At 41.2% G+C, this 63,192-nt stretch overlaps 2 protein-coding genes across 5 annotated transcripts; both read right to left on the bottom strand.

Annotated features, from left to right (window-relative positions):
* Window positions 1-848: 848 nt before the first annotated feature.
* Window positions 849-9,917, bottom strand: RAPSN (receptor-associated protein of the synapse). The gene is made up of 7 exons (XM_010147785.1): window positions 9,435-9,917; window positions 6,628-6,966; window positions 4,996-5,154; window positions 4,561-4,659; window positions 4,347-4,469; window positions 1,686-1,739; window positions 849-1,052 (listed from the first exon to the last, which is right to left on the bottom strand). The coding sequence occupies exons 1-7, from the start codon at window positions 9,648-9,650 to the stop codon at window positions 849-851; spliced, it is 1,194 nt and encodes a 397-aa protein (XP_010146087.1). The 5' UTR covers window positions 9,651-9,917.
* Window positions 9,918-16,276: 6,359 nt separating this feature from the next.
* Window positions 16,277-57,611, bottom strand: CELF1 (CUGBP, Elav-like family member 1). 4 transcript variants are annotated; one of them, XM_010147759.1, is made up of 14 exons: window positions 57,569-57,611; window positions 42,526-42,713; window positions 41,675-41,757; window positions 41,215-41,263; window positions 37,891-38,025; window positions 37,621-37,700; window positions 37,028-37,189; window positions 36,095-36,176; window positions 33,015-33,143; window positions 26,600-26,710; window positions 26,234-26,419; window positions 25,208-25,351; window positions 23,451-23,618; window positions 16,277-17,395 (listed from the first exon to the last, which is right to left on the bottom strand). In XM_010147759.1, the coding sequence occupies exons 2-13, from the start codon at window positions 42,701-42,703 to the stop codon at window positions 23,491-23,493; spliced, it is 1,467 nt and encodes a 488-aa protein (XP_010146061.1). In that variant the 5' UTR covers window positions 42,704-42,713; window positions 57,569-57,611; the 3' UTR covers window positions 16,277-17,395; window positions 23,451-23,490. The 4 variants fall into 4 exon arrangements, with proteins under 4 accessions (XP_010146061.1, XP_010146068.1, XP_010146076.1 ...); XM_010147766.1 differs by lacking the exon at window positions 16,277-17,395 and having other exon boundaries at window positions 23,232-23,618; window positions 26,600-26,713; window positions 36,095-36,164; window positions 57,569-57,603; XM_010147774.1 differs by lacking the exons at window positions 16,277-17,395; window positions 57,569-57,611 and adding an exon at window positions 44,748-44,842 and having other exon boundaries at window positions 23,238-23,618; window positions 37,891-38,022.
* Window positions 57,612-63,192: the final 5,581 nt, after the last annotated feature.

The raw sequence follows: 63,192 nt of genomic DNA, 5'->3' as shown, positions 1-63,192 counted from the left end.
TCCCCCAGGGCCGCTCCCACGGCCGCTCTGTGCATGAGCCGCTGTGACCCGCCCCCGGACACGATGGTGGGGGCCCTTCAGCACATCCCTCCGCAGGAGGAAGTTCTGTGCTGCTGGAGACAAAGCCGCGGGTCACGGGGCACCTCGCTGCCCAGGAGTTTGATCACAGAATCACAGAATGGTTTGGGTTGGAAGGGACCTCAAAGCCCATCTAGTTCCAACCCCCCTGCCATGGGCAGGGACACCTTCCACTAGACCAGGTTGCTCAAAGCCTCATCGAGCCTGGCCTTGAACACTGCCAGGGATGGGGCATCCACAGTTTTGTCGTGGACTGTTGTTGGGTTTTTTGATCCTAATTTTGGGGTCAGTATGAGGCTGCGTTTTTAAGTTCTTAATTTTCAGAACTATGTGGTTTGTTACACTCATGTTTCTTCTAAAAATAAAGTGACGGTACAGCAAGCTGCTTTCACGGCAGGAGCACAGTAACAGCCTGAACACCACCTTCACCTCAGGGTAACCAGACAAAGCGAAGGGAGTCAGGTGAAAAATCCAAACTGTCCCTCAGAGTGCGCCCCAAGAGGAATTAAATAAGAATCTGTGAACTCAGATTCACCTACAAGGTGAGGACATTGATGGAGACAGCCATTTAGAGGACAGAAGTGGGAGTGGGATGGGTTTTAAGGCTAAATCTCACCCTTTGAGGCTGTGAGATTCAGGACACTGCAATGGGCTCCTGCAGGGCCCAGGTAAGCTGGGGAACAGCATGCATAGGACTGTCCTACTCTGGGCATGAACAGCTCTTTCCTACGACTGATGTCATGACAAGGATCTTCAGTAATTCCAGCTCATTACTTTAAGTGGAAGAAGTGGGAGCAAGGCAGCGCCTGGAGCTGGTTGTTCTTCTCCCCGATGGACTCGCCACACATGCCACAGTACAGCTCCATCTCCTCCACGCATTCGTGGAACTTCACGACGTGGTCACGCAATTCTCGCTGCTGCCCCTTTGTGCGATAGATCCTCTCACACAGGCAGTGGAGCTTCAGCAGGCCAAGCTGCACGCGAAGGGCAGAAACAGAAGTGAACAACAAGGTGCAGACCAGTAACAGAACTGGAAACCGCTACAGCCCTATGAGCCAGCTAGAGAAACATCAGCACAGAACGCTGTCCGAGGGATAGGATCAACCGTAAGGACATTTGGTCTCTGGGCACTTGCTGCCATTAACCCACCTCCCTGTCTCACAAAAGGAAACACCAGGCTTGAGGCACCACTCTGCAGCTCTTTAAGGATGGTTTTCCTGAGCTACTAGTAACATACACTGTATTTCACTTCCCTTTGCCTCCAGTCAGCACATGGGTCAGCTGCTGTTCAGGGCAGTAATATTTTTTTAAAGAAGAGACCCCTAATCCTCAAGTTCTCTGCTTGTTTCATAGCTCGTTTTCACTGCTTCCCATTCCCCTTTGTTTATCCCACTGTGACTCCTCCCCCACTTTCCAGACTTGCACACTGATCACCATCCATGCAGCTGCCCACAGCTAAACACTTCACAAGGCAAGTCCCAGGTATTGCCTGGTTCATACAGGCATGTTAATAAGCAGTAACAAGCCTGGATACTTCAACGCTTGGCTTCTCAACTTGCCTGACAGAAGACTACGGACAGTGCTGAAGAGAAGCTGTAGGATCCTACCTTGTTCCCTAGTCCCTCTGCCAGCTCCTGTGCCTTTTCAATGCTTTCCAGAGCCTGTGAATGGAGAGCGTGCATCATCAGTTCTCAGTCCAATTATATCAAAACCAGACTTGTCTGAATACCCCATGGGAATTATTGTGAAAGAAAGAGGTAAAGAGGTTCAGAGTAGAATTTGGATAAATGAGCATCACTGCAACTCTGGAGATGCAAGATAGCTGTCTGGCAGCTTTCCCTCCCCTCCCAAAAGTTCATCCGTAAGAAAAGCTTGGATTCTGAAAGACCACAAATAATCCAAGAGCTGCATTTCTGCTCCAGCGGCACAGTGCCACCAAGCAGGGGTATGATGTTGGCAGAGGCTGGTGCTTCCAAGCAGAGAGAATACAGACTTATTTAAACTCTGTCACCCCTGCTCATTGGGGTTGGGATGAAGCACAAGCAAAGCATGCCTTTTCTCCATCCTTCCCTGCAGGCTGAGTAATTGTTGGGCAACTCCAATTTCACTTCCTCAAGAGGGGACGAAAGGGATCAGCACCACCAACACACCACGCTTTTTCCATTTTTGTCCCTGCTGTTCATATATCCACTTTGTCCTACTTACACGTGGTGTGACGTAGGAGTATACTGCTATCCATCTTTTTCAGTCTGAAGGAAGGTATTTAGCACAGCAGCTGTTACAGCAAATCAGCCCCTACTTTCCCCTAGCTGCCAAAGGGCTCCTCACTGTTCTGATCATCCGTATCTGTCTTCCAGAACTATTGAGATGTGCTTCAGATTTGTCCAAAGAGAAGAGGTCTCCCTCGAGATGCAGTAGTTGAGGAGGAATTTTACAAATTCTACCCTGTAACATGGCATTACTGCTATTCTAGGAGAAGAGGACCAGATGAGATTGCCGAGGGAATGGCATTAGACCTGTGGTGGCAGCAACAGCCTGGGATAAGGAACTTAGAGAAGAAGGAAGCAGGAACTGAAGGCTGGCAGGTAGAACATAACTGAGAGCTGTGCCTCAAGTAGAGTGACTGTGCACTGGAAAACCCTGAAATGAATGATCGGGACTACGAATCAAAGTGATGCCACGTAAGGTGGGAGGAGAGAAGCTGAGAAGTCCAGGGGACAGTTCGTCCTGGACGGGAATATGAGACTGCACAAGAGTTTGGGCAAGCAGGCTGTGGCTGCAGCTTGGGAGGATCTGCAAGAGCATTGGCTGCATGCAAATGAAAGGACTAACTGGCAGAGAAGAACGGGAAGATGGAAGAAGCTAGGGCAAGAATAGGGAAAGTTAGCAAACTGCTTTATTAGGTAACTGATTGATATTGGGGTGAGTAGCATAAGAAATGGAAACTGAGAATGGCAAGTTAAGGAGCAGGCTTGGGTGAGTATTCAGGGCTGTGACATTGGAGGAGGTCACATTTGGGGCAATGGGCATAAAAGTCCCTGACCCACCAGGGTAGACTTCTCTGTAATGCCTGGAACAGAAGATTCATCAACTCCTCCTCTTCTTTTGTGGGTTCTGGTGAGATGTGAGTTCTGTGCAAAGCCCTTGCCAGGCGAGACCCGCCTGTGATATCAGAGGGTGGCAGTGGCTGGAGGTGGGACTGGTGGATGGATGTAGGCATTTGATGAGTGCTCCAAATACTTTCCCATGCAGAGGCCTACCTGCTGTGTCCTGTCCCATTCTTCAGAATACGAGATATGAGGCTGGAAAGGTCTTACACTGAGCCAAGTTTTTAAGTCCATTGCAAACGTAGTGTTTACTTACTGATATTGCAAGGTGTATCTCGCTCAACCGATTCCCTGCTGTAGGCAGCTCAGATGCTGACAGCACCTGGAACTTGTCTTTTCTGACAGACACATACTTGATTTCCTAATATCTGAGCTAAAATTCTGCGTGTCTCATATAAGGGATAAGAGTGAATCTTCATCATACCTACACCCAAACAGGATCCTGCTGTGGCACCATGCAGGCATTCCAGGCTGCGCAGCACTAGTTCAAGGCTAACCTTTGAGCATCTCATTCTGCAACCCAGTGATGTTGCTGCAGTGCATCCTCCTGCATCTACTGAAATCTGGATTTTAACACACATACACTGCCTAAATATTTTCAAAATAAGTAACGTCACCCCCTTCTACTATAGTGACTGGTTGTCTATTCCCAAATGATTTTCTGCTCTCATTTCTCTGATTAGAACCACAGTTTATATACCTTCAAAGCTTGTCTAGGAATTTGATGGCACGTTCGCCCGCAAAGCACATGGTGGAGCTGTAGAGCTGTTTAAACACCATCACTAACGCAAGAAGGAGCTTAGTCACATAGCTAAAAAGCAGGCAGTGGAATTTCTGAGCATAAGCTGATTGCCCACAATGGCAGCAGGAGGCTTCCTTCCCTCAGTGCTGGTTTCTCCGTTTGGTGCTTGAAGTCGTGAGTAATGAGACAATTCTGTAAGTTAGCAGGCTGACTCAGAATGGATGTTCATACCGTTAGTAACAAATTCCTGGCTGAGAGGGACCATTTGGAGAAATGTAACTGTACAAGCAACAGACGCTGTTGGTAGAACCAAGGGGTACAGGTCTCTACTGCACTTTGATGGGCATATGGTTCAGAAAAAAGGCTGTATGATCTAATCCTGTCTAACAAACTTCTGTAGAAACAAGTTTGTAACTGACCTTGTCCAGCTCCTTCTGGATCATCCAGCACTTAGTCATTCCTAGCAGTGCCTGGATCAGACCCAGGCGGTTTCCAATCTCTGTCATGATGCTCATGGAGGAATCATACCGAGGAAAGGCTGTCTGCAGAAGCAGGGAGGAAAACACATGTTTTGCTATGACCTGCTTTTCACACCCTCTTGCCTCTGTCCTTCCTGTCAGGAAAGAGCTGTACCTGCACGTCTTTGCGACTGCGATGGATATCTGCAAAGCACAGCAGGCACAGCGCTTGCAGAGGCCGGTCACCATGCTGCAGGGCAATCTTCATGGACTCCTGAAAGAAATGATCTTTGGTCAGTAAAAGAGCTTGTTCTTCCTTCACAACAGCAAGGCTGGGACTGAGCATTCCAGCCACTCAAAGATCAGCTCCAAAGAACTGGCACAATCTTTTTAAGGCAAGTAAAGTCTTGTTCACGTGTTCCCAACCAAGGGCCGTTTACAGACCCAAATGTCCCCCGGGCTACTGAAACCACAAGCTCTAAGACTGGGAGGCAGCAGGAACATCTAGAGTCAGGTGTGAATGCCATGGTATCTCTCCTTCTCCCAGTCCTATAGGCAAGATCCCCTGGCAGAGATCTCTGACAGCTCTGCATCTGCCTGCACCCTGTACCTCACAGCAGTCCATAGCATCTGCCAAGCGCCCCAGCTTCCGATAGGCTACTGCCATGTGATACTGGCTCATTGCACGGTACTTCAAGCTCCAGCCCTTTCCGTAATCATTCACCAGCTCAGCTGCTTTACATGGGAAGAACAAGGCTTTCTCGTAGTCCTGAAAGGCAGACAAGCAGACAGAGAGCAGTTACCAAAAAAAAAAAAAAAAAAAAAAGAAAAAAAAGAAATAAAAAAAAAAGGCAAAAAGAAAAGAGAAAAAGAAAAAAAACAACCATTTATTTACTAACACGGCAACAGCTAGTAGATTTGCCAGCGTGCCCCATCCCTGGCAGTGTTCAAGGCCAGGCTGGATGAGGCTTTGAGCAACCTGGTCTAGTGGAAGGTGTCCCTGCCCATGGCAGGGGGGGTTGGAACTAGGTGATCTTTACGGTCTCTTCCAACCCAAACCATTCTGTGATTCTATGATTCTGTGCATCTTTCAACTCCTGCTGCTCTTCTTCCACCTGCTGTATTTCAGTAGATGTTTTCACTGGATATCAAACTGTGAAAGGTGGAACTGCCATATACCAAATTCATATAACTCTCTGGGTTCAGGACACTGAGACAATGACACAGCAAATGAATTTTATATAGTAAGCCATCAGCTTTACTGTGCAAGAACCATTTACCCTCCTCAGTAACCAAAGGCTGAAAACTTTCTCTGCTCTTACATCATCTCTGCTTTCAACATCTACATGAAGCCCTTGTGTTCTCCACATGGCAGATCTCCAAAAGGCTAGTTTTCCATCATTGCAGGAAACAGGAGCAAAGAATCACGGCCTCACCAAATCCACAGTAGGTAATAATATAAACGTATTTTCATTTTTAAGTATCTTTCTGCATTAAAAGCATTTTAGAAAGAAATCTTATTTTACAGTAAGTATGCAAAGCTTACCTAAATATCTAAAACCATTCTCACGTAAGTTACATGACACTACAGAAATGAAAAAGTCCTATCATTTAATTCTCCAAGATGTACAACGGAAACCACAACTTTTTGACATTTCCTTTCTCCCTTCTTACTTCATACCTTAAAAATATCCAACGTTATTGTCTTTATTTTTGGTATCACGAGGGAAATTTACTGATAGTTTTCAACACTTCAGTGGGTTTGTCTTCCATTACTGACAAAAATGAAGAATTTGTAAGGAAAACCTATTTGCTTGCTGTTTGTAACAGAAGCTGGAACTGGTAAATCATGCCCATCCTCAGTTCCTACCTGGTTTTGGTCATAGAAATAACTATTTGCCTGCTATAGCAGTAGAAACAGAGAATCCCCTGAGTTCTGGCTGCCAGCCCCTGCGTGCAGACTACCTCCTCTGATGTGATCTTCTCTGAAGCTAAATTTGATCTTTTCAACACACAGGAATATTCACAGCTGCTTCTGCTGTGCTATATGAACATTACACGGATCCTCCCATCCTTACTGTGGAGTACTCAATCATGGTTTTACAAAGAAGAGATTTTAGCTGACAACACACTCTCAGTACTTCACTTCCTATAGCAAAGAAATAAACCGAAATTCACACCACTGCCAATTCCTTCCTGAATCCACGAAACAATCATCCTCCCATCCCTTAGGTTACCGCACCTTTATCTGGGCATAGAAGTTCCCGAGGCTGCAGCAGACGCGACACTCCAGCATCTTGTCATCGTTGTTGTGTGCGTAGCGTAAAGCCTTCTCAAAGCACTCCAAAGCCTTCTGGAAAATGCTGAGGCCCAAGAAGGCATTGCCCATGCTGAGGCTCACCTGGCCATTCAGCTGCAGGCTCACAGTGGTACCCTGCATGTTCAGGCACGTCTTACAGTAAGAGATTGTTTTCTGGAATTCGCAGAGTTTCTCATTGCTGCGAGCCAGGTTTAGGTAGCTCTCTGTAAGGTAATCTGGGTCTTCCAGCTCCCGTGCTGTGTCAATTTGTACCACTGCGAACTTTAAGTAGAAAAGACAGAGTTTATAAGAGTGGGTAGTTTATTTAAATACAGCTCAAACACCCACAGAGCAGCACCGTGTACTGGAGAAGCGGCTTATCTCTGAGCAGGGCAGAGAAGTCCAGCAGCACAGACTGAGAAGCATCGTACACACCGAGCGGTTATTCAATGGGTTAGAAGGTGTGTGAGCGGTCTGAAGACACCTCTCCCCCTTCTCCACACAGTCTCTGGGACAAGGAAGACGAACTAGGCTGGTGCTTACTGGAAAGAAAGCTGTTAAATGGCCCTAAAGAGAAGCAGGAAACATCTGACACAATGCAGCTCAGTTTTCTTTCACTCAGTTTGATTTATTCCACTTTCTCTGGAATTCTTAATATCTTACTCTATTAATACAAGTAAGCTAGCCAGCTACCTCTTTCATTGATTTTTTTACTAACAAATTGCAGTCTTGACAGTTTTTGTTCTATAACCTTCAGGATTCATTGCATACAGTTCGCTTAAATGATTTGAAGTCCCTTTCTTTTAGGCTGCAAGCTCTTCTGCGCAGTGACTTTTTTGTGATTTACCAAGCACACTACTGGCTTGAATTAATACTAGTGGCAAAGGTAAATATTTAGCAATTTTCTCAGTATGGGGTTTCATTAGAGATTATCAGTTAGGTTTACGGATAACGATCCCCAAGGGCACAAAGTTATTTCCTTTTTGTATGTGGCAACACATAATAATTTAAGCTACTGTTTTATATTCTTCACCAAGTAAAAAAACGCCAACCACAAATTGCATATGCTTAGGTATGCATATCCTCAGTTTCCTTAGCGCTTTAGGAAAGCTGCTGTGTGGACCCAGTAATGTGCATAAGCTCACGCTTCCCCACGTTCCCTTACCTTTGTACAAGTTCACTGCCACAGCCTCTTGCCTTGGCCTGAAGTAACAATTTCTTTCCAGAAGAGGTTGAGCATCATAACCCTTCTTAAATCACAGTTAATTTCATGCCTTTAATTCTGACCCCTTTTCTCCTGTTACTTCCTCTCTCAGTGGTTTATTGCTAAAGCTCTCCTTCCTCTGTCTCTGATCACTCGTGGTACAAAATCTTCAGTCTGACTGAAGCTGGTTTTCCTTCCTAATACTGGGAAGAACTAAAATTCACCTACTCTGATCCCACCATCAGTTTTCTTCTCAGGTAACAAATGACAGCACAGGGATCCTGAGCCCACTCCTTTGCCTGTTTCTTGTTTTCCATGCAGCCTTCAGTATTTCCTTCAAGTCACCACATCTTACCTGTTTTGCTTCTCTCTTCCCTAATCAATCTGTAGTTTCTGCCACCACCTAATTCCACACCCCTCAATCAGAATTACTTTTGTTCAAATGTTTTCCAGGTGTATTCATACCTCTCTTTTCTTCTTCATCCTAAGAATTTGGCTTTAAGATAGGTCTTTGACATGTGCATGGGTTTACTAGCAAGATGTGCTCCCTACCCCGCCGTTCTAAACAGAGCTCCCAGAAGTTTTTCAATGGGATGTGGGCACCCCCTTCACGTTTTGTGCTAGATGCTGAATGACTATCAGCCTAGTAAGAGGCAAGCAAAACCAAGAGGACAAGAATATCGAGGCCCTTGAGGCCTGGGACAGTTTAAGACTATTACAACATCCTGTTACCTTGTCTCCAGATTCCTGAGTCACCCTCCCAAACACTGCCTGCTGCTCTCTGTATGCATCCTGTTACTTCCCAGATCCATACATCAGCTTCCTTTTGCTCATTGAATCAAGCATGTTTATCCTCATACTCTTGAAATCTTCAGCTTCTTTTTACCACTCTGCCATCAAGCCCCATATCCTTCCTTCTTCTATACTGTCCTGACAACTGGGAGCCCCTCTCTGACCTCAATTGTCAGACCCGTCTGGAACATCACTCAACAACAATCCCCCCCCCTGCCCCAAGCATCCTCCTTCCCCTCAATCAGCCCCCTTGCAAACAAGTGAATGCAGTAAAAAACAATGGAAGGTCTGTATTAGACATCAAACAGCAGCCGACCAACAAGGTAACAGACATCTCCACAGGACTGCTGCTTATTCTAGAGAATTGGAGATCTCTTTACACTGACATACATGCTGCAAACAGCTTTAAGCGAAGCAAAGGCTTTGTTTTCATACCCTTTTCTGAAGCCTGATAACGTGGTGTGCCTGTATGTGGGGAATCAATCAAGACAGGTTCCCATGATTAACTGGAGAACCTCAATAACCTGGGAATCCTGAGGGACCAGACCCAGTGAAAAGCAGTATTCTGTGTTATCTTATGGGCTGAAGCTGTTGGTCAACACAGTGATTGCAGCAGCCCATAATATGCACTCTACAGCTGCTGTGTTCTACTATATACAAAATAACCCCCCCCCCGATTTAACATCCTAATCTCCAGCCACTCTCTGTAGTGGGTGCGACACAACGGCATGCATTCGTCTCCAGTTCGCCTTACCTTCAGCATATCTTTGTATCGGCCCATCTCTGCATGAGCAGTGATGAGGCAACCCAAAACCCGAAACCTGCCAGCAGGATCCGCAGACTTCTCCAAAACCCTCATCCAGACTCGCAGGGCCTTTTCGGTCTGATTAGACTGGTAAAGATGGAGTCCTTTCTCTATCTGTTGCTTTGTCTGGTCCTGACCCATCTCCCATGCATTAAAAAGCCTCATACACTAACCTCTAAGGACAGCAAAAAGGAAGTGCATAGGAGAGAACACAACATAAATCGCCCTAATAGAGGAGGGCGGGTTGTGCGCTCAGAAGGCTTGGAGCCCTAAAAGCCCAGCCATGTCGGGGGCTGGAGCTGTGGGAGGCAATGGCAAGAAGTGGTTGCTCAGCACTGAAGGTACATCCCAAATCCACTAGGCAAACATCTTGCTTGTTAGGACTCCATCAATGCATTCGCCTGTCCAATCCCATAAAAACAGAGGAAAAGCACAACAGGGAGAGAAAGAGAAAAATCTCAAGCGACAAGAGTGAAACTCAATCTGAGCAGCCAGTGCTGGTCTCCTCCCCATTGGCTAAAGCTGCGCCCTCCACGACCGCTCCTGCCAGTCAGGCTCCCCAGCTTCCAAGGTCACAGCGAGCCAACTGCCCACACCCCTGCCCGCCGGTATGCAGCTTATAAATACCCCGGGGAGAGACAATCGGCTGCAGTCACAGGGATGTCTCGGTTGTCTCTTCCCTCTCTGGCTATCCCTTTTACAAGACTGGCAGTGGTGGGCTAGCCTGGGTGGCAGTAGCCTCAGCAGATTTAGGAACAATACATGCCTTAAAAAGTTAAGATATGAACTAGAAGGCTCCAGCATGCACACATGTACAGTTACCTACTTGCAACAACGTGCCCAATACTTTGCCAGGCACAAAATTCAGCTTCCCTTTGGGAAACTCAGCTGGCAATATGGACTGTTTCTGTAGACAAAGGTCAGCTCTGTCACAGATTTGCTGCAAACATGGCACTGACGTCTGAATGTCAGGGACAAGCTAACCATCCTGAAAAACTTCATTCATGACTGACCATTTCTCACGGCCATCGGATACCTGTGACAATACTCCAAGAGTTTTCAGCAGAAGTTGTCAAAGGCACTGCTGAAGTTCAGTATCCAAAGTTTGCTGATCTTTTATGATCAGTAACAATAACGACACAAAGCAACAGATTTCTGCACCTTCTGGTTGCATAAGAGGATTATCAGCGCGACCAGAAGACAGCTTTAGCTCTCTGCACACCTCTGAAAGGGTAAAGTTAGACTGGTTCCTCCAGGAATCAAGTTTCATGCCCCCACTGATGTGCTGCATTTTTAACAGTCTTGGTTACATAGATTTATTATGACCTTCGTAAGAGGAGATACCAAACTTTGTGGGGGGAAGCAGGGAATGCCTCAGAGAAGTCTACCGTTTTCCAGATACAGAAATTCCAGACAGCTGTTCTGGGATCCTCTTCCAAGCCAAAGAGAAGACAGGACAATTTAGAGCTGTAACAACAGACCCACATGCAGAAGCATGTCTCCAGTTGCCTCCTTGCTTCTACGTGAATCTGGGGGCGGCTCTTCCCCAAGCAAAGGGAAATAGCAACAGAACCATCTCGCAGGCCACCAGTTGGACCACCCTAGCCTGTGTGATGGCTGCCTGAGGAAACACAAACCCAAGGGAGCCCTCCTGAGGTAATATCCCTAAGGAAAGCAGGACACAAAAGAATAAGGAACTAGTCTACCCAGAGGTTTTACATCATAGCAATCATGATCTTAAGAGATTCCATCCATACCTTTACCCAAAATTTCCTCAGAAAAGCATTTTAAAACAGCAAAGCATTTTAAATAGTAGAAAAGCGTTGCTACAATCAGACTGATTCTCTTTTGGGAGCTTACATACTCTGTGGTGTTTGCATCATTTAATTTAGCTTTTTTTTCAGAGTGGTAATGTGCTAGATGGCGTTTCAACCTAGACTGTGTACGCTCTCAAGTTTAGAGGTGGAAACTGTGGGAGAATCTACAGAAGGCTGGAGAAAAGTAATGCTGAAGCAGAGTTGGTTAACATGCAAAAAATCACTTTGGCAGCACTTAAATTATTATGTAGGTACTTTATAGATTTTAGGGTTTCCATGAAAGTCTGATTCAGAATAAAAAAAAAGTAGATGGCGTTTCAACCTAGACTGTGTACGCTCTCAAGTTTAGAGGTGGAAACTGTGGGAGAATCTACAGAAGGCTGGAGAAAAGTAATGCTGAAGCAGAGCTGGTTAACGTGCAAAAAATCACTTTGGCAGCACTTAAAATTATTATCTAGGTACTTTATAGATTTTAGGGTTTCCATGAAAGTGTCATTCAGAACAAAAAAAAGTCTCTCCTCCCTGCACTAATTCTTATGTGTCTCTGGAGGTGGGTGGTGGGACAGACAGAAGATGCAGAAGACCAATCCCCATGGAAAGCACTGGTAATGAGGAGGCCATCAGATTTCTGGACCTGGAGTGCTTACGAGGCCAGGGACATCAACCGCTGGAGTCTGCTACATAAAAGAATCAAGCCAAGACTCAAGAAGGGCAAGAACAATAAGCACATCATCCTTTGCTGGAGCAGACTACTTTGCAAAATTAACCTTCCACAAGTAAGCTGCCTGTAACTCAGGCTCATCGTGATGCTTCTGGACCACTTTACCAAAGCACTGCTCCCCTCAGTATTCACTGTCACACCCCACAAATGGGCAGAGTGAGAAGAGAATGACTTGCAGTCTGACAAAACCCATCTAACAGGAGGGAAATGATCTGTCCTGCATTTTGTTGATCTCACTGTACGTCCCTCCTTTTGAGTTCTCCTATGAAACAGTGCTTAGCCTCTTAAGAATCAACTCACAACTCGCCTACTGAGATAAAAACTTACCCAAGTAAAATAACAGCTAGAACCATCAAGCTCAAATTGGTCATTTTCAAAAAAACAGAAACATACTCTGTTATCTGTTATGGAATGTACCACTTGGAGCCCAGTGTGGCTGCCTAAAGGGGGAGGGGTACGTGGGTAGAATCACCAAAACACTGGCTACCTGTGCTGCTTCAAGAAAGTAACGGCAGAGCAATCATCAGTCTGTGGTTCTAGTCTGTATGAGATTCAGGTATGACTTCTACAGTAAGTGATGCACAGCCCCTTCTCAGGAACTGCAAATAAGTAAGCCTGCATGGTGCATGGGAACACCGAGTCAGGGAGTCTCACCTGTCGTGCAGGGTAGCTAATCACCTAGTCACTTCTTCAGAGTGACCACACTGAGCTGCTTGTCCGCCTCCCCATTGCTCTTCAGAACGTATCCCCGGTGACTCCTGGCCGTATGAAGACAGCTGAACGTGGCTGGTAAAGTCAGGAAGATTGGAGACTGGAGTCAAAACAAGTAGTGAAAGGTGGAGGCGGATGTCAGAGGAAAAAAATTTCTCCTAAAACATTCAACATCAGGACTTAATCTACAGGTTTGTGCATCTCCCACTGATGTTGATAAATATAACTCATGTGAAATGCTGATTATTTTCAGAGATTAATACACTGGCTCCTATTTGTAGTTTGTCTACTGCTCGGTGGTGACCTTTTAAATTCAAAACCTTCAAAAAATAAAAAAGCCACCTACCCAGAGTGATCTAATCTGAGTTGTGTGAGATGCAACCGACAGCTCTGACTGTGTATGATGAGGCCAGCCATCTTTTTGCACAAGCAGGAATCTTCCATCCCACCTAAACAAGCCCTTTTTCTGGTTCAATTGTTTCTCTCCATCCTTCACCTCAGATATATATCTGAACTGTAATCTCTCCAGCCTCCCTTCTCAACAGCTGCAAATGAACTGCAGGGATCCCAGCACACTCTGTAACAGGTGGCTCAGCGCCTCGCTTCGCATTTTTTTTTAATGCCGCGCTGAATCCTGATGCTTGCAAGTGCTCTCAGATTTACAGTCATGTAGGAAGTAATGGGGTGAAACAGAGTATGCCAGATAACAGAGGAAAAGGACAAGGAGGAGAAATGACCTGCAGTCTCTGAGATGCAAGACCGCAGAGGGAAGGAGTAACATCACTGAATTTTAGGAGCTTTCAGAAACGTGGCAAAGTCATGGCCATTGTGGTACTTTCCTTCTGAGAGAGGCAGTATTCCTGTCAAACTCCTGGCAAGTTTCTAAATGAATTCTACTTCGCCTACACCAAGGGTTTGGTTTTGGTTTTTTGTTTTTTACAGCTCATTTTATTTCAGATGACTAATGTATTTTAAATCTAAAAACAAAGCAGGTAACTTTCGCTTATCACAAAACCTGAGCTCGTAAGCAATCCCAACCTATTTGGTGCTTCCCTGTGTAGCACTTCCAGGACCAGGAGCACTGGGGGCTGCAGATACCTCTTCATGTTGCAGAACCAGGACAGGTTCAGCAAGCTTGGCCATGTTCCTGCTAGGGGTGAGGAGGCAGTGGTGGGTAGGGGACTCGTAGGAGCAGCACGAGCTGCTGCCTATCTAATCCCACACACCACCATGCTCATGTGCTGTACCTACACAGCTGCAGACTGGTGCTAATGCTGAAGTTATTTAGCCCTTGAAACACCATGAATCACAGTGCACGGACAGGCAAGCGGCTACGCAGCACCAGTTCTGTGAGGCCGGATATGCCTACACCTCACTCCCCAGGGTATCACATATTTGCGTTATCCAAGTCTAAATGCACATATCTAATGTCTAAAAAGGGATTGACTGCCAAATGATACAAAATGGAAAGTAAACAACCAAAAAAATCTTTTCCATTGCTACTCAAAGTAGCTCATCTACACAGTGGTAAAAAGGGGGCTGTATTGTACATCCACAACAAGTAGCATTGGGCCATGAAAATTTGTGTGGCTCACAGCTAAGAAACTGGAAGATAGTTCTCTCATCTCTCTCCTCATCTTCCCACAACTGGACCCAAAAAGAACTTGAAGTTTAAGACATAAATACAACACACAAAGACTCTTCTCAAACAGTTTAATAGCAAATAAACAAAGGAAGGTACCACACTTGGCATATACAAAATGACTTGTTGTCGGTGTGTCTGTGCAATTAAAACAGCTTTAAGTTGCCCTTTGGGACAAAAAAAAAAAAAAAAACCACACACACACACAAAAGGAAGAAAATTCCTTTAACACATACTCGCTCGTTCCAAACCTGTAACAAATCTTTTCATTTTTAAATCCACTACACAAACTCTGCCATCAGATCAGAAAAAGCAACACGTGCTCCTCTGCTTTTTAAACCATTAAAGTAAAATCCGTAGTTCTCTACAGAGTACAACACAATTCCACACAAAGGACATTCTGTTTTGCAAATCAAAACAAGAAAAAAAAAAAGGAACAGCTCAAACAAGGTAAAGAAAAGCATTTCTACGACTGAACCACGACTTCGAGTTGATTAAATCCCGTTACTGCAGAACAGACTCTACATTTGGTCATAGTGGCAATTTGTTTTCTCGTCACATTGTGAATCACTTTACATTGTTTTCTAGTAGAAAAGGCAAAAAACTGTACAAAACCCCTAGTGTTAAATACAATGTTTGTACCAATAAAAAAGCCCACAGGTTTGTCTCCAAAATGTAAATTTTCTTTTTAAATTATTCACAAAAAGCAGCCAAAAATCAGAAAGGCAGCTGCTGCTCCACTGTCTCAAATCCATTAAAACCACCACAGAACAATTAAAACAACCAAAGGAAGAAAAGGAAAGAAGAAAGGAAAGAAACATCCAATGTTTGGCATTTTGGTTTTCTTCAGGTATTTTTCCACAGGTTTCCCCAGAGTTCCTTACAGAACCAAATGCACACGTACGGAAACGTACTGGCAGATACTCGATACCCTGCAGGGTACTGGCGCCCCCCCCCCCTACACACAGCCCTGTGCATTCAGACTGTGGGACTAACAGCAGCCAGCCCACAACCCTGTCTCCCAAATAAACAAGTCTCTATCCTCTTTTCATCCAGCCTCACACTTCACTCCCAGGAATGTACCACATCCAAACATGTTCTGTCTTACAAGCAGATTAAGGACTGTCTACACAAGCCTAGCCGTATCTACCGAGAATACAGATCGTATCCTCAGCCAACTCTGGAGTAGGACAGAAAAATTCCGCATTATCCCAATCAAACACGATCTGTTTTCTCAGTAAAATCCCTTCTGCTGGGATTTCATCTCACATTATATTCTGCTGTAAAGATCCCTACTCTAGCTTGCTTCTCCTTTTGACTGAGACTTCATCACAGCACACGCTCTTCAGGTGCTTTCATCTAGCAGCTACATCCCAGTTTCTACCTGTGCAGATGGTAACGTAGGGTAGGGGGAAGCCTGCTACCCAGAAAGCAGTAACCTGTTCTAGTTCATCCTGCAAGCCAGAAAAACTGCTTAGCTCATTACCCAATTAAAAACAAAACAAAACTAAAAAATCTCCGTAGAGATTCCCCAGCTAAGGCCCTTGAGAAGAGAGCTGGGGACGGTACCCTGTTCAGCTAACAGCTTCAGAGGCTGTTGTATTGTGCTTGTCACTTGGGCAAAGAGCCAGCTGCTGTAGGACCAGGTTTACAAATGCTTTCTCTGGGATATTTCAAACACTTCATTTCAAGAGCTAACGTAGATCCTTCCAGGACTCTGCCACCAAGGTCTGACTGATGGTATCAAACTGGGGCTGGACTTCACAAAAATGCGCCCTGAATTGTAACAAATGCTCATAAAGAGTGTTTCAAAGGAGCCCTAGCTTCAGATCACTGTGGGAACAGAAATACTATGAAGTTCCCCCACCTTGCTGCTCCCCAGCTATCCCCTTCCACCAACACTTCCACTACAGGAACAGTGCAACCAAGCCCCAGGGAGCCCCAGAGAGCGCTGGAGATGGAACAAGGTCCAGGTGCTCTGTCAGGCAGACAGTCTAAGTGCACAGGTAGATGCCCTCAGGTGGCTTTTGATCAGATATTTGTCATACCAAAATCACCAATTTAAAGGATACCTTTGAAACCCATTAAATTGCTCAGTTTTTGCACAAACTATAGAAAACAGAGAGGTGAAGGTGATATATACGAGGGTGTGAGGAAAACAGCAGGAAACATGCAAAACATTTCTGGGCACTACCTTAGTTTGAAAGATTAAAACGGAAACATCACATTTTGCTGAGGAGATTGTAGTTACAAAAAAACCAAGCATGCTGGGGCTTAACAAAATACAACAACTTTGATCAAATTTTCACTGCAGACTGATAATCACACAGGGAAGCAGGGGAAAAAATAAAAATAATAACAACTATTAAAAAAAAAATCAATAAATGCCAGGGCAAAAATGTAGCTACAATCAGAAGAAAATATAGTTCAAGTGTTTTCTGCTGATGCCACTCAAGTCACAAGTTTGAACTCAAAAACACATGCTGTCTCCTCAAGCACAGAAACCAGATCAGCAAAATGTGACTAGGAAGTCTCCTGAAAGATTGAGTCACACCATATAATTGACTTTTTCCTTCAAAACTGTGTTTTTAAAACTAAGCACAGAGAAAAAAACTAAGCCTAGAAAGTGATTGGCTGTATGTTCACAGAAATACAAATACTCCACAAGGTATGCTAGCAAGGCTGCTCTGAAGACAATTACAAAGAATCAGATTCACAAAATCAAGTGGTTATCTTACGAAGGTCTAGAAAAATAGAAATTCTTTTATATTCAAATGCAAGTTTAAATATTCCCCTTCAGCAGTCTTTCTAGCAAAACCAATTTGGCAGCACAAAAACAAAACAAACAAAAAAAAAAAGAAAGAAACATAATAAAAATACACATCAGCATCAAAGGTCAACACAAGGTCAAAGGTGAGAGTTCAAGCATCAGAGAAGCTGAAGAGACAAGGATTTGGACGATGTACTTGAACGCCACATCGACATGCTTTAGGCACAACGATGAACAAACGGCAGGAATCTAGAAAAAAAAACAAACCAGAAAGAGGGAGACCAACTGAGTTACACAGAGCAGTACATCCAAACACGGAGAGAGAGAACAAGAATGGGCACTGTACAATGAGATCTCCTGGGGAAGGGAGTTGACAGGGAAGGGCAGCACATGCTAACGATGGACAAGTAAAAGTCGAAGTACATGAAGGACACCAAGTAAACGTCAAACTGCCAGAAACTAAATGGAAGCAGAGGCCTGGATTTCCCCCTCAACACCCAGTCTGCGGAGCACTCCACAGCCTCGTGGCACATTGATTAGCACGCGTTCACCTTGCCCTGTGCCCAGTGTCTCCACTCTGTTTAGGAGAACAGAGAGCAAGCTCCCTCCCCAGGACACCGACTCCAAAAAATATGGCTCCAGGGCTAACATTTGCCCAGAGACCGAGACCATGAGAGACAAGACAGAAGACACAGGGATTCCAAGGTGGTTTGACGGCTGAGACTTTCCTTGTAGCCTAACGCAGGAAGTTCTTAGGCAGTGGTAGCCCAGGAAATCCACGTTCTTTCCTTCAGCTACAGTCCCTTCTCATTCCCTAGGAGCCCATGAAACTGGGGGTGGGTGATTTGGAACAGGGGCAGTGGGGGGGAAAGATTATACAAGACAAGTAAGTGGAACCAAAAACTCCACACATTAGAGTAGAATTCCTTAAGACTTGTCTGCAAGTTAAGACTTGTCCTAGGTGAGCACTTTTCATACCATTAGACCTGCACAGGGATTTTCCTTTCCCAACCTTTTATATACACAGACCCCAGCCCTCTGGCTTCATGGGGAGGGGCTTCTGGGCTCTGAGAAACTCTACAGTCACTGTTGCCAGTTCGATGAGCAGGAAAAAAATGTGTTTCCTGAAGCTTACTTGAAGAGTTTATAAATAAAGTGATTCTTACATTAAGTTATATAAATACCTTTGTTTCCTCCCCTCCGCTTGTGAGCTGTGGGAGACAAGGAATCTGGGAAGAATGCAGGAGGCGGGGGAGAGAGGAAGCAAGTTTTTTCTTTTTCCTTCCTCTCCCTGCCCCTTTATCTCCTGTTTGTGGTCTTACCCTTCAGCACATCTTAAAGCTGCTGGTTAGAGACTAGAGCAAGGAGAGACTTGCGTATTATCTTCTAGCACTTAGAGCGTGTTGGAGAATAGCAAGTGTTGCATTCTAGTGCCAAAGTAGTGAGAAGCATGTCGTTCACTAAGCCTGCAACACTCTGCTTATTAGAACTCCTAAGATTAACTTGCTATTCATATTTTCCAAGTCATGGAAAGGACTTAGTACAGGTTAAACGCAACTCCAGCAAACAGAGTACAATGCAAGTCTCGCAGTTATTTCTCTAGTTTTAGAAATACTCTAGTTAGTTTGCAGATAGCTGTAAGGTTTCAGTCCTAAACCAGAAAGGCAAATTCATCATGAACTGAGGCATGAGAAACAAGAGGCATGAAAACAAGTGACTTCTAAGCATGTGCAATAGAACTTCTGTGTGTGATTTGTTTCGATTTTCTTAGAAGAGATTTTTCAAATATTTCACTCGGCAATTTTGAAGGGAAAGACTAAATTTCATTAGAAGACCTGAATAAGGACTGGCCTTCAAGAACAGAGCCATGAGATGCTCGGTAAGAACTTAATGACTTGGGGAAAAGTTATTCCCGTTTGTCCTTGTTTTATTCTCATACCTGCAATAATTCTGCCTTCTGAGTTTTCTCTTCTGTGGTAGGTATGCCCAGGGATGTATGACCTCCTTATGTTTAAAAGTTTGCAACAAGAAGCTCTCAAAGCATTTTACGTGTTCATAGTTGCACCCTTCATTTACAATTTGCTATATCCAAGTTGGGTGTAGATATTTCCCAGTGAAATAGGAAGAATTTCACTCTGCTTGGCTGTTCTTCCCTAACTCACAACCATTAACTAGAACAAACACTTCAGTTAGTTCTATCATGCTATGTGACTTTCACTATTCATTTTCCCTACAGATGTCTTTGCCAGTGAGGAATTTTCTGAGACAACTATTTTCCAGATAGTAGCGCTCACAGTTAGTAAGCTGCCTCACCATTAAAATAGAATGATACTCACCATCAGTGTTTCAGATACGTTTGAAAAATTTGAGTTCTCATTCCGCTTAGGAATAAAATTTGATCACTATATAATCAAAGGCATTTTCTAATTATGCAAGCTTTGTATTACTGGAAGAAAAAAACTGAACTACAGAGAGAGATTCTATTCTGGACTGTTGATTATCTAGGGGACTGAAGAATCTACGATTTCGTTTACTGTAGCACTTGATACTAAGTAGCATCAGATTGATACTTCAATTGTTTGTAATACTTTAATCTTATTATGGCATATCTAGTAAAATCAAATTTCTTCTGAGGAAAAAAAAAATAATCTATGAAGTAGACCATTTCCATCTTGTTTCTAAAAATAGGCAAGTACCTCCTGGTGGCACATGTGACATGGAATTCCATTTCATCAGAAGTCCTACTAGGTTTTGTTGCAGAAAATTCAGATTCTTTGGTTCATGAGCATACAGAATACTCTGTCCATGTGCCTACTTAAACCAATCCTTCTGCAGTTTAATTGAACTCACCCAACTCTTACCCTACTGTCCAGGAAATAAAGCATTTGACACCGATTTGATTTGCACTTGAATGAGAACATGAGAGGAATTAAAAATAAAATTTAGAAGCCCCAAATCCCCAGAATCCCAGACTTTCCTGACAATGAGTGAGGAAGAAAAAACAGGCTTAAGACTGGAAGGCAAGAGTCTAATTCTCCAGCCAGCAGCAGCCACCAGACAGACACAGAAATACTGACTTTATCTGATCAGTTCTGTTATCAGAAAAAAATCTGCCCAAGTCACAAACTTGATACATTTATTAACTTTGGCAACATACACATTGATACACCAAGAAAGGGAAATCTGAAACAAATACACAAAAAGGGCAACATCTTCAGCTGGTGAAAACTGATGCAGCTCTACTGATGAAAGCAGAACTGCATGGATTCAAACCATCTGAGGATCGTATCCTTTAAAATTTAAACCTGCATAGATTTTTTTTTTCTTTTTGGCAATACTTATAGTTATGCCAGTAAGGCACAAGAGCTAGCCCAAGTTAGGTGTCTTTAGGTGATCATGTCTGGGAGCAGTCACTGATCAAGCTAAGCCACAGTGTAAACTGGCGCATCTCCTAAAGTCAACAGGAGTTGCACCTATTTGCAACAATGTTAAGCTCGTTCTATAGGTTACAGTATTGAGGACACGCTATAGGATGCAGAAACTAAAGTATTTAATTTTGGGCAACTGAAATGACTAGTAAAGAGGCCAGAGCATTAGATTAAAAGAAAAACAGGACAAAGGTCTCAGGATAGTACAGTGGGGTAGGGTGCAAAGAAGGTAAGAGTGACTGTAGAGACCCCGGAGCACAGTGCTCTCCTCCACTGGTTCACAGCGTTCCTCTTCCCCGTTTAGCAGTTGCTGGGCTGCAAACAGGCCACTGAAAATCAGTAGTTTCAATCATGCATATCATTATGTGTGTAAAACAATCACATTCAGGATTCTACAAAACCCTGGCTTTTTTTTTTTTTTCCAGTGAAATAATTTAGGTAATAAATATTCTCCACCTGGAGCGGTATAAAACTTCTATAAAAATAGAAACAACATTCTTGGTTACAGCAGGTTGCACTTGGAGCAGTTGCTCTGGCTTATGTATGTTTTTTTTTTTCTTTTTTTTTTCTCCTTTTTTTGAAAAGTATAGTTTTTATTTAAAAAAAAAAAAAAATCCCATTATCACCCTGGAGGCCTTCACACTCCAACACTCTTTATCTCAGAAAGCCAGGACACATCTTTCCCATCGTGTAGTATTCAAGTGTACATGGTTCACTTAAGTGTATGTTTACGTTTCTAGAGTCAAATAATTAACATAGAAGGGTACCACATGCCAGCATAACTGGGAAATTTGGCAATCTGGCCTTTGAACCTTTGCCACCACAAAATTATTTGTATACTGATATATTTACCCGTCTGACAGACCGGCATCAACTAACTGATTTTCAATTTAAGAATGGAAAGGGCTCTTCTTGGATGCTATGGGTCAGGCCTTGTACTTCTGAGGTTTGGAACCCAGGGGACCCACTCCCTGGGAACACCCGACATTTCCAACCGACTACTGCACATGGGTTTGGGTTCTGGACGTGATCTCGGGTTTGATGGGTTTAGCGCTCCTCCTGCTGGAGCAAGTCCCAACCCTAAGTCTGACCCACACACTCATCATGTGTGGGCCATGTAGCAGTTGGCTCCCAGACTGTACTGTTAGCTGGTGCCCTGGGAAACAACATCACGAACCAGGAATACAAAGAAAACAAGGAAAAAAAAAGAGAAAATGAGGTAAATGGAACTTCTGTTAAAGACGCACAGAAACTGTAAACTTCCTCTTGTGACAGAGGCGGATTTTGGTAGTTACAAAATGGGACTCTACTCTGATGTCTCAAAACAACTCAGGCCAGAGTGTCAAAAGTCCTTTGAGCCCCCTAAAACCAGTGTATAACAAAGGCCCTTAGCAACGCATTATCAATTTCACAAGTGTGCAGAAAAAGTGTGTGCTCACTGAAGGGGAGTGTTCAATTTTCCTTCTATACGGGAGATAACACGTAGTACCAAGAGGCAGAATTAGGCTGAATGGCTCAATGACCTGCTCTGGTTTCACAGCTCTTGTGTTAGCCTGTTCTGCACTGGTACACACCACCTTAAAGGAAAACTGCAGTATAAAGAAATACCTAATTACTAGACGAAATCACTGCACAAACTGTTTTGGCCAAAAAAACCCAACACACAAAACCAGGAAGTTATCTTTGCAACAGAGTTAAGACTGAGAAATCAAATTCCATGAGAACATGTATGAAACCAGAGCCTCAAGAGCTGTGTTAGCATAACTCTGGGCTTTGTATCTCCATTTAACAGTCATTTTAATAGAGAAACAAACAGCACTTACATTAGGATTATCAGAATGAACTCAAGGTAGTACTGTGCGAAGGGGACATTATTCCACAGAAATGGGGAATGTGATGTTAAGAAGAAAAATTGTCAAAAGAATTCTGCAGGTTACGAGGGATCAAAACTTTGTTACTCGCCCCAAATGGATTCAGCCAGACTAAGCTGTCTCTCTCTCCCTTTCTAAAAAAACCTAGATAAAGTACATGGAGAAGTTTTTTTTAAATACGGAGAAATTCACTGCATCTCATTAATATTCAGCTGTAAATAGACTGAAATTTTCTGGGCAGGGACATTATCTAATAATTTTATAAAGTGCTGTGTACATTCACAGTGCTATATAAACACTACTTTATATACAGCAAAAAAAATCACTGCAGTTTTCCTTTGGCTTGTTAATGTGTTCACCCTTCTAGTCTGTCTCCTGCTTTAGAGATGATTTACTAAATCCTCACCATGGCATACAGTTTAGGAAATTTCAGAGAGTAGATGGGACATGACAAAGGCTACATGGAGCCGGTTCTTTGCTCACCCAAACTTAGACGGACTCAATTCTCCTTCCCCATCTTTGTTTTCATTAGATGTTCTGTGTTATTTCTGCTTTCCCCTCCTCCTCTCCCCCATGGTGGTGTGGTGTCAGTTCTGCTTCCCCTTCTCTCTACCCCAAGGCAGTGTGTTGTCAGATTCTGCTGCTCCCTTTAACCTCCCCTCCCCACCCCCAAGGAGCTGGCATTGGTCCTTCTCAACACACACTGGTTACAAACACAGCAAACTTCAAATAAGGGGGGTGAGAAAAAAACCCAAAAAACAAAACAAAAAAACAAACCAACAACCCAAAAACAAAACCTCAGCGATATGGCACCTAAACTCCAAAGTAAAACACTGGAAACAAAAGCACAAACTTGTCCTCCATCCGAAGCGGGATTCTCAGCAGAGGCTGCAGCCGAATCTTCAGGGGAAGATGTGCCAGACAGAAGGCATGGATCAGCTTCCAGGACCGTAAAAACACAGCCTTAGGGCTTGGAATCACTAAGTGCGCTCCTCTCCAACTTACCAGAAGATCCTTCTCACTCCAGTCCCGGAGGGGAGGGCGCTCAGTATGGCTTGCTGTCATTCTTAGAGCGCTTGAGCTGTACCTTCAGACGCTTCATGCCAATCTGAAAGCCATTCATTGACTGAATGGCAGCCTGTGCAGAGACAGGATTGTCGTAACTTACAAAACCTGAAGAAAGGAGAATACATAATTACACCATGCCAAAGCTGTCCAGAAAAGCTACTCACAACTGGAAATGCAGGTACCCACAACTTAAGAAAGACTTGCATGAAATGCCATTTTCAGAAGCTCACAACTGTTTTAGACTCTTCATAAAAAACTTCAAATTGAGGGCTCTCAGACAAAGCATTGCTTTCTGACACCTGGAACTTTGGCCAAAAGATATACAAAGCTCAGGAAATTAAAGTAACATTTTCCAGTCTTCCAACAAAATTCAGTATTGCTGTTTGTTTTCTAAGAACATCTAACCTGGGAAATATTAACCTATATATGAAAGCTCATTAAAGATACAAGACTGAAATCACCCTCTTGGCATGATGGGAGTAGATTTGTTTGGAGTGAAGTAGCTGTGTCAAGGCAGTGTGGCACTTGGACCACTCTTATGTTTAGGTCTCTCTTCAATGAGTAGTTGTGTATCATTCCAGCGAAAGAGCATCCCCAAAATAAACTTCTTCAGGGTTTTGAAGGAACCCATTTTAAATAACTCCAGTTAATGGCCGATAGCACTACCTGGGGAGATCACTCCATGTATAGGTGTTACAGCCTGATGCTCAGCACATTTTTGTGTTCTCACAAAGCATCAGATTGTTCACATATTTTGGCTCAAACACTAAAAAATTCAGGACATTATGTAGGCACAAAGCTATCAAAACAACAGAGAAAGGCTCACCTCTTCTACTCTACCACAGGACACCTCCTTCTATCAAAACAGTCATGAGAGCTTACAGCACTACAAGACTGCTACAACTGCTTGCACTGGGGTTTCAAAGTGAGGAAAACAAAGCTATGAATTTTTCAGTCCACGTGTGCAGCCTACTACTACATAAGCTAAGAAAGAATATGGTCTTTGCTTTTTTGGCATCACAGACTTTAGCAGGTAACTGAAAATATTCTATCTGGATAGTAACTGCGGCACGACAGGTTGATGTACAGTGTCAGGATACACCTCCCACCCTGATGTGTCTCCCATCTAAATACACAATAGGCAGAGCAAAATTAGGATACGAGATGCAACCAAAGTTAGGCAGTAAATAGCGGCTGAAATGGTTTTTCTATTACAAAATTTTCACAAATTACGAGGAAGCTTTAAGAATTGCCTTCAGAGCATTTACAGAAGAGTCATATGCTCCTGTACTATATGGTAGCCATAATAATTATATATAAGAATGTTAGTAGAAATAATTCATGAACATAGTAAGCAGTATATACAGCAACATAAACCATTAGTGAAAAGACAGAAAGGGGGAAGAGAAGGAACTACAACATGATTAGAGTCTGCAAACACAAATCATAGTGAATTATTTAGGGCCACAACAGTATAATGAGGCATAATAGTGCAAAATCAGGAAAAGCAAAAAAGTCACAATGAAAATCAAGAAGATCTAGTTTATTGCTAGAAGAGTTCGTGTTTGTTTATTTATTAGGGTTATAGAGAAAGAGTCACTGCTTGACTTAAAAGCTAGACTAGACAATACACTGGACAAGAGATTACTAGAAAGAAGCCACCTTTCTACAGGTAATGATTAGACCCAACATACCAAAACACTTGCTTAGATTGGTCTGCTTGTCAATGAAAACCTTGGCAGAGACAACATTTCCAAATGGCATGAACATCTGCAGCAGATCCTGATCCCCAAATTCCTGGGGAAGATGGTAGATAAACAGATTGGCTCCCTCTGGACCTTCAAACAAAAAGGAGGAATATAAATTCAGAAAGATCATGGATAAGAGAGGCCCATTTCACAATTAAAAAAAAAGGTCAAAGAGCCATTCAAGCCACATTTTCTAGATAAAACAATGCAACTGCAGTCTGCATTTCTGTGGAGTACTCAATTCCAGAATAAATTAGCATGACCCTTTCCTGGGATTGATCATTCAAACAATTCTAGCTCCTTTTCACCATTTTTGCTGTAATTTTCACATTGTGCCAGAACTGGTTCACAGATCTTTGCTGTAACGAAAGCTGAGCAGTAAGTCTGAGCCCTAGATGCTGATTAAAACAAAAAATCGCTACGCAAAGCTTGCATCTCGCATCTCAAAGGAAGTGAGTAAATCTCAATACAAAACACAAGCAATTGCATTACTTGTGATCTGAGAGATTCTTTTCTAAGCATCATCCTATATTCTTCTGAAAACTTACTCCCACATTATTCATCACTTTACACTGAATGTTAAATTGATTCTGAATAGTGAAGACATTGGCATTAAGTATCTGCGGGAAGAGGTGGAGGACCAAGAAAACATTAACAAAACCACAACTGATTCTCCAACAGTGGGATGTATCAGGGCTGCAGATTCATAGTCTCCTGTCCTCCAAGAAAGTGAAGGAGTACGATTTCTAAGCATTTAAGACTAGACAAATCCTGGGAGAAAACTCCTGTATAAAAACTACTTTGGACAGCTCTTAACAGAGACCTCACAGGTTTACCTTCTTTATCTTCAGTAACTTTAGAATTCTAAAAAATGCTGCCAAATAAAAGCTCTGCAGATAAGGTAGCTGCAAGGGCTGATCACGCCCTTCTGACAACTCCTCTCTCAGACTGTTTCTACAAGTTCCTGCCCACCTTCTTTTTGACTTCCCGCTGCACCAATACTCTGCTGTGTTAAGAGACTCTGGTTATACAGTGTGGGCAATGCAGCAGCAGCATATTGTTGGATTCCAGAATAAGCCTGTGTGAGGGCTTCCATTGTGCTACCTGTCCCATTTGAGAGACCACCACTGCCAAGTCCTCCATTTAAGGCTGCCATTCCTGTATAAGAAAGAGGAAATAAAGATGACTGAGTACCTCCACTGAGCTAGATCAATTACCTTTCAAATACTCTGCATTATTACAAAAAGGCAAGAAGTAGAAAAACACCCCCAAGGAACCAGCCCAGCCTGAGGAACAATAAACAGCTATTCCCCCAACCCAGCGCAACACACAGCTTACCTGCTAAAGAGCTAACATTGAGGCCTGCTGTAGCCCCTGCCAGTGTCTGCAATGCTCCAAGAGAAGCCATTGGATTAACAGAGGAGCTGCTACTGGAGCTAGGTGAGGAACCTGCTATTAAAATAAGATAATTAAACTTCAAGCAATCTTTTTTGGCCTGGACAATTAAACTTCTTAAGTTATTTCTTCTATAGAAAAGCCTAGTAATGAACAGAGCAAGCAACACAGTATACTATGTCAAAAAAAGAAAAATCCCAAACCCACACAAATTGATTGATCATATTGTTTCTATCTTCTAATCCCTTCCTACTTTTTTGAAAAGTTTACACTTCATCATAACGTCTTTGCAGTAATAATTATTTCATTAAGTGTAAGACACCTAAGATTCAGACAGTACATGAATGTTAGCTAACTTTGTACCTCGACATAAGGTAACCAGCAGCAATGTCCATTTCCTGGTGACTAAAGCAAGTAAGAATCGCTACATACTCATACCTATCCTTGAAAAAAATCACACAAGGTGAAAAAGACCCGAAACACAGATACTAAAGACATTAAAGAAAGCTCCAGTCAAACTGAACATATGGTTTTCCCATACTGCCAGAAAAGGAACAGCAGATGCCCAGACTATTCTAACACATGAAATATTTTCCATTAAAAATCCTGCTGCAGCAGCCAGGGCTATGGGCCAAGAAAAGTCTTGGAATGGATGTCCAAACTACATAGTCTATCCTCTGCTGACTGTGCTACTAACATCTTCCAACACGTTTACTCAGTAAGAGAAGTCTACAGATATAGTACCCAGCAGATTAACAGATTACATGGCCTGCCAACTTCTTCACCAGGTGGAGTTAGTTCTACATAAACAGACATCAAAATGATGATGGAAAAAAGTTTCCCAAGTTGGTGTATCAAAAGAAAAAGAAGTTCAAATTTAAGTCATCTACAAAGATTATGGACATGATAAAATAAGACTAGTATTTTTATGATTATATAGCAGTAGTTCTCTTAACAGGTTTGTGGACTACTCTGAAATCTGAAGAAGGTAAATAAGGGAAGCTATACATATTGTCATTAATCCAGAAGTTTAAATTTACTGCACAAGATGCACTGGAAAGTATTTATGGCTTCTACAAATTAAAAGATACTGAAGTCTGGTGCTGTAGAGGCATCTTGTAGTCTGCTTTCAAGAGGAATTTATCTGTCTGACCAAGTGAGTGGGTAAGAGAAGAACTGAAATTCAAGCATTTTCAGTTTCCTTCATGTTTTTGCAATTCTCAGTTATGCTGTGTATGTCCAAGAAAACTTTGAAAAGAATTGTTACCACCTTTCAAGCAGATCCACACACTCTACATATTTACCACTGCATATGTGTGTCACAAAGTCTCTGCTGGAGTGAAATGTGGTTAACTATTTAAATGGAATACAGCAAACTTGCCTAACAAGCCCCAGCAAAAGCCGTGCCCAACAAAGGCTTCATAAGAACCCAGGAAGCTGCACTTGTGACCACTGTTTAGTTTTTGTATTGACAGAGGAAATGACAAAGCTCCTCTAGGAAACGTTATAGACCAACTGTCAAGTCAGAAATCGACGGACAATATCTCAGACTGTATTTTAAGATACTTACTCTGAAGAAAAGGAGACAATTCCAGTCTTACTATCAGCAGCATATTAAATGTTGGAAAAATATAGAGAACAAGTTACAGTATAACCCTCAAGTTGGTACAAAAAAAATATCACAGCTGGCTGAATAAAAGTCAGCATTCAGAAATGACACAGCTGCCTCCATTTTAGGGTATCACTTGTTTCTGCAATGTTTCACTGCTAACCTGCATAATTCAAAAAGACACTACGTTTGACAGACGAGAACACCACTTAAAAAAAACCCAAACAAACACCAAACCCACAATAAAATAGTAGTGGTATGGGAAAAAACCGAATGAAGCCAATGCTAGAGATCACAGTAACAGACAGAACAGATACCTTCCCTACTTTAAAAAGGTTGCAATTTTAAACAAGTTCATTTAAACCACTGCAAAAAGCTGAACACCGTTATTTTAGTTTAGCTGACTTTATCACAAGTCTCTTTTAAACAAAGTAAGAAATGCTTTAGTACTGAAAATGCCAAGAAAATTTAACTCTGTTCGGTTTATCTGCATTATGTACACAGAAACTACTGTACTGTCTCAGCACCCCATTTCTGATGATGACTAGAGGCAGATAAACAACAGCAGAGCAGAAATAGGGAAATTACAAAGGGACACTTCCCAGGTGTAGTCTACACATCAATGCAGCAATTTGCAAATCTAGATTTCTTCCAGCCAAGGGCAATGTCTTTGTATTACAATTTTCATTCATTAATTTTGGTGCATTTTAAATACAGAATTGCTTGACTCTACTATGTTCTAAGGCATGAGTTCTGCAATTTAATCACTGTGCAAACAAATAGCTCTCCTTGGTTTTGAACAGTCAGCCGACAACTTCACTGGATATCCTGTAATTCTTCTCCTTTCCCTATTCATCTTCATCACACCACTAATACATCCGTAGACTTTGATCATATCCACCTCTCACATCAGTCTTCTATTTTTCAGGCTCTCTCACTGCTCCTAATAGGGAATGAATTCCATACTTCTAGTCATCCTTCCTGTTTTTCTGTTTTTTGTGTATTATTTTAGATCAGAAAACAATACACAGTGCTGGGGATGGAAAACCAATATAGCTTCACTTATGTTCTTTACTCCATCCCTAATTCTTAACATTGTTTCTGTGCAGTTTTGGTGGGTTGTTGGGTTTTTTTGCTTGCTACTGAGGTTATATTTTCTTAGATCTACTGAGTTACACCTAGTCAAAAAGGCAAATTCTAACAGAAGTAGCAGAAAATACTTGAAAAGGCTTTCAGAAAATTTGAATATGTAGCAAAGATAACAAAACTTGGACAAGGGCATCAACTACCAACTCGTGGAAGTAGGTGAACTGAGGGAAAAGTAAGTCTGTTGTAATTCCATCCAAGCTAAAGAGCACTAAAAGTCAGATAGTAGATCAACCTGAACTGGACCAGAATTAGTTCCAGCAAGATCAGAAAGACTATAATGTCTCTGAAAACAATTTTGCTGGAGATACATTAAGGTCAGGAAAGTCATCTCATCTTTCCTGGACTTGTGATGGTTGCCTTTGAAGAGAGGAGAAATGGAAACATACATCACCTTGATGTCTGAGTCAAGAAGGTGGCAGACAAGACACTCCAATCCTGAAATACTTCTACAGTATTTTCTTGAATGTCCTTTTCATAAGCTACAAGTTTAAATGAGTTTATCTAAGGCCACAGCCTCTGTAACATGGATTACCTACAGGTGGATGCAGCAGCAGTCTATTCAGTTCCAAAGAATAGCTGCTTTATTGCAAGGTTGAAGGTTTTGCTCCATCATATTCTACTTCAAAATACACCATACTGCTTGGAAATACCTAAATAGAATCACCTGAAATGTGCCGGAAGACAGCACAGCAATAATATTTAACAGCTCCGTGTTCAACCATTCTGACATGTAACCTACACACAGCCCACAGACTCTGCACCGTGTGGACTTCCAAGTTCCCCAAACACATGAGAGATCAGTGCAGATGAAAGAAAAACAAAAAGGTAACTATGCATAAAGACCATGGATTTTTTGACCAACTGTGAAGTTTGAGGGCAATCTGGGAGAGACGTCCAAATAGGCATCAGGTGAGCATTGGGATGACTGACAGATTATCACAGTATACATTGCCATATGTCCCACAGACAAGGAAGGCATTTACTAACACACAGTACTGAATAGCTATACGCTGAGTTTTTTCAAGCTCAGGAAAGATGCTCTGAATGTGTGGAGTTCAACAGCTCCTATATGAATGTACACATAAGTATAAGAGATAATAGTCAGTTCAGAGTAAAGAGTTAAAAAGCTGTATAATTACAGGAAGTATCATAGATTGAATGCTGTCAGTACCCACTGGGACTTCCACTCCCCCCAGCTTAAGTACAGTTTTAAAAGGTGAAGCATATTTATACCTCTGATGAAAAGCACTGAAGCTGTTTGATGTCAGTGACTACATATAGATCACATATCGTCCAGAACTTTCTCTTTCTTTTGAAGAAAGCTAATCTACTCTTTAAAATTATACTAGAAATTAAGTTGAAAGAGCAATACAATAGTGACTGCTTCAAGCCTGTGAAGAGTGATACACCTACAGGATATTAATTCAAATGATCCATCGTCACTGCTGGTTGACACACAATCATTTGTCGATATGACTGGTGATCATTTTTAAGCACCTTCTGTGCTGAATCCAAACAACTTTCTGAACTGCTCCCCATCCTTCGGGGCCCTCCACCAGCATGATCAAAAGCTGAACAGAGTCCTGAGATGCTTCTCGTCAAGGGAAAAGGAACAGCAGAGTGCTGTGTAACAGCCAAAATTCACAGAGGGGAAACCAAACCTAAAGAATCACACAAAAGTAGCATAACTTCAGTTGAAAGGGACCTTTGTGGATCATCTAGTCTAATGATCTGCTCAGAGCTGGTCTAACCTGTGAACTTTCCAATTGCATTCTGAAGCTTTGAAATGATGGGAGATTCCACAGCCCCCCTGGCATCTGGTATCTGAGCTTAATATTCACAGATGATAATTTTATTTTTTTTTATTTTTCTTTTATATCCAGTCAGAATTTTCTCTACTGCAACTTGTGTCCATTGCCCTTGTCCTTTCACTGTACACTTCTGAGAAGAGGCCATCTCTGCCTTTTCTAGGATGTCTGGCATTTGAACTTCACAACCTGCCAGTCCCTTTCCCCACTTCAACAAATCAAATAAACTTGCTCCAGTCAGCAGATTAGAGAACCGACAAGTTCTAAACTCCAGTCACAGCAACATGTAACCCGACCATTCCAGCTCTGCTACTGCATGAGGAATCATGGGAAAAATTCTCAGATATATTCACTCTCACACTTTTTCTCTGCGAGGAAAACGCATCAGTGGGTTACAAATGCAGGTCTTCCATAGCCTCAACTCTTTGGGGTTTTTTTCTGATTTTGTTAGTTTGTTTTTAATTATAGAATAGGATACCATAGCTGGGAGTCAAGATAAATTTTGAAGTTTTAATCTTTAAGGATTGCAAACCACAAAGTTTTTATGTTAAAAAAAAAAAAAAAAGCAAACCCAAACCTGTCCAGAAACAGAACACACTTTAAATTCTTTCTTGGGGATTTCTCCAAGTGGAGAACTGTGCAAAGCACCCATGGTTTAACTCCTGATTGTGTGACGTAAGGTTTTCTAAACAGCTTTTCCTTGTAATCTCTTTATAATCTCTTAGTCCAGCTCCTTGGCCCTCCTACACACTACAAAAAGCTACCTGTGGAAATTTAAAACACCCCTCAACCCCCTTTGGTCCCTCACAATCACAGGTGAGGATGTCAGTTCTGTAGGCTGGATTTTGAAACTGCATAAGCAATTTGGCTTTTTATGAAAAAAACAAAAAAACAAACCCACATACCATGCCATAGATGCTGGGAAACCAACACCCTGAAAACACAGGGTCTCCCTTCCCATGTCAGGATTTAGAAATAACTGAAAATAGGTTAGAAATAACTGAGTAGGATAGTGATCTTCATTTGTGGTAAAAACTGAGCCTGTCTGATATAAGCACAATTTAATTTGTTTTTTGTTTTCTTGTCTCTTGCATTTAATGATCACATTTAACAAGAAGGCAGCAAAAGAACACTACTTGGACATTTTTGCCTCTCTGGATACGGTACACAACCTAAAGTAATAAACAATAAAAAAGCCAACCAGAAAAAAATACCAGAAAAGCAAGACACTGATTTTTATGTGTAACACATACACTCAGTTCTAGATGCTTTCTAATAAATGTGCTAAAGGTCTGTTTATTCTACTTCTATGAGGTAGTTATAGCATCCTTGTCTTCATTAATGTCAGAGGGATAGAAACTGTACTGTTCTAGTACACAGAATGCATTACTTCATGCTTTAGGCATCTTCTATTTCCATGTCCAGAGGAACAGGGTACATCTGCCACAGTGCCTGTCTAAAATCACAGATACATTAATTTCACCGGATTGTACTAATGTGACTGGAAAGAGGTCTCCTACCTTTCTGCTTCATGGTGACCTCAAAAATTCCTTTCACTCTAAATTAATCTGACCGTTTGGAGGAAGAACACAGCAGGTAAAAAAGCCTTTGCTGGAGGCAAAGGTATCTACCCCAAACAAAGGCCAGTGAATTTACTAGTAAAACTGCTTATAGATAAGAGAATCAACACGAAAGTGACAAAAAGGGATAGACAAAAGAGGTGACATCTATCCTGAAAGGACTCCTAAGGCAACCCACCTCATAACGCACTACAGCATAGGCAGTCTCTTACCTGAGCTGGTGAGCACACTCAAGGGACTGCTGGAGGAAGTGAGTGCGGCGGTACCACTCGGTGTATTCTGAGCTGCGCTGGCCGCAGCTGCTAATGCAGCCAGGTTCTGTAACTGCATCGCATTCAGTCCTGCAACACATTGAAGAATGCAGTTTCTCCTGTAACAGTCACCATCATCTTAGTTCAACATATCCAGCAACCTCAGCACATCACAACGGAGTAACAGGAATAAGCTTAAAAACAACAGGCTTAATACTAGTTAATGATCTTTTTGCTGCTGAGATTCCTTGTTATAAGGAAAAAATGTTTTTCTTTGTCCAGATAGAAGAGTTTCTGTAGAAGACCAGGTAGTCATGATTCCAGATGTAGACTCCAGATTACAGAAATATTCAAGCAGTGTTCTCTTCACTGATTCACAAAAGCATAGCAGCTTTAAAAGAGAGTTAAGTCAGGGTCTGACAGCGCATCTGCAAGCCAGAGATCTTGTCTAGACACCAGACCAACATGCTCCTCTTGTTTCATGTCCCTCTACTCTCTTTGTATGGGAACAGCAATAACTACACAGTTCTTTCAAGAAGGCCTAAACACCACAGTGGCTATGAAGTCGCACCTTCAACCCACCATCAGCTGAATATCAGCACATTTGGGTTTGTCCCCTCGGCGCCAAGAAGCAACAGTCAATTGTGAGACAATGTTAAGTGGCAACTCCTGACCACAAGGTCAGCCAATGTACGTGTAGGCTAGTCAGCTGGTCAAACAAAAACGGGTAGGAAAACATCAGGCATGTTGTGTGTAAGATGCCAGGAATACTGCAGAAGGGGGAAGGTATCCCTGTGCTGATGAACTTTTATGGGTCGCTTTACTCATCTGACTCACCTTGAGTCATAATTTTTGAATGAAACCAGTCAGTACTGGCACTGTAGTTTGCTCTCTTCCCCTGCCACGGGATTATCGCTGATATCAATCTTCTTCTGAATTCTGTATTTTAGCCATCCTTTGGTAGGCTACCTCCATTCTCCCACCTTTGTCTCACTTCCCTTTTCCCTTCTTTCCTGTTTTTGTCTCTACCTTTGCTGACTCTAACAACTCCTCCTCTTTTCATCTGAATTCAGACAATCCCTACTAATTCCTCCCTACAAAATTAAAACCAAAATGAAATTAATCACCATCCATACAAACATCAAAATATCCTAGGCAGATGTGACACCTCATTTTTTGGATGCTTAGCAAGTAATTGGTGACAAAGCACACACCTCAAATTACAAAATGAAGATTTTAATTATGTAAACAGACAACATTAGCATAATTCGTTTGGTTTTATCTTTATCCATTGTCCTCTTTGTGATAGGGTTCACTTCCCTAACCACATTTAGTACCTGAAACGAGGATTCTGCCTTTATTTAGATTCTCAAGGTGCCATCGTAACACAAAAGCATTGTTAAACCCCAAAAGGTTTTTTTTTTTCTTTTTATTGTGCTACAGAGAGTTAAAAGTGCAAGTGTTAGAGATATTGAAGAACAGAGCATCTATCTTGCTTCCTTTCCGAAGCTGTTCAGCATGGGCACACTGCACCTGTCCTCTTGTCATCACACTGTTCTCCCATCTGCTTTCAAATAGGGTCAAGATTAAATTTTGCCTAGAGTCTGATACAGTTGGGGATTGAATTACTTCCTTAATTTTTCTTTCTATGAATTTGAAGAAAGGAGATGAGCTCATATATTAACAGGACTACCAAACTAAAACTTTCTGTGATGAATCACAGACTTAGCATAATTTTTCAAAGCACCATGCAACATGCTATTTATACATCTGAGTACTCAATTTTTAAGGTGTTTTTTTATTTAGTGAAGCAAGAATTACCCTGGAAACATCACAGGCAACCTCCCCTAGTTAGCCCCTTCCCACCCACCCCTGCCCCAGTCCTTGCTGTGGTAACAATTTGCATGAAGGGCTGTACTGTTTTTCTCCTTTATCACTACTTGGTTTTAAACAGACAAGAGGAGGAAAAACCAGTATCATGCGCATAACAATCTATTACAGGTCACCATCACACAGGATATTAGTGAAAGTGATTTTTATAAACTGCTTTTGGCAAGAGTAGTAGATCTAAAGAGCTCTGCAGAGGTCTAACATGAAAAAAAAAAGTCAGAAGCTGAGGTTAGAATCAACCTCAAGTATAAATCAAGGTTCTTACAAGGGAAAAATGTAACACCTTGGAAAAGCTTGTAACTGTTACTCACAGGTACACCAACACAAGTCAGTTGTACAAAAACACTTCACTTCCTTAACACTTCTAGATCAACCTCTGGACAACAGGGCATGTAATACTGTTAACTACCACACAGATCCAGGAGGCAATTTTAAAAGCTTGAATTGTTCAGTAATAAAACCAAAACTATCGCTTTTCTGCCAGAAGAATTTAGAGGATGCAGTGAATGGAGTTCCTAACATCCTTTTTTTTTATTCCCCACCCTGTGAAGACAGAAGGGACAATCAATTTGCAGTGCCAGTATCGCTATACTTAATGTTCTGACTGGTGGTCCACAGCAAGGAATTTGGCTCATACTTATTAAGCTGACATTTCCCTAAGAGCAATGGCATAATCAATCATAACTCAAACACAGGAATTAAAGAACCTGCATGAAGGACTAGTTCACATTCCTACCAACAATGCATTTTCAACTTTGATGTACTTAAGGACAACACATTTAAAACAGGAAACCTAAGAATCCATTATCACTGAAACACATGCCCTAGTGCTTACTTCAAATATGCACCTGTTTGATGAAAATAAATATACGGAACCATCTTTTAAGGGAATTAAGGTACGTTAATTTTAAATGCCAGAGGTAGGAGAGATCACCATCGTATCACAACTTACCTCGGGGACAATGGTTAACTAAGATTAAGAAGGAACATCCACACTTGTAGCAGAGGATTTCTGTCATTCCAGAGGAGTGGGTAAACTCAAGACTAATTATTTCAAATGGGATTAATGTGTCTACAGCCTTCTGGCTACTTTCTCTACCCTCCTCTTCTTTTCTTTGGCCCTGAACTTGTCTTAGGATAGAAAAACTCACCTCCCATTGGGTGAAGGCTGCTCAACGTGTTCAGGTTCCCAGATGACGCAGCTGCTGTCTGCTGAAGGAGCTGCAAATAAAGCTAGACATTACACCAAAAAACAAAACAAGAGTGAGAGTGAGGGCTGGCTCTGCTTCTGGGAGAAACTGCAGCACACCACAGCCAGAGCGCCGTCACAAAGGGAACTCCCACTGCCCATGCACCATAGCATCATAGCAAAGCGTAAAGAGAACTCCCCCTGCACAGTACAGCCAGGGCACCACCATAGTGAAATCCCATGTTGCTCATGCACCAGACTGCAGCCAAAGCAACAGCACAATGCTTTCCCCACTCAACACCATCAATGTCAATGGAAGTTTACAGCTAATACACCAAGACAAAGCAAGTAGAATCAGTCGTAAGAGAGAATAGTTTATCTCTATTTTCTGTGGTTTTGGTTTCATTTTGTTGGTGGGTTTTTTTTTTTTAAATACTGTGCACCATCAGCTGCTTGGCGCTTCCAACCTGACCAGCTTTTCTATTTGGACAGCACTAAGTACTGCTCTAGGTGTTACTGGAAGGGGATGAGAAAAAATAAAGGCTGAGAAAGAAAAAATGAAAGAGAAATACAAGAACTATGTCAGAGAGAGATGAAAGGGACATTTCTGGCCATAACATATGAAGAAAATCCTCTCAGCCAAGTCCTTCTACAGAAGATAGGAAAACAGATTTTCAGTAGTTAAGGCTACAGTGACTGGGGCTGAAATCCTCACTTAAATGTGTCCTGACTGGCTGTTAGCACAGAACTTTATTTCAGCCTCCTCATCCACAAAATGGGCATTAAGAACCCTGCTCCTATCTATCAGGAACCTTCTAAAAATGAATACATTAAAAAAGACAGTCAGACACTGTAATCCCTGAAGAGATGAAAAGAACCCAAATGAGGGACTCACTGCTAAGTACTGGGGTCCAAGTGTGTTGAGACCAGCCAGGTTTCCCCATACTGAGGCAGCACTGATCTGTTGCATTTGTTGCTGGAGTTGCTGAGCAATTCGTTTCTGCTCTTTGTCCTTCTGCGTGTCTGCAAATTTTACCACAATGGGAGAAGAGCAACCCTGCAAACAGCAATTCAAACAATTACATACTTGCTATCCCCAGCAGTCACAAAAATACTGTATTAAGACTTGGCCATTGGAAGCATTCCCATCTCCCCCCACATACATACATACATACGTGTATATATACACACACACATCTACTCAAACAATACATTTCATTAAAGGTTCCAAATCTCATTTGCTTTTAATTCTATTTCATGGGTGTTCTTTTTTTGTTGCTGTTGTGTTTTCCCCACTCCCACCCCCCAGCAAATTAAGTTTCTGTCTCAAGATCTACAAATAAAAGAACAAGCACAAAGGTTCAGGACTAGTATTTGTGAAGAAACGCACACTGCACTTATCCTTCTCTCTACTCTCTAGTCCTCCAAACTCAACAGTGACTGCCTGGCAGATTACATCTTCTCCTGACACTCACTAACTTGTTTTACCTCCATGGTTTGTGCTTGGTGCATTGCTTTGATTGCTGTTTGTGCCATGGCTCTTGTTGTAAAAGTCACAAATGCACAACCTGGGGAAAGAAAAAAGAGGGAACCAGGTCATTCACTACATCCACAACTACTGGGATGAATAAAGAAATGAAAACTCCTATAGGCGGTGGGTGGCAAGGGAATCACTGAAAGAGCTGGGATGCCACCTTGAGTTGCAAAAGGCAACATCCAGTGCAGAATACCAAACTGTCAGAAAGGCTTCCTGCTTACCTCGGCTCAGGCCATCTGGGCCCCGTAATATCCTGCATTCTTCAATTTGCCCAAAGGGGGAGAACATCACTCTGATATCATTTTCATTGCACTTCTTGGATATCATTCCAATAAACAACTTCCTATCTTCTACTGCTAAGAAATCAAAGGACAAGAGTATTACCAGCAAATATGTGCTTACTGGTTCTTATTTTGTCAAGTCTTTTCCATCAGTTGCAGTTACTTCCCTTGTATTTAGGGTAGGGGCTTGTCAGAACCAGATTCCCTATAATGGAATCTCTCTAATTTAAGAGGATGCATATGAGATACCACAATGTACCTGAAGGATGCCTGCTTTATGAAGTTTTGTGTTTATATTTGCTGACTGTTTCCCCCTTGCAAGCCTGTGAACTGCAAGAAAGTCCCTGTATCTCCTACATTCAGTTCCTGGTGAATGACAGAAGACTTGCATGTAATTTTATTGGACTATTTTCATTCTCTCTCCACTCTCTTCTATCTTTAGACTACCAACATACCTAATTGTATCTAAATAAGCAAGTGAGCTGCAGAAAGTTCCTTCTAGTCTCTACGTTATGGAAATCACTTACATTTAGATCTGCCTACTTCCTCATGCTCCTGTCTCAACAGTGGAAGCAAAACAGTTGCTAAACCAGAAGCCTTTAGTTCTGTTTCAGATTCATCCATTCTGACCTGTACTGAAAGCATGAAAATAACACCTCAGATGAGAACGATAGACAGATCTTCATCTTGCCTCTAAATGTTAATGCTACTAGATACATCAGAGTTGAAAAGCACCTATCAGCGTGCAGACTATTTTAGAATAAGCGGTCCAGAAACACGTGTCAAATTTTCAGTTAGTTGTTACTAATGTCAGTTTCAGTTCACTTAAGGTAGTGGGGTGAAATTGAATGCAGACCAGAACTTTATACCTCTGGTTTGACTCACTTAAGGATGCTAATCGCCTCTGAATTACTTGCTTTTAAAGGATGAAGCAAATTATACAGAATACCATATGGAAATATAAAATGGTTTGCGAATACAACACAATTGAGCACAATATAAAATAGAAAATGACGTAGGCTGTAGCACAATTTGAAGCTTAGAGACAGAAAGACACCTCCTATTTAGTGCCATGGTAAGGGGAAATCAACTTGTTTGCCGAGTCTTCTATGGAGTTGAAGAGGAAAATTCTGAACTATTCCAGCCGATATGACCATTAAATCTTAATGTTGTACCCAGTTCATTCTCAAGCTCTTAAAGCAGAAAACTGCTTTCAAATCCTTTTTGCAGTCCATTTTAGTTCAAGAGATTCAGAATCCCTTTTAGTAATGGCAAGTTAAAATACTCCAGCTGCTGCTTTCTTACTTGTATTTTCACTCACACCTTTTACTAAAACTCCAGTAATTACATAACAGCCTCAGAACTGTCACCCTAAAAGTCCATTAAATATTTTTTTCATCTTTCCATTATTTTCCCAGGATATTCGTGTGTGTGTGTGTGTATAATGCAAGATCAATCTCAGCTTGGAGAACCTATTTTGTTCTCCTCCCAACAATACCTCAATAGAATTTCTCCTTTCTAGATACATTTACACAGAAACATATTTTGTATACACATGGAGGAATTTGCAGATGGAATTACTCCTACTATATGTTACCCATATAGCCCATCTTCTGCTTTCAATTATCTGAAGATGTAAGCTTTCTGGAACCAGGACTATCTTCTCCATGATGCCACACTAATCTTTTAATAACTATGGCAAATGATGAAAATAAAATTCAGCCAAGTCTAGAAAGGCTGCAACTACAAGATGCTAAATACTTTCTTTGCTTATCATGGAGCAATATACAGACACACACACATTTGAGCATGTATGTATGAACTCATAATGGAAATACATGGATAAATGATCACTTAGCCAATGGTAGATGCTAAATATCTTATCCATCTGAAATGGCCAATGTACAGAAACATTCAGTTTTTCCTCTCCTGAACTGTTGTGAATTCTCTGTCTTCCTTGTATACTACAAGAAGCTGTTTTAACTCTCACCCTAGCTGCAACAGGCCTTGCTTCAAACTAGTCAAACACTTGAAAAAATATTTCTGGATTCCATAGAAATATAGAAATGTTTTGGTTGGAAAGGACCTTAAAAGATCATCTAGTTCCAACCCCCCTGCCACAGGCAGGTTCACCTTCCACTAGACCAGGTTGTTCAAAGCCACGTCCAACCTGGACTTGAATGGGCAGCTACAGCTATTCTTGGCAACTTGTTCCAGTGCCTCACCACCATCACAGTAGAAAATTTATTCCGGATATGTCATCCAAATCTACCCTCTTTCAGTTTAAAATTGTCACCCCTTGGGTCCTATCACTATACTCCCTGATAAAGAATCCCTCATCAACTTTCCTATAGGCTCCTCTGAGTACTGGAAGGCTGCTATGAGTTCTTCCCTGAGCCTTCTCCTCTCTAAGCTAATCAATCTCAACTCACTCGGTCTGTCCTCCTAGGGGAGGTGCTCCCGGCCTTTGATCATCTTCATGGCCCTCTTCTGGACTCACCTAAGAAGGTCCATGTTTCTCATACTGGGGTCCACAGAGCTGGACACAGTACTCCAGGTGTGGTCTCACAAGAGCAGAGGGAGAGAATCCCCTCTGGAAGTGCTGGTCACACTTCCTTTGATACAGCCCAGGATAAGGTTGGCTTTCTGAGCTGCAAGTGCACATTGCTGGCTCATATTCCATGTTTTTAATCCACCATTACTCCCAAGTCATTCTCCATATGGCTGCTCTCAATCCACTCATCATTCAGCCTGTATCCATGTCTGGGATTGCCACACCTTGCACTTGGCCTTGTTGAACTTCATCAGGTTTGGATGGGGCCACCTCTCTAGCCTGTCCAGGCCCTTCTGGATGGCATCCCTTCCCTGCAGAGTATCAACCACACCACTCAGCTTGGGGTCACCTCCAAACTTGCTGAGGGTGCACTCAATCCCACTGCTCATGTCCTCAACAAAGATTTAAACCACCTTAGTACAAAGAAGAACTCACTGGATGTTTCCCTAACTGACAACATGGTTCTACCACAAGCAGCAGCAGTGGGAGATACCAAGTAATGGGATTTTAGGAGACATCACTTATACTACCTACTACACTGAAAACACACTTTTTAAAAAAAAAAAACCAAACCAAACCAAAACAAACCCAAACCACCCAGGTCTCCAATTCAAGACGACTCGTCAGAGGCTGTTCAACAAAAGGAAAATCCTCAAGCTTCCCTATAAGCAAAAACGATGTCACCAAACTCAGACTTCAATACAGCTTACCATTACTCTTTTCACTGTCAGCTGGTTTCATCTGGATAGGATGGTGCATCTGAAATGTAAAAAGATTATTTAATCCTAGATGCATTCACTTTATAATATATTAAATACATCCTGTAAGAATTGTGGAATAAAGAAATGGTAGCCTAAACTGCCTCTACAGTAGTGCATATATATCAATGAATAAATTTCTAGTAGAAAGAAAAGCTTTCCTCATGATATGCCATCATTCCTCCTCAGAGAGTAATATAGGAGCCATGCCCACCCACTTCACTACCATATTACTCTCCCAAATACTCCAAAATTCCCTTAAGATGTTATCATACAAATCTCAACATTGATCTTTTGAACAGTTCTTTTAAAGCATGATTTGAGGGCACGGTAACGTGTATTTGTACATCAGTGGTGCCAGATCTCAGAAAAACAAGATAAAGTTGCGAGGAAAGCATGGCTCTTCTCTTACCCCTGGGAGGATCTTCATGTTGTGAAGAGCATTCTGTGCTTCTAGTGCAGCTTTACGGGTATAAAATGTAACAAAACAGCACCCTGCAATTGAAGGAAAATGCTAGTCAAGAAAGAACACCATGAAACTTGACATGCTGTACAGCAATTCCAAGTCCCACTTCTATCTTTCCAATGGAAAACAAACGGCAAGTAAAAGAGGTTAGACACTGAAATAGGTAGGTACTACTTATTGTGACGTTTTTAAAAAGGTTTCTAAGTGTAATAAAATAGGGTATATTCAGAACTGTCCCAACATCACCAATACACCATTACAACAAACATTTAGATACATCTGCCAAATAATTATTGGCTACTTCCATTATCAAACTCAACAATTATTTGCTATTACAAAAAAACTTAATCTAGTTTCACAGGAAATAAGATATTGCATACAACTGAACTGCAAACCCAGGTACAGCATTTAATTAGGATTCGATGTACACCAATGACTAACACCTCAATTTTATATTTTATCTGAAACTGACACTTTCAGCACCGTTTTGGTCATACCATAGCATCACAATGATTCTCTGGAGCAACGTGATACTGATTTGATGTTCTGCTTTTGAATTATAATCCAAGCTCTTCAAGCATCCCCATCACTTTCAAAAAAATTACGATTCTCCTCAGCTCAACTAATGACTGGGTCACAGTCCAAGTAGGATTAGACACATACACTTGAAGACTATAAAGCCTGGGCTTGTATGCATACCTGGTCACGCAGAGCTCCATCACACATGGATGTTTGAATAGGCAAACAGCTAAGACTGTAACTACGTGAAAGCAGCATGAGAAGTCAGAAGTTCTCACCTTTGCTTTGAGGAGGGTTTTGGCTCCTGTCCCTCAAGACATTGATTTCATAGACAGCACCATACTGTTCAAAAAGTTCTCGTAGATCCTTCTCACACCAGCTCCGTGGGACCTGACCCACAAACATCTTGATAGCATCTATATCAGGTTGGTCAGGGTGATCCAGTGTGCCATTCATTTTCTTTGAGCTATGGAAAACAAGAAGGAAATTCTGTCTTATACATTTCCACAGATTCTAGATGCTATTACAGCAAGATTAAAAAAGTGTATTTCTATACCTATGTTAATGTATATGATTAAAATATACACAGAAAGAGACACTCTTGCACATTTTGAGTCCTGCATACCAGAGAATATTCAGAAACATTCACTTGCAATCTGCACTTGGCAACCAAACACTCTCAACACAGCTGTTTAAAACTTCTCTTAACATTTGTTTGCATAATGCAGTTAACATCTGGGATTGAGGACATAAATCTGCAGAGATAAACGGAAAATATCACTAGTTCAACTATGTAAAATTCTACAGGAAAAGAAACCAGTACAGGAAGAAACCTGTACTCAGTCTACCCACAGACTACTGAAGTTATCAGTAACCAGTGACAATGAGAGGATATTTTTATCATTGTTACACGTGACTATCTGGAACCATTGCCCACGGTGAAGATTTGTCTTAAAACAGAGAAACAGGTACAACTGAACAGATGAGAAGTTTCATCAAAGGTCTGCAAGGCTACGGAGCTTTCAACAATATCTGGCAGGAAAACACAGACTTAGGCTGTACTTGAATAGGTTGAGATTGGACAATCTAGTTAGCCACAGACTGAATCAAGTTGAGTAATGGTAGGGTGTTAACACAGGAAAAAAAAAAAGCCACTTCTGGGCTACACCACCACAGAGGTTTTGAGTATGGGCATCTCCCATAGGCTTCAAGACATTACATCTATCCATATGAACAGTTTACAGCCTCTTAATAAAGCTGTGTTATACTCCACCCAGCTAGTTGACAGTCCTACACTACTTTTCTATTGACTCCTGACTGTTTGTCAAGTGCAATGTGAGGTCTTGTTACTGGTAGTCACAGCCTAGTATACCACAGAACCCATCTCTGTGAAAGACTGACTGTAATGACATCCTATTGTAGCTATAGTGATTAGTAGGTTAAAATTGCTGACCAACCCCTGCATAATCTAGAAAGGGCATGGGGAGTGGAATAGTAACTATACAATGATTCCCCCCGCCCCCAAACTCTTTGTTGAAGAATAGAGGTGGTCGTCCTCTTCCAGAGTAGTCAGCTCTCTTCATCTCTGCTTTTTTCCTTTAAAGATAGTTTTTGGATGGCTTATTAACTGCATATTACAGTAAACAGAGTTCCTCTCACTGTCCATTTGCAATCATGATCCTCTCTGAATAGAGTTAAAAAAGAAAAATCCACAACAGGTAATGTTAAGTTAATGTTTCCCTCAATACACTGCTGTTCAGAGCCTAAGGGAAAAGTGATGCTAGGAAAGCTCATAATTTTATAACTGTATGAACAGACCTCAGAAACAACAAGGCTTCTTACTAGAAGGGATGGAAATCATCATAAACCATAGAATCCTTTCACTTCCCTCTATCTTTCCAGTCGGAAAGGGTCAACATCTCACCCAATATCCAGGGAAAACACTACCTTTTCGCAAAGAAGTAAACTACCTCTTTTCATTCAATACCTTTTCACTCCAATTGAGAACTGGAAACCATTAACCCTCTTCCAATAGTGATTTTCAGTACTGCCTTCTATGCCATAGGTAGCTTCAACAGCATAGCATGGCTCCTGTTAACCGAGCAACTCAACACCACCCCAACACTACTCAAGCGATCTTTCATTCCTAATTGAAAGGTTTATTCTGGAGTCATTAATAGGGAAGAACAGAAACAGTTCACCCAACAAGTGATGTAAATAACTGATTTTATCAGCACCTGTAGCATATTATAAACAGTACTGCCAAATAACTTGTACACCTCCTTAGCCCTCATCCCCCAAACTATCAGATCTTTTTTCTCCCCTATCCAGAATCTAACATCAATTGCCAATGCCCATGAGGATTTCTTCAAAAAACAAACTGCAGGCTCTCCTATCTTCCCCTCCCCCACTCCCTCTCCTGCCAAGGGAGTTCAGACAACAGAGGCTTCAGAGACAGCAATTCCAACAATAAACTTGGATATGAAGACAGAATACTTACACAGGGCTAGCATTCAAGGAGCAATGGTCCACCATCATCTCTGGGAGGAAATCCAACTTGAACGCAGCCATCACCTCAGTCTGTGACAAACTACTAACACTAAATCACTATATTGCCTAACCCCCAAACAACACCACTTCCAAAGTCCTGCAGGTCTTAACACTCAGCCACACAAAAAACACTCAAACCACAGAAGCTCAGGGAGACCAGCAATAGACACCACAGAAACAGGCTGGACTGGGAAAGGGACATGGAATCCCAGATTAAAAAGGGGATGTGACCATGTGAAGGGAGGCTCAGCTTAATACACAATGAAAATGCTGATGTACTGGGCTTGTTTTGTGCAATTTTCCCTGGCGAAGCAGTACTGAGTGTACTGTCAGATAAACAGTGTGTCAGATCCATGAAGATAGCAATGGGTAACAGAGCAGAAAGAATACAACTCCAGTCTTTCCATCCCCAACTAACTCCTTGCCTCGCAAAATAGCAGTCCGAGGCCTTGAGGTTCAGACAGACACTTCCCATATCACCAACAGTAAGGCGTGAAGTCAAGAGGTTCCTTCACCATAAAGACTTTCAATGGCTTATCTCATTCTTCACCTTATGTACTATTTTTGACACGCTCTTAACTTCTAAGGAGAAAAATGACAACTAAAGTGTTTCTCTGAACCTGCCAAAAAAAAAAAAAAAAGCTAAGATGATTTGATTGCTCAAAAATTCCTTAATGACCACAGAACATCAAAACCTACTCCTTTTATAGGAGCAAAACATATACTGTTCTGGAAGCAACACTTTATCCACCTTGCATTTACAAATCTAAAAGATATAAAGAGGGTATAGATGATAAAGAAAGAAAAACAGTGATTTGTTGAAAGCTGTTCATGATCTTTGAAAACATTGATCAGAAAACCTCAGCTGGTCAACATTAAAACAGGAATAACATGTTGATCAAATAACCACGAAGTATATTTATACACACAATACAGACCTCTTGTTAAATCTCCAATACCCAAACTAACGAGGAGATAATCTGCATAATACTGGATGCATTAGGAGACAGAGAAATATTTGATCGCAGAGAGTGAGTGCTGCAGAGGCAGCTGGGCATGTCTGAGCACTCCAGGAGGGATGATTAATTCAAGTCCAACATGAATCCAGATAAGCCTTACATATATGGTCGATATAACCACAAAATAAACTCTTAGAGCATCAAGGAATGCATGCTGGGGCAGCTGTGATCACTTCCTTCTTGCCTGTCAATGACTGCAACATGTACTTGCAGTTAATTCAGGCTGGCCAGTATACATAGCTTTCCTTATGCTTGCACGGTGACAGTATGTCAATTATTTTTTCATAAATAACTATTTCCAACCTCTAGAAAAAAAAAAAAAGCAACACCAAAAAACCCAAACCAACCATTTTCCATCCTCTGCCTACAGTGAGGTTAATTAAAAGTTTATTACAAGGCCTAACTCATTAATAAGAGATAGGCATGTTACTGCAAGGCAAGAGAAGACGTGAACTTTGCACGTATCAGATATTCAACAGCAACTACTTCGTGCGTGCTCTTACTATGTGGTAAATGCAAGAAAGCTTATTCTTTAATGAAAACAGGTATAAGCTACCTGCTAAGCACCACTGTAAGAGCATGCAAATAGGCACTAGGGAACACAGGTCAATTTATTAGCTTTCAGTAAGTTGTTCATATCTACCTTCAGACACATCTTGTAGGCTTCCCACTTGAAAAATGCTATCTTGTGTATAACACATCATATTCAAATGTTCAACTGAGGCTGGAGCCCACTTTATGGAGTTCTCTAAAACAAGCCAACAGAGAGAAACACTTCAGATTTATGTGGTTAGAACACCAGAAGATACGGTGGGGTTCCTGCCACTGTTCGCATAAATCTACAGACCAGTCTGTAAATTCTGGTCTTACCTATGAAGACCAGAATTCATTCCTTCTGGTCTTCCAGTCATCATTAGCTTTTTTAAGCAACCAGTAAAATACTACAGCAGCCATGCTCAGTGGGGGTGCGATGAAAGATGACGCTAGCAACAGATACTCTAGAAAATGGGTTTTAAAAAGGCTACCAAGACTGACTAGTTTTCTGAAGAAAAACCCGAAGTCATCCATCAGATTTGATTCTAGACCCACCCTTTCCCTCATCTCTCCATTCCCCAAAATGGAAGTCATGTCTGCTTGTTCCATTATGACAAAATTGCAACAAGTTACATGGTCACGCTGTTATACTCCATGTCAAAATCAGTCTACTTGATAATTAAAATATTAGTTCTGTGTAACTATCCTGCTACATATTAATTTTTAATTCTTGTTATGCTTATTGTAACTTCCTCTATGATGTGCTCACTTCATTTAACAGACAGTGCCAAAAATATTTCACATGCTGTTATGCATAATGTGCGGGAAAGGAAGAATCAATACTAGAATGGTGTGTAAATGGCTGAAGGTATGTTAGCCAAGCCTCAGTGCCTCAGGGTATCATACTTCGGCAGTAGTGATGGCAATTTCAGTGACAAAACACTAGTGTAAAAACAGGTTTACTGTAACATTATTTAGTTGAAGGCATCAAGCTAGTGAAATTAAAAGACTTATGGACTTGTGAAAATATCAGAAAGAGTGGAAAAAGACAGTATTTTGCTACTGTACAGAAATAAGAATAATTTTATGAGGAAGCAGTGTGTCTTTGGAATTATAAAAACCACAAAACTCATCCTAACCATTGCTCACAAAGAAAGAAAGAAAAATAAGAGAGCTAAACACCATTATTTTTTTTTTTTTCCTGCTGGCTTCCAGATCCATTCTTTGACTGTTTCTATTCAAAGGATAATAGAAACAATGTTTGACATTCCAAGCTCTATGGACTGTAGCTACACATTTAAATGTGGTGCTAATCTGACAATATGAGCATTACAAACTTCTAGATCCTATGGATTGAATCTCACTTTTTTACACTTCTGAAGCCCTAGATTATGCAGCAGAATACACTGCTATATATGGTCCTCAGGTTGCAGAGTACAAATGCTAGAGGTTTTGGTTTTATTTTTAAGTTTACATAATTACCTGACATCCTGAAGCATAAAACCTAAAAGAAACCTCAAAACTCACAAAACCAAACAGTGTCACATTTTCTTTCCTAAGAAAGTCGTGCTCATTTCAATGAGCAATTAACTCTGAAAGTTAAAGATAATACCATCTTTTATTTTATAGAGTCTGAACCTCTGACAACATACACAAATCTGAAGCTGAGGGACTACTGGATGGTGAAAGCCAACTATGGGAAAGGATGCAGGCTATGGGGAAATCAGACGCTATGAAGCTTTGAAGGAGACAGGTCCTAGAATAAACTTCCCCTTGTATTACCCGTGCATATCCAGATCATTAGTGTTGCTGAATTGCAGTTTTGTTTTTAAACAGATAACCCCTAGGTTACATGCATCAAAATACAGAAACCACTTGTCAATATTTTGTTGTTTCATTGTTGATCATGTAAGCAAGAGGTCAGAATGTTTTCTGCCTATGCTGAAATACAAACTGTCTCCGCATGCCTCGCTGGGTACAAAAAGCCCCTTACCTAGTTGCCAAACTGCAGCTTCTTCCTCTTGCCAACCTCTGTGACAGTTATGCACTGTGAGTACACAAATCTGACTGTGTTCAGCATTCAGAATGATGAATTTACCATCAAAATACACAAAGTTTTGGGCTGCCTACAATTCAGATTGAATGGACTGAAAAATATTTTTATTCATATGTATTTTTTGCAGAAGTTCCCAAGTGGAAAAAAGGGATAGGAGAAGATACAAATTGCTTTGATCTTAGAAATACAAAGTTTCACAGTGCTCTCTTATGCATTTATGTGAGAGCATTTAATTCCTCCATACTTTCCAGACCTAGATGGATTTTCACAAATTAATCAAGTAAATCTTATTACAAGCTATTTTTAGAATAAGATTTTTTTTTTCTACCCCTTCCTCAAAATATGTCTGGGAAAAAAATATCTGAGGTAAAACAATGCATTCTTGACCTACTTCTCTGGCTTGTGAATGAAGTCTCTTTATCTGTAGCTTCTACTCCAATTAATTCTGTGAAAGCTCAAAAGGAATGAATCCTAAACTTCAGTCTGACTCAAGAATCCCTAGGACTCCAGCTTTCTGTCAGCAGATGAAGCAGCAAGTCACCTATCGCTCTAGCTTACAGGATGGCTTACATTTTCTATGCCCAAGCACCCTTGGAAAGGGAAAAATAAAACAGCTAAACTCATCCTTATATTTGAGAGTAAAAACAATGATTCAAAATAAATTATACAAAATGTAGTTTCCTGTGTTCATGAGTAAAGGAGGACACAGGCAAAGGCAAATCTGAAACTGCTAAGAGGGAACACATCTTACTAAATTCACAGATAAAGTAAATATTTAGTGGCAGCGACTTTTGTAATCCTGCCAAAGCTTGACAGGGTTTAAGCAAAACTGGTTGTTTGCAGGGGTACATTTTTCCACTTCTATTTAGTACACACACACTGAAATCCCAACTGTTTTTAAACAGATAACCCGTGAGCTATTATATGCATCAAAATACTGCACATCAGAACTACCATCTTCTAGCTGATGTTAGGAAGAAACAACTAAATAACCTCATCTTCAAACACAGACTAATCAATAATTATTAAGATTTTTTTAGATCACCTGTTTATCTAACACATATAGTACTAGGCATCATCAGAAGGGAACAACAAATAGACTGTGTCTAGTGTGGCAGTTCTCCAATTCATTAGTCACAGCTTTTTACCTTTCTAAATCAACATATCCAGAGCAAAATCTTCATAGATATGGAAAACATTGTTTGGATTAAAACCACAAAAATTAACTCTTTCTCTGTGGCAACTGGGATCACAATTATGAGGCGGCCAAACAGTATGTAAAGTCCTATACCTCTCTAAGTCTGTTGTACGAAGGGGTTCTGAAACTGAGCCGGTCAGAAACGACCTATCGCTTGAAGATCTGTTTCAGAGAGGCATCAAGGGATTGCAAGCTGCAGTAGAAGAGAAGGCTCTGTTCCCAGCTCTGTACCAACCTGATGCAAAAATCCAAGCAACTTCCCTTGACTCCTCAATTTCCAGATGTCACACAGGCAAACCAGGATGCAGTGATGCTTTCCGGACACAGAACTGAGAATACTGTTGCTATACAATAAACCTATACACTAGAGAGGTAACCCTTAACACTAGTATGCTGATACATACCAAAAGCAGAACTAAAAAAGCTGTTCCTATGGATGTGTCTTACCTACTTACAATAAATCCAATGAGTCTCAAGATCCTTCAGTGACTGCTGCCAGTTCAGCTGTGCAGACCACAGCCAACAGTCAGACTACTTCAGAGCTACTTGCACAAGGATGGGCAAAGGGCAAGAGTTGAATGTTCTGTTTTGACCTCCCCACACTTAATGCTAAATGATTAGGAACTTGATGCCCTGAGACATTTACTGCTCTGACAAATTTATTTGAGTATGAACAGTGGATTCAAAAGTTTTCAGGAAAGAATGGCAGTATAAGGCTTGTGCAGTTTCCTTTAAAAACAGGCCTTTAAAAATCCAACTGAGCCTTCTGTAGCAGACATCTGTTATTTCTATTAATCACAATACTTCTAGATTAGAGCACAGTCTGCTCCTGTTTGTTCCCCATGCTGCATGCATTAGTGCAGACACTTCGAAGAGCACCTGCAAAGTAGTCTAGAACACCAGGTCTTTAGACAGACCAGTGACTTTAAGCCATCATTTTCCTGCAAGTACAAACAGCAAAGTCCAGGAATCAACTAATGCTCCAACAGTAACATCTTTGACCTTAATTTGACAGCAAAAACAAGTAAGGAAGACTGAATCTACTATTATTATCCACATAAAAACGTGATGCCAAGCAGCTCTGCTCTGACTGACACATATTTATGTGTCTGGCCAGTCTAGGTGTCCCTCTTGCTTTTATTTCAAACAACAATCAGCGAAGTGAATGCACATATCAATGGTAATGGGGGGTGTATGGCTATTAACTTTAACTTTTCAAATGACAGCTAAGAAAGCAAAATCTTAATGCACGATATACAAAAGCATTCATCCTCTGAGGAAGAAAAGAGATGCAAAGGGGATTCGATTTTTGGAACTCCTGGTTGGTAGAATACTGCAGATGCAATAAACTTACACGAACACAAGAACTTCATTGACAATCTGTGTAGGAAAGATGGCTGTGACTCAGAACAAAGACCAGGAACTCCTCTTGAGTAAGCATTTTACAAGGGCCTGTAGTGACAGGACAAGGGGTAACGGTTTAGATAAGGTATCAGGAAGAAATTCTTCACAGAGAGGGTGGTGAAGCACTGGAACAGGTTGCCCAGAGAAGCTGTGGATGCCCCATCCCTGGAAGTGTTCAAGGCCAGGCTGGATGAGGCTTCGAGCAACCTGGTCTAGTGGAAGGTGTCCCTGCCCATGGCAGGGGGGTTGGAACTAGATGATCTGTAAGGTCCCTTCCAACCCAAACCATTCTATGATTCTATGAAGTGACTGGACAATTACTTGGAAGAGACATCAGAGGCTACCAGACAAACCACAACAGGTTAGGTTCTCCTGAGCTGAAAACAGAGAGGCTGAGACCACTGAGTCAGTTTTGCAGTGAAAACAAACACTATAGATTATTAGCCCTCATGAATGGCAAAGATAGGTCTGGAACTTGCCAAAGAGCAGGAGTATGCCTATGCATTTGTGTTGGGGCAAAACAAAAAACTATGGAAAAAAAAGAATTGTCCTGTTGAAACTACTCAAGAACTGAACTACATGCATACTAGGTAAATGTCAATTAAAAATGCTCAGCTGTTACCAGCACTATGTTCAATTGTTTTAATAAGTAAAAAACCCAGCACTGCCCCACCCCCATCAACTACACAACAAAAAACCCCCAAAACTCCCAAAATACAACTTAGGACTCCAGGAAATGTTACAATACAGACAGTATATACACTTTCCCCTCTTTCCAAAACCGCTTGCAATTGCTTTCAATATGCCATCATGTAACTGATCAACAAATTCAATCTGTGGTATACTCAGTATCTGGCTCACTCATGAGGATAACTTAACACTAAATGGCAGATGGTGGCTCTGCAACATGAGAGCTTATCTACCAGGGAACAGGTTACAACATCTGTTCAAATTTGAGCAGCCAAAAAATCTGCAACTAGGTCCTGCTCTGCCAATCATTGCTAGTAACAGGGCATCTAACGAGAACTCAGAAGATGCTGAATTATCAGTCTTAAGACCCTCTTGGAGCAGATGAACATTCATAGACTTTAAGACAGTGGCCTCCATACTTCCTCATTTCTCTCTCATCTCTCTTTGACACATTGCCTCTGCATCTGCTTGCCTAAGAGGCGACACAGGAGTGTGGTGTGAATATACCGATCGGGCTGTGGGTATTGGAATTCTGCAATGCGAGCAACCCGCAGGTCTGCAGACAATGATCTGCTTCTCTGGGGCAGAACAGCTGCATGACGCTACCCTGAGTTTCACTTAGTGCACAGGTGTCAGCTATCACAGCAGCATGAGGCTGCTAACGCAGTGCTTGACCCACTGCAGCTGTGTCTGCCACTGCAGCGATGACACTACAGAGGCTTGCACAGGCAGAACGGAATAGACTGGCCATGAAACTGCCTCCTGATGATGACGTCAAACACCCATCTCCACCACAGACTTTCTCATTGCCCCCTGGCTTGAGATATTGAGATAACATATGTGAGATCAAACTAAAATATTTTTGCATTATTTTGAGGTATATCACAATGCTGATTTCCAGAATCAGTATCTATTTAATCCTTTTTTTCCACAAACATAGAAACACCAAAGAACTTCAAATGTCACTCTTTGCAATAGTGCCACTTACAGAGTGACAATTTCAGTTAGTATTTACCTGGACTTTTCCAAAGGCAGCCAGTACCTGCCCACCCTGTTTTCAGGGAGAGTACTCGTGCAGCGTTAGAATAATAGTCTACTACTTTAGCACAGTGAAATAAATAAAAAAAAATATGCTCATGTAAGTAAAATCTTCAAATTAAAATATTTTCCTAGAAACTCCATCTGTTCATTAGTGTTTAATGACCTCCTTCTTATACATGTTCCTCAGTGATACATTAAACACTTCATGAACTTCATAGAAAAAAACCAAGAGAGGTACCTGGATCGTGGTCTTTCCCTTATAGTGTAAAACATTTTCTTTTGCTAGCTTTAGACTTCAATTTTGTAATTAAAGTTCCCAATTGTAACCTTCAGAATGGTGATCTGTGCATTACATTTCTGTCCCAGCTAAATGGTTTCATTATCTTGCGTATTTCCTCATTTTTTTCAGACTAAGGGAATGGAGAGGGAGACACAAATCAGCATTATCAGCTATTCCTTGGTACTAACACTGAATTTAAAAAAAAAAAAAATCACAACACAATAAAACTTCCTATGATGCAAAGAAGACAACAAAGGCCTGGCTGAGAAGACACTGTATGAAAGATACTAGAAACAAAGCAAATAAGCAGATGAACAAATAGCCAAGAGACCAAATCATGAATTTGGAGCAATTAATGCACAGCAAACTATTAGAGCATCTGTACTTGTAGAACAGATAGCAACAAGCCTTAACGTAGGTTCCCTAGAATACTTAATTTTGGCAAATCACAGACAAGGAGTAACCATCACATCTTTATCCCTCCTTGTAAGACATTTTACAATTAATAATGATATGAGGAAGAAGCACTGATATATGAATCCCAGGGAAATTGCTTTTAAAGCAGAAGCATATAGGTTTCTTCCACTCATTCTAGGAAGGCATATAAATGTCAAAAACAACAACAACACCACCTGGAAAAGTTTTAGTCGTTTTATCCTTATTGGTAGGTTACGGCTTTTTGGTTGTTGGGTTTTTGTTTGTTTTGTAAATAGATGTAAAAGCTGTATTTCAAGTACTGCTTAAACTCTACAGGAAGGCATGCAAAAGAAAATTTCAGTTAAAAATTAGTATAAACATCTGCCAACATTCCAGAAGACAGTCTGGGAAGCATTTTGACTTTCTGTCACTGCAGTACTAGAATACAACAACGCTTCTGTTTTGCAACAGAGACTATGGAAACTTAAGTACCTAAGAGAGTTCTGAAAGATCCATAGATGCTTTGGCACTGTAGACAGAAAAAAAAAAAACTTCTTGAGAAAGTAGGAAAAGTGGCTTAGTCACAACAATAGTAAGAGGAAATAACGGCAGCAGTATGACAGAGACCAAGAGACAAGGCAGGAAATAAGAGTGCAAGAAGTGAGGACACGCATTTCTATCCTGTGGAAGGACAGGAACTACTAAAAGGAGACAGGGTGGAATATGTAAGACAGCAGCAAGGTTGAGTTTCTCCCGCCCTCTTCTTTTTGCTTGTTGACTGAATTCAGACCATGAGGCACACAGAGAGTATGGATGATAAATCTTTACTAGAAGGGACTAAGAATACTAATGCTTGAAAGCTACCATGCCCTAAAAGCAGAGGTCTAGATCCACTTACACCACCTTTTTCCTCCTTTTTTCTCCCCAAATGTTGCCTCTGAGCTTACAAAAACAATCTTTCTTTTAAGGTTGGACGGAAGTTTACCTATGGGTCTATCAGCTTTTTGTGAAAGAAAACCATGCAAGCAATTCTACGGAACACAATACTTTAGATCTCCTTCAACTTTTTTACTTTCTAAATACAAACACAAGACCCAGAAATCTGATTTCAAACAGGCCTGTATTTTGCTGTCTTCTCCTGTATTATAGGAATCTGCAGCTCAGTACTTAGTCAAAAAGATGTGCTGGAAACAAACATTTTGCTTTGCTGCAATATTTGCTAGAGAGATTTTTCAAGAATCAACTACACAGGTTAGTTTTCTGCCACTAAAACAGAGCCAAAAGTTATTCATATGCTAAGGAGCTGGAAATCTCTGAACAGTCTGCTTGTCTTCACGCCAAGCATGCCACAAAGCACTACAACGGGCAAAGCAAGTACACTTACACAGAGGTTTGCTGTGTGGTTGCATATTGGACCCAGGGGAGACTATAGAACCTGCTATGCAATTCCAGAACAATACCACTTATGAAGATTGTTGTATTACCCTACGCAAGAACGACAGTGATCAAAAATGCCTTTAACTTGTAATATTTGGCAGAAGAGTAACTGTTTAATCTGCTTTGGCAAAGTGTGGCATATACATTTCCTAATAGAAGAAGCAGTCCTGAGCCTCAGAGTAAACTCTGTCCAAAACCTTGGGTGGTTAAAGACAGCAGCTACCAAAAAAGTGAGGAACAAAACCCAGTGCTATTTCAAAAGCCAACTGATTCCTTATCTCAAAGCAAAGCTGACTCCCCCATAGTTTTACTTTCTGTACCAGACCAGAAATGGAATGCCATCAGTTTTATTTTGATATATCTCTGTGTAGCTAATCATTGTAAGAGGCATTTCATAGTTGGATACATACAGTTTTATACACCATTATCAGGTGTTCAAGAAAAGACTCAATCATCTCTCATTTGGACACATTTCTACATTCACATTAAGGCAGATTAACTGAACTTCATATTGCTCTTGAGAAACAATGGATTTTCCACCAAATGGAAGTGTTCCATTTTGAACTTTTCACCAACAATAAACTTGACTATTTTGCTATTTAAATGATCTAATTATTTTGTTATTTAAGCAATTCAAATCTACTGACTGTGGACTTGTGTTTTGTAATTGGCAGAATCCTATCAGGTTGAATAACTAAGTCTAATCAGAGTCTGTGTCAAAAGATACAAACTCTTCAAACAAAAACACAAATATAATGACCAGTATTCTCTCTTTCCTATCTTCTGTATGGTCCTAATGGAGCAGCAAAGGAGCAGGAAGGGCACAGTGAGCACCAGTCATTTAGGAACCAAGTTGAGTGTTTTCCAACACCCAAAATGCACAGACACCAATGTCCTCAAACCAGTACTTCTAAACACAGAGGTCAATGTCCAATTCTTTGAAGATCACTTTAAAATGAAGGTGTTCCTGGGTATCTTAATCCACCTTTAGCTTTTTCTATCCTGAGAGACAGGATATCCTGCACTTTTAAAGACAAATTTGATTTTCTTTCTAATATAGACATGACTAAATCCATTCCCATCTATTTATGAAAACAGTAGCAAATGTCTGATCACAAGTGTTTCCTCAAGACAAAATCAAAACTCAACTCTCCCTGGTGGTCTACAGACTAAAGCACACCTTAAATATTTCTGCCATAGCAGAGGTGATTCATCAGAAAAGCAACAATCACCACACTTTGAGCATGAAAATGTTACAGCAGTTACAGGTCAACTGTCCTCAGAGTGAGCTAAAACTCTTAAGCAGCACAGTTACAGACAGTCTGATCTATTCTTTGGGTACCTGTCTGACTACACAGTAAATCATTCCAACTTGTTAAAGCAAACAAATAACAACGTAATCACAAAAGAACTTTTTATTAGGTTATCAAGCTGACTACCATGCAGCCAAACTACCATGAGAACCAAGTATAACAGAAGGACACAGGACTGCTCACTTGGAAACTGAGTAACTGAGGAAGGAGGAATAGTCTCAGCTATCACATGAAAGTACACTGTTACTGGGCTTCAGGCATTAAGAAAACTGCACCAGAAGACCCTTGTTTTTTGTTCTAAGCATTCTCACATTACACTAGGTTCCTGTTCTGCTGCACATACCAAATGTGTCTCAGCCCAGTTATTCTACTAATACTCACCTTTATGGTTTCACATACTACATAGTACTTCAGTTTTGTTCTGGTCATGAAAATACTATGAAGACATGAATTTTTACTTTATAGTTAGTTATGTTTCTAAAATTATTAAATTACAGATGAAGCTAAAGAAGCCTATTGACTTGGTACTCGCAGTCCTAACAGTTAACACTCCCAACCCCCTTTAGCAGTACAAAGGCAGGAAACCATGAAGAGTTTAAGGTCCAGGAAACACTGCTCACTGCAGTGGAAAATGACTCCTTTCATCACTGAAAGTAAAAACAACACTCTAAACCATTGAGAGGAAGCTCCAACATGCAAATGAGAGCAGCCCTGAGAAGGACTTGGAGGTACCGGTGGATGAAAAGCCAGAAGCGGGCGTGGTTGCCGGGCAGCCAAGAAAGCCAACCGTATCCTGGGCTGTATCCAGAGAAGTGTGGCCAGCAGATCGAGGGAGAGGATTCTCCCCCTCAACTATGCTCTCGTGAGACCCCACCTGGAGTACTGCATCCAGCTGTGGAACCCACAACATCGGAAGGATATAGACCGGCTGGAGCGAGTCCAGAGGAGGGCCAGGAGGGCCAGGCTGAGAGAATTGGAGTTGTTCATCCTGGAGAAGAGAAAGCTCCGCGGAGACCTTACTGCAGCCTTCCAGTACCTGAAGGGGCCTACAAGGAAGCTGGGGGGGACTTTTTACAAGGGCATGCAGTGACAGGACAAGGGGTAATGGGTTTAAATTAAAAGAGGGTAGATTTAGATTGGATATCAGGAAGAAGTTCTTCACGGAGAGGGGGGTGAGGCACTGGAACAGGTTGCCCAGAAAAGCTGTGGATGCCCCATCCCTGGCAGTGTTCAAGGCCAGGCTGGACGAGGCTTTGAGCAACCTGGTCTAGTGGAAGGTGTCCCGGCCCATGGCAGGGGGGTTGGAACTAGATGGTCTTTAAGGGTCCTTCCGACCCAAAACATTCTGGGATTCTATGATACAACCTATAGTTGGTTCATACCTGCAGCTACACACGTCCCTCTAGCCGTTCCAGTCTTCACTCTAAAAGATAAGGAAAAAACAAACATTGAGTACTCTAGAGTTAAAATCCAATAATTATAATAATTTCAGCATTAACTCCATCTAGTAAAATGTTGAGGACAAAAGTAAAGCGTATTTCTAATAACAGAAGTCATCATGAGGTGGTAACACCCCTCATTAGATCAAAAATGAAGTTGTACATTTCAAAAATACAGAGAATAAATGAAAGGGTACAATACACAGGACTGTAAGCACAACATAGCTGAAAACAGAAGTTGAGTAGCTTCATAATAATGTTCAGTGGACTTGCCCTACCTGTCTGACTTTTTGGCTCTCATGTAGAAGCAGAGTTACTAACAGCAGTACCCACAATCCTAAAATCCTATATTGCATTATTTTGACAGCAGCAGTACTAACTTAAGAGATGATCTCTAATGTAAAGGCACATAGATAGAAATGCATGAAAAAGCGCTGAATTAGGGAACACAAAAAAACTAACAACCTGTTGCGAGGGATGAAATAACGGACTTCACGCCATGATCAATATGATCGATGTGAGCCAATTTATTACAGAATTACATGCCTTTTTATACACTTGTTAAATGCTTAGCACATATGTCATTGATTATGATTGGTTCCTAGCTAATATTATTTGTTAAAACATGTAGCATCTTTATTAAAGGCAAGCTTTGTTCATGTAGCCTCTTTGCTATAAGCAAGCTTTGTTCATGTAGCCTCTTGCAGTTTCTGCTTGGTCAGCTGCAGCAGTTTTGTGAGCTTGTGAGTGTTCACAGTTCTTCATTCCCAAGACCTTCAGAGCTTCTTGCTGTAACATTGTTTCTTCTCTTTTAGGCACTGTTCATTCTCTTCTAGGCCCTGTAGTGTCCTGTTTGCTCTAGGCCGAAGCCAGGGTTGCTCAGGCTCAGAGATTCTACATGACCACAATCCTGCAGAAAATCCTCAACAACCACCCAAGGAAAAAATGTTATTTCTACATCTTAAGCGTATCATCAACTAGGAACCACAGTCTTTCTGTACTAGCACTTCATAAGTAAGGGACACTACACTGTGATTCGGAGTTCTCTTTTTGCACATTCAGCAACTTACCCACAACACAAGCTAGCATATGTTTCAATACAAGCTTTGGATTTTTGTTTTGTTGTTTTTTTGTTGTGGTTTTGTTTGTTTGTTTTTAAATTTCTTCTCTGCTTTCTCTTAGGTTATTTTGCAGAACTACAATGATGGTTGCCTAGCAGTATTCTAAAGAAAATCCAAATCTGTTTACATATCTATAGGTACCAAACCAAAAACTGCAACCATCTGCAAAGAGAAGAGTTATACAAGGCTATTTGAGTCCCACATTTTCTCTGCTTTGCAGGCCCCTTCATAACCATTGTTCCATATTCTTTCAGAAGTGTGGATAAGTGATCCATACCCTCTTCTAACTTGTCTTGTAATTTACCTGGATATTTATCACATGTACTCATGCCCTCTTTTCCAGAGGGAAATCTCTTCTTCATCCCTATTTTGTTGTAATTTTAAACTGTTCTGATTTCTTCAAAATTTGTTTAACTGATTTAACAAAATACAATACCCTCTAAAGGAGCACAGAATCCTAATCACAATAACAAAAATATTTTTCTTATAATACTAGTTAAGAAAGATAAAAATCAATTCATGAATCCTGAGAACCATAACTCAGTTCTCTGAAATGCGTGTTTTTAAAATTATGAATTCATCTTCTCTGGAACATTACTGAAAACTGACTATTGGTCAGGGAACCCTTTACATACTTACTTTTGTTCTGTTTCACACTAACATTCTGGATTATGAAACTTCCAGGAAATATGCTACCTGAGGATACCTCCTTCCACCTCACCCACATTCTTTTGCTTTTCTGCAGTTTAATTAAAGAATATTTGTTTATGGCCAAAAAATGGTCTCAGATTCCTGCTAACAGACCTGTCTTCAATACATGTAACACAAAATTCTTGTTTTCTTACCTTTAAACGCAACCTTTCCCAGATATTTAAGCTCTATGAAAGCTGTCATAAACAGTAAGGTACATTTTGTGATAATCACCTTTCAGAAAAAAATTAAATACATAGCTTATTGAACTTGTAATGCTTAAGAACATATTGGTAAACAACTTTCAAATGTTAAATAAAATCTTCCCCCACACACGCAACTACGTAACGCTCTTGAGAATTAATTTTGAAACTTCAAAGGAACCAGAAGTACAGCTAACATAGCCAGAGGAACCCATAACTCTTGGATAACTTTGGGAAAAAATACACACCTCACTGAATCAAAGGCAAAATCCAAGACAATAAAAACTTTAAAAAGCGAACTGCAAATCTGACAGCCGCCTGAAGAAAGCCTGGGAGAATGTTTTTAACTCAAACATTTCTCAAAACAAAATGGTTTTAATATGGTTCATTTAATTGCATGCAGAACATAAATACAGCAAATGTATTTAGCCAAGTTTATACATCAGACAAACTTAGCCTAAAGGCCAAATAATCTGACAACCATATTTCTTCTCAGAATAAATCAGGACTTGGACACCTGAGATCAAGGTATACACAGCTGGCATGCTGCTAGCCATGTGTGTAGCATAGCAATTTCTGTAATTAACTGACAAGGCAGTAAGCTCTTGCGGAAAGTGCAGGTTCACCCCAGCACAGCATCAGATGCTGATAGCGAACGGTTTTCATAGCTGTATGAGTGTAAGTTTGAGACAGCAAAACAATAACAGGTGTAAACTGGGACATCTCATCACGACTTTGGCAAAGAACATTTTTCCTGAAGTTGCCCCCTGACTGAAGTGTTGCATCTGAGTACTGGTATCACTTCTAACTCCTTCTCTACTGTGCTGGTTTCAGTCAAGAAAGAGTTAACTGGGGGAAACTGTGACACCACCAGACAACTCCATGTACAAAAATGAAGGTTTAACACTTAGCCTTGCCAGATCTAAGAGTGAAAAAATACACTCTCACTGATGAACAAACAGTTGTAACTTCTGATAAGCAATCTAATATAAATAGAACTGCAGCTGGTAATGACAACAAGTGGCTCTACCCACTAAGTATTAGAGTATGGATATAAGCCCAACAAATCTAGCACCCAGTACCATCGGTAAGAGAACACCAGATCATTAAATGGATTCTGATCAATGAAATCACTGTCACAGTTAGCACGTGTCTAGTCCAGTTTGTTTTGATTTCTCATTACAATCTTTCCAGGAATTAGTGTTTATGAAGATGTCAAGATTACCAATGACAATTAAAGAGGCTGACAGATAAACCACACAGCTCAACCTCATATATGTCCTGGCATCAACAGTCTCTCAAAGCAAAATTCAGTCTGGTCTCACTGCAGATTTACATACTTTTAAGAACCAATATGGCCAATAATAAAAACTAGGCCACAGCCCACAAAGCTCTCTGTATGTCACTTTCAGTCTGGTCTCACTGCAGATTTACATACTTTTAAGAACCAATATGGCCAATAATAAAAACTTGGAAATATAGGAGATAATGACACATCAGAGAATGAAGGCGCAAGTGCGCTAGATAGATTATGAATAACAAGTCCTGTACAAACCAGAAGTTTCAGTTACTGCACAGCTTAGGCCACAGCCCACAAAGCTCTCTATGTCACTTTCTAGTAAATGTTACTTAGGAGACAGCAAGATAACAGACAGCAACAAGAAACTCCTGTAGTGCCAAAACCTTAGTAATGGAGCAGCCATACTTTCTCATCTGAGAAATGCCTGTCTTCTGCTGCAATCTTTACACCACCCAAACCTCTCAGCACCAGAAACTACTTGCTCAGTGCAAGGCAACAGCTCCTGCTCCTTTTATTTCTGCAACCATCAGAATGTATTCTTGTTCAACTTAAGATACAACAGGAAGAATAGAAAGAATATGAGGTGCACATTTTGGAACCACTGCAGATTAAGACAAAAAAAATGAGAGAGAAGAAAACATTTTAAATGCCATGCTTCAAGCTACTGTAACCAGAATATCATAAAACACCTAAGACTTGAGATGAGGACCATATCTACAATGCCTGTTCCATGCCCAGTCAGCTTATAGAACCTGGAAGGCTGCTGCAAGGTCTCCCTAGGGCCTTCTTTTCTCCAGGCTGAACAAGCCCAACTCTCTCAGCCTGTCCCCATAGCAGAGGTGCTCCAGCCCTCTGAGCATCTTCATGGCCTCCTCTGGGCTCGCTCCAACCAGTCTACATCCTTCTTACGCTGGGGGCTCCACAGCGGGACGCACTCCAGGTGGGGTCTAATGAGACCAGAGCAGAGGGGGAGAATCACCTCCCTTGACCTGCTGGCTTAAATATTCCCAAGATCAATCATCAGTCTTACAACCCATAGTAAAAGCACAAGAGACATTTTGAGAATGCAGAGGACTCCCACAGTTACTGCTGAAAACATGAGACTGGGGCTTAGAAGACTTAAGTTCTGTTACTAGGACTGAATAGCATTGGATGTGTCACTTTATGGTCCTAAAAGTTTCCATTTGTACAGTATTATAATCTTATTTGTTTTCTTTATGAAAAGATATTTCAAGAACTAGTTACAAAATGTGTTCAGTAGGAATCAGAGTATCACCACATTGTAACAGCTGCATCTCAGCTGAAAACCTAGTAAACGACTTCATTAGGAAAAAGTTTCCACAAAACATTTTTCTGTTAATAAAAACTGAAGAATCTTACCAACAAAAGATTAAAGCTTGCTATATCCATGCAGATTATGGCATTAAGGGACTCGCAAAATATCTCCAGAGTTGCAAATACAGAAAGTACACACCAACACAACATTTACTTTTTTGAATGAGAATCCAAAATATTCAGAACACACACATGCATGTTTTGCTTTACAGACACAGTACAGGCCACAGGAAGACTTATCAAATGTAGCCAGAGTTTTATGTCTTCTTTTGGGTAAAAGATCGAGGTGTAGTGAAGAGAAACAATATTCTCAGTTTAACCACTAAGCCTGCTTCAAGAGGAAACAACACCAGCTGAACTTTAACAACCAATGTATCAATGGTATCAAGGTACTTAGATGCTTCTTTCTTTTGATTGCACAAACCAGAATAGATCCAGTTCCAAAGGGAGAAGAAAGATGTATTGCAAGCCTGCCCACAAAGATCCCAAAATGCAATCACTATTCTGTACTATTGCACTTAAGATACTAAAAGAAGACACAGCATATATGATCATTTCCATCATCTACTGCCAGTTTCAGAAAAAAAGTAATTTTGAAGCGTCCCAATTTTGAAAGATCAAGAATTCTGAGTAAACCTGAGATTCTGCATTTGGGAAATGTTTATGTATAAACATTTATATTTTATTGCAAAGAAGTACAACTTAGACTGATATACCTTAAGGTTTGTATGTCTCTCTCGCTTGGCTTACATTAGCTTACATCACATTTTCTGGCAGCCCAGAAAGCCAGTTGTATCCTGGGCTGTATCAGAAGTGTGGCCAGCAGGTTGAAGGAGGGGATTATCCCCCTCCACTCTGCTCTCGTGTGACCTCACCTGGAGTACTGCATCCAGCTCTGAGACCCTCAACACAGGAAGC

The sequence above is a fragment of the Eurypyga helias genome, unplaced genomic scaffold (genome assembly GCF_000690775.1).
Source record: "Eurypyga helias isolate BGI_N326 unplaced genomic scaffold, ASM69077v1 scaffold5210, whole genome shotgun sequence".
Lineage (NCBI taxonomy): Eukaryota > Metazoa > Chordata > Aves > Eurypygiformes > Eurypygidae > Eurypyga > Eurypyga helias.
Note: the sequence above shows the minus strand (reverse complement) of the source record. Positions and strands in the feature narration are given on the sequence as shown.

Coding starts and splice junctions, on each gene's coding strand:
- RAPSN (XM_010147785.1), bottom strand. CDS start 9,650: ATGAGGCTTTTTAATGCATGGGAGATGGGTCAGGACCAGACAAAGCAA. Junction 6,967..9,434: donor GATACAAAGATATGCTGAAG/GTAAGGCGAACT, acceptor TTCTACTTAAAG/TTCGCAGTGGTACAAATTGA. Junction 1,740..4,346: donor TCCAGAAGGAGCTGGACAAG/GTCAGTTACAAA, acceptor CTCCATTCACAG/GCTCTGGAAAGCATTGAAAA.
- CELF1 (XM_010147751.1), bottom strand. CDS start 44,818: ATGGCTGCGTTCAAGTTGGATTTCCTCCCAGAGATGATGGTGGACCAT. Junction 26,711..33,014: donor GAGTGTGCTCACCAGCTCAG/GTAAGAGACTGC, acceptor TTTTAATAGCAG/GTTCCTCACCTAGCTCCAGT. Junction 26,420..26,599: donor CAATGTTAGCTCTTTAGCAG/GTAAGCTGTGTG, acceptor TTTCTTATACAG/GAATGGCAGCCTTAAATGGA.